At 44.0% G+C, this 72089-nt stretch overlaps 1 protein-coding gene across 1 annotated transcript; it reads left to right on the plus strand.

Annotated features, from left to right (window-relative positions):
- The first annotated feature begins 26975 nt into the window (after window positions 1–26975).
- On the plus strand, window positions 26976–50943 carry DIRAS1 (DIRAS family GTPase 1). The gene is made up of 2 exons (XM_069962466.1): window positions 26976–27617; window positions 45661–50943. Exon 2 carries the CDS (start codon window positions 45680–45682, stop codon window positions 46274–46276), a length of 597 nt encoding a protein of 198 aa, XP_069818567.1. The 5' UTR covers window positions 26976–27617; window positions 45661–45679; the 3' UTR covers window positions 46277–50943.
- The last annotated feature ends 21146 nt before the right edge of the window (window positions 50944–72089 follow it).

Here is a 72089-nt window from a genome sequence, read left to right on the forward strand (position 1 = left end):
ACGGATGCCTCCCCCAGGTTGTCTGGGAAGCTCATAAATGCTTTATCCGCGGGACGTTCATTAAACTGGCCACGCGCCTCAAAAAGGAACGGTCTGCTAAGATTCTTGCCCTGATCTCTAAAATCGCGACCTTAGACAAACAGCATAAGAGGACGCTTGCAGTAGCCACTGGGGCGGAGCTGGCAGCCCTTAGGGGTACACTGAGGGATCTTACCTTCGCAAATGCCAAAGCCGCTCTCGCTCGCTGCCGCCGTCACTATTTTGAATTCGGCAACAAGCCAGGCAAGACCTTAGCCAGGGCCTTACGGTCGCAAAGAGGCCGATCTTTTATCCCTCATGTCTCCTCCTCTTCCGGTGCTAAACTCTCCCTAACCTCTCAAATGTCTGACGCCTTTCGCTCTTATTATGTGTCTCTATATGGTCTCAACTCAGTGAGCGGCCCACCCAGTTCCGGACCCCTCCCCTCCTCTATCTCCGCAATAGACTTGCTGAAGTGGCACAGGGGCACTTTCTCCTAGTTTGGGCGCTGCTCTATCTTTAAAATGAATATCTTGCCTCGCCTCCTGTACCTCTTTCAGGCCCTCCCGGTGGCGGTGCCCTTGTCCTACTTTAGGCAACTTTCCACAATCCTTACCAGGTTCATCTGGGCTCATAAGCAACCCCGCCTAGCGAAGGCGGTCCTGTATCGCCCAAAATCGAGATGTGGTCTGGGGCTCCCCAACCTCTACCACTATTATATTGCTGCTTACCTTCCGCGAGTGGTAGATTGGCATTGACAAACCCAGACGAAACTGTGGGTAGGCCTCGAAATGGCGTTTTCCCCCCTCTCACTGCAGGCGGCCCCGTGGCTACCGGATGCCTGTCGCTGACTCGCCCACCACCGTACTATTGCTCCGACCCTGAAGATATGCCAAAAACATCTCTCTTCTGGCTTCCTAGCGCCACACCCCTCTCCTTTATTTCCAGTCTTGGGCAACCCCTCCTTTTCGCCCGGCATGGAAGATCCAGTGTTCCGCACCTGGTCCCGTGCAGGTAATTTCCGTGCAGCCTTCTTCCTTTCAGGCTCAAATTGGCTGTCTTTGTCTTCGCTTAATGACCTTGCGGACCCTTCACCTTTGGGATTCTGGCGGGCATTACAGCTACACCACTTCCTTCATTCCCTCCCCAACCCCTCCTGCTTCGCACGGTCACCTACCCAGTTTGAATCCCTTTGTCTGGGCTCTGGCCCTCTCTGCCACACTCTCTCCCTTCTATACACCATGTTGGGTTCACCTCCGGAACAGCCCCCACCACCCTTTCTCAACGCTTGGGAAGAGGATCTCAACATTAAGTTTTCTGCAGCGCAAGTGGAGCGTGTCTTCACGTGTACACACTCGACTTCCATTGCCTCTCGTCTCCAGGAGGCCGGATACAAATTACTCTCTCGTTGGTATCGAGTGCCTACCCGACTCCATTGGATCGTTCCGGAGGTCTCACCGATTTGCTGGAGGAACTGCGGTGGGGAGGGGTCTCTTCTCCACACCTTTTGGAGCTGCCCTAAGCTGGTCCCTTTTTGTAGGGAAGTATGGTGCATTTCCTCTACTTTCACTGACTATCAGCTTCCTTTCTCCCCATCACTCTTCCTCCTGCATCTGTCGGAGATCCCTCTGAAGTCTTACCGTCGCTCTGTACTCCGTCACCTGGTCAACGCCGCCCGTGCCTGTATCCCTGCTCTGTGGCGTCAACCCGATCCCCGAGTATCTCCATGTGACTCCGTAAAGTGGAGGATATCAAGCGCATGGAGGACCTCACTGCGCAACTGCATGACAGCAACTCTCGTTTTTTCCGGACGTGGTTTCACTGGGAGCAATTTACCGAATCGACCGAATTCCGGTCCCTCCTGACTCAGTGAGGAATGGTCCCCTCCACTCCCCTCTCCTCCCCATCTTCCCCTCACTTCCCTCCTGTAGCTTCTCTGTTTCCTTTTCTTTGCTCTTTTTTTCCCCCCTTTTTTCTCTTTGGTAGTTGTTTGAGCGTTAGCTCACTCCCTAGTTGGTTTGCATTATGCCTACCCACCCATCGGGAGCTGCGGATTGCCTTGGTACTTGTTACAATTTTATTTCTGATTTCTGTTGTACAATATGTCTATGCAATAAGGATATATTTGTATGTCAGTGCACTTTGTGAGTGCGGCACGTTGCTGCATGTTTTGTTCTATAAATTGAAAAAAGGAATAAAATTTAGAATTAAAAAAAAGGCCATAGCACTTGCATTTTTACACCTAGAAACCCACATGAGCCCTTATTTTTTGCGTCACTAATTGTACTTTGCAATGACAGGCTGAATTTTTTACACTGCGAAACCAGAAAAAAATTGAAATAAAAAAAACAACGCATTTCTTTTATTTGGAGGGTATTTTTTTTTATGCCGTTCGCTCTGGGGTAAAACTGACTTGTTATATATGTTCCTCAAGTCATTACAATTACAATGATATGCAACATGTATAACTTTTATATTATGAGATGGCTTGTAAAAAATTCAAACCATTGTTAACAAATATATGTTCCTTAAAGAGGATGTACCACTAGGTACATCCTCTTTAATCTGAACCGGCGGATCGAACGGCGCCGTCACAGGGAAGGGACCGCGGTCTGAAAAATGGACCACGACACCGGCTTCCCTGTTACGGCGCCGTTCGATTTGTCGGTTCAGATTAAAGAGGATGTACCTGGTGGTACATGTTCTTTAAAATCGCTCCATTCCCATGCTTATAGAGCTTTTATCCTTTGGGTTATGGGGCTGTGTGAGATGTAATTTTTTGTGCCATGATGTGTTCTTTCTATCGGTACCTTGATGGCGCATATGCGACTTTTTGATCGCTTTTTATTACAATTTTTCTAGATTTGATGCGACCAAAAATGCGCAATTTTGCACTTTGGGATTTTTTTTACACTAACGTCATTTACTGTGCGAGATCAGGAATATGATAAATTAATAGTTCGGGCGATTACGCATGCGGCGATACCAAACATGTTTATTTATTTATTATTATTTATAACATGTGAAAAGGGAGGTGACTTATTAGGGGAGGGGGCTTTTTATTAATAACAACAATTTTTGTTTTTACTTTTACACCTGGCAGGGCCGCCATCAGGAATTTTGTGGCCCCATACAGCCAAAATGTCAGCCCCCCCCCCCCCCCATTAGGAAAAGCACAAATTTGTGATGTGAACTAATGTCTCCAGAGCGGCATCCAAAAAAAGTTGCTTTGAATATGTCCCACGCCAGCTGAGCCCTATTAATTAAAATAAAAACATGATGCTTGAACTCCCAGCAGCAGCTACGTCTGCACGCCACTCTGGAGACATTAACTCTGTAGCAGGTACCCTTTAAGAATTACTGTCATTTGAATTAAACGGGTACTCCGGACAATATTCATATTTTATTGTATTGCCCCACAAAAGTTATATAACATCTAAATATACTGGGGGAGATTTATCAAACATGGTGTAAAGTGAAACTGGCTGAGTTGCCCCTAGCAACCAATCAGATTCCACCTTTCATTCCACACAGACTTATTGAAAAATGAAAGGTGGAATCTGATTGGTTGCTAGGGGCAACTGAGCCAATTTCACTTTACACCATGTTTGATAAATCTCCCCCACTGTCTCTACCGCTTCTGGCTGCATACTGCTATAATATCTACACTTACCGCAACCGTAAGTCTTGAACTAGGACACCATTTTGGGTCAGTGACATGTCTGCTTGGTGGCCCTGGGCTAGCGTTGAGGCATGTAAGAGACTAGGAGGCTGCCTATTCCCTGCCCCACTTCCCATCTCTTGCAAGGCTTGGTAACAAAGCATTTAGTGACGTCCCCTGCCTCTGTATCTGATCTTACTAAGTCTCACATGAGATGGAAAGTGGGGCAGGGAAAAGGCGGCCTCTTACATGCGCCAATGCTAGGACCAGGGCCGCCAAGCAGACACGTCACTGACCCAAGATGGTGCCCGATCCTAGCCAGCAAGACGTGAAGAAAGCATTTTTCTATACAGTTTAAGACTGCGGATAGTAAGTGCAGATAATATAGCACTATGCCACCAAAAGCAGTAGAGACAGAATATTTAGATGTTATATAACTTTTGTGGGACAATACAATAGTTAAATATCAATTATGGCAGGGGTGCCCCTTTAACATTTGACGTGTGTGCAATATGTATAAAGTTTAGACTGGTCAGGGTCTAAACCCCCTCCAATCATTGGCTATAGCCAAGTTAAGTGCACAGTAGCATGGTTCACTCCCCGACTGAGTTCACAGTAGCATGGCTCACTCCCCGGCTCAGTGCACAGTAGCATGGCTCACTCCCCGGCTCAGTGCACAGTAGCATGGCTCACTCCCCAGCTCAGTGCACAGTTGCATGGGTCACTCCCCAGCTCAGTGCACAGTAGCATGGGTCACTCCCCCGCTCAGTGTACAGTAGCATGGGTCACTCCCCCGCTCAGTACACAGCAGCATGGTACACTCCCCGACTTAGTGCACAGTAGCATGGCTCACTCCCCAGCTCAGTGCACAGTAGCATGGGTCACTCCCCGGCTCAGTGCACAGTAGCATGGCTCACTCCCCAGCTCAGGGCACAGTAGCATGGGTCACCACCCGGCTCAGTGCACAGTAGCATGGCTCACTCCACAGCTTAGTGCACAGTAGCATGGTTCACTCCCCAGCTCAGTGCACAGTAGCATGGGTCACTCCCCAGCTCAGGGCACAGTAGCATGGGTCACTCCCCCGCTCAGTACACAGCAGCATGGTACACTCCCCGACTTAGTGCACAGTATCATGGCTCACTCCCCAGCTCAGTGCACAGTAGCATGGGTCACTCCCCGGCTCAGTGCACAGTAGCATGGCTCACTCCCCAGCTCAGTGCACAGTAGCATGGGTCACTCCCCGGCTCAGTGCACAGTAGCATGGCTCAGTGCACAGTAGCATGGCTCACTCCCCAGCTCAGTGCACAGTAGCATGGCTTACTCCCTGGCTCAGTGCAAAGTAGCATGGCTCACTCCCTGGCTCAGTGTACAGTAGCATGGCTCACTCCCCGCCTCAGTGTACAGTATCCGTGCCCGATCCTAGCCAGCAAGACGTGAAGAAAGCATTTTTCTATACAGTTTAAGACTGTGGATAGTAAGTGCAGATAATATAGCACTATGCCACCAAAAGCAGTAGAGACAGAATATTTAGATGTTATATAACTTTTGTGGGACAATACAATAGTTAAATATCAATTATGGCAGGGGTGCCCCTTTAACATTTGACATGTGTGCAATATGTATAAAGTTTAGACTGGTCAGGGTCTAAACTCCCTCCAATCATTGGCTATAGCCAAGTAAAGAGCACAGTAGCATGGTTCACTCCCCGACTGAGTTCACAGTAGCATGGCTCACTCCCCGGCTCAGTGCACAGTAGCATGGCTCACCCCCCGCCTCAGTGCACAGTAGCATGGCTCACTTCCCAGCTCAGTGCACAGTAGCATGGCTCACTCCCCAGCTCAGTGCACAGTAGCATGGCTCACTCCCCGCCTCAGTGCACAGTAGCATGGCTCACTTCCCAGCTCAGTGCACAGTAGCATGGCTCACTCCCCAGCTCAGTGCACAGTAGCATGGCTCACTCCCCAGCTCAGTGCACAGTAGCATGGGTCACTCCCCGGCTCAGTGCACAGTAGCATGGGTGCACAGCTGATTTTTTTTTTTTTTGCATATTCATCAGCCAGCTTTTTTTATTCCATCCAAAAAATCATCGTCCGCAAGGCGTGCATCACTACGTGTAATAGCAATGTGCACCCGACACCCAACAATGTGCACCCGCCGATGATTTTTAAACTGGAATAAATGAAACTATCAGCCAATGATTGTTTCATCCGCTGATCATTGGTGATAATCTGCCAAATCAGCCTTTTTGCAGAAATGAATAGTACAGGCGATTTTAAGAAACTTTGTAATTAGGTTTATCATGAAAAAGCAGTTTGAAGCTCTCCCCCCTGTCTTCATTGTTTTCCTATGGAGAGAGCTAAATAAAAGGACAACAAAACAGGACAACAAAGAGTTAATCTACAAATCCATGGCCCTTTATCTCCTCTGACAGTCACCACTGACCTCTCTGAGCTCTGATTACAGCTGTCACCCAGCTCTGTGCCTGTAATCCTCTGTTATCTGCTTTCTGCTGTTGGCTAACTCCCTCCTTCCTCCTCCCCTCTCCCCTCTCCCTAGGACAGACTGGGTATGTCTGATGCAACAAGTCACAATTTCCTGATTTTTTGCCGTGAATGGAAAAGAGGAGGGAGAGGTGGGACCTGGGAAAAGGATTTTTAAAGGGGTACTCCAGCGTGGGGGCTATTTTTAGATGTGGCCGGGAATGAGGTGGCTGAGTGGCTGAGCGGACCTGAGATGTCACGTCTCGGGCCCACGTCAGACACCCAGAAGCGGCCAGGAACCAGGCACCGGAGCGCCGCAAGGCGGGACCCGCTGCTGGTTCCGGGAGGTGAGTGGACGTCTTTTTTTTCAGCCACCTCCTCCCCGGCCACATCTAAAAATAGCCCCCACGCTGGAGTACCCCTTTAAATGCAGATAATGGCATATTTGGCTAATAAACCCAACTACAAAGTTTCTTAAAATCGCCTGGACTATTGATTTCTAAAAAAAAAAAAAAAAATATATGACAGTGACCCTTTAACCCTTTAATGACATCGGGCGTACACTTACGCCCCGTTGCCTGGGCTTTAACGCAAAGATCGGGGAAGAAGACCTGCTATAAATCATAGCAGGCCATCTTAGCTTCTCGGCACGGGGGGTGGTTAACACCCCCCGTGCTGACGATCGCTGCTATTGGCTGATCAATTCAGATCAGCCAATAGCGGCGATCGGCACCTTTCCGGGTCATCGGTGACCAGAAAAAGGAAAAAAGGAAAAAATGGCGGTCGGTGCTGTCCGAGGACGGCACCGACCGCCATTACTGTAAAAAGTATCGGCCGGCCGTTAACGGCGATCAAAGTCCCCAAATGTAATAAATACATTTTAGCTGAGGGGTCCAGAGCTGAAATTCAGATACCAGTGTATATACATAACACCATAATAGTAATAAAAAACCCTCGCAAGATAAATCACAATAAAAATACAGATACAGTAGGGCTGTGCGTAACAAGATATTTATTGATGATATAGGCTACTGATAGTTTACAATCACTAACAGCAAGTAATAGGTCTACAAAGACAGTGATAATGCACATTTGTATATAGAACGAGACAATGACTGTGTCCGTGGTCATCAAACAGTCTAATCAGTGCCGTTCGTCTCATGTACATGTTAAGTATCAGTCACAATGAACTCTGTCACAGTCCGTCACAAGAGTCAGAGTGACCGTTCTAAAATCCAATAGTCGGGGTGACCTATCCGGTCCAAAATAAATAGAGCCCTATCGGTCGTTACAGCCACAATCGGCTACCAAATTGACCCTAGCTCGGTCACTACAGCCAAATCCAGCTGTTGAACATGCTTCCATACACCCGTACTCAACGCGTTTCAGTCAACCAGTGTTATTGACTTCATCAGGAGTTTGTAGGTGCTAAGTAACATATGGCATATACAGTATAGTTAGTATTACATATAATTTCCAAGATATGCAACTATGGTAAGTAATGGACACAGGTTCCAGCGGTCATACTCACTGTCCCGTGAGGTTAGGACTAGGACCAACCAGATCCAGTATAGCAGTGGCTATCACCGATCCTATGGATAATGGGATAAATGTAAGTGCATGTGTGGATATGTAACATGCAAGCTGTGCACATGCTATTTGCTGTGAGCATACTTACTGAGTCCCAATTGTCCCTTGCTTGGTGAGTATATATGCCGTGTTAATCCGGTGGTGTCCCGGTCTACAGATAAAGTGGACTAATATAAGTCTCTCTGCATAAAAGATAGTAGCAATTGCAGATAGTGCTACACTGTATAGTATAACTTACTGTGTCCAAGTGATGAGGAGGATAAAAAAGGAAAAAAGAAAAGGTATGTGCACTGACCAGCGCTGTCCCAGCAAAAATTCTCCTTTGGAAAGATTCTCCTTTCAAAGCGATGTAAGGTGAAAAAGGTTTTCCTTTATTGAAAGCACAGCGTTAACATGTTTCAGGAGTAGGTTCTTGAATTACTGGATTTTTAAAATGAAGACCCTTATACCCCAGGGGCTCAATGAATATATTGAAAATGTTCATAAATAACTAACCAAGGAGCCTTAATTTCTTGGCCCTAGCCCCTCCACACACTGATCCATGTGTGCACCTGTGTACATATCCGTGGTTTTACATGGTTTTTTACATGGTTTCATAATTAATTTATTTGTTTATACACTCACCATTATATTGTCCCCCCCCCTTAATCAGTTTTTCCCCCCTCCTCCTTTATCATTTTAAAATATATTCTATATATCAGTTTTTATGCAGTCTTTTTAGTTCTGAGTGATGCATGCAACACTATAGCAATTTTTAATAACAGTCCGTATCGGTGTTTACATAGTCATTCATTCTAGTTATTATGATGTATCCGTTCCCATTAGCAGATCGGCTTTCATTCTGACATTCTATAGTGATCGCTCAGGTCCGCCTGTAACCTATGATTGCAAGCGTCCCGGCGTCCCATGGAGCCCACCCCTTTTCAACTCTTCCACGGCTGTGTGCGCTACATCCACGGGCCGTCCGGCTGTTCAGAGGCAAGCCCGCCCCTTTTGTACTCCGTGACGGCACTATGGAGAATGCATACCTGCCGGCGGATCATACCATTATCAGCAAGGCACCCGGACCATACCATTTCTCGGGCATGTATCCGGACAATACCATTGTCTGGCGCACTATCAGCCCCTTGCAGCTTGTTCATAAGCTATTAAGATTTATCCATCAGACTGGTGTTTTGTTTCTGTACGTTCATTTTATGTCTGTATGTTCATTTTATACTTAATGAATTTTTTAACTAATGAACTTTATGCTAAATGAACTAAAATTAATTCATTTGGTTTTTTCCTTTACTCCCTGCCTTGTTCCCGCCCCTAATTGGGTGTGTCTTTGGCAGGCTTTGTATGTATTTTAAACCTGACTTGTCTAAAGCTCATTATGCACGTTTGTTCTGAGGAAGGGAGAACCTACTCCTGAAACATGTTAACGCTGTGCTTTCAATAAAGGAAAACCTTTTTCACCTTACATCGCTTTGAAAGGAGAATCTTTCCAAAGGAGAATTTTTGCTGGGACAGCGCTGGTCAGTGCACATACCTTTTCTTTTTTCCTTTTTTATCCTCCTCCATTATTTGCGGGCTACCCATTCAGGAGCATCCGCCATCAAGGTATTACCAGCTTGCAGTCCCCCTTTTTCTAGTCCCGGAGTGTGGATTATTGCACCATTGTACCCGTTTAGGGTGATATGCATCAAGCCCAAGTGGCTACAAGGTGAGCATTTACCTCGCCTTTACCTTTCTCTGTACCTTGGATAACGCACTAGGCGCCTGTGCCTTTCTTTTTGTTCTTTTTTTCATTATAGCAAGTGATGAGGAGACGTAGATACTCCAATCTTCTGCAGTGGCAGATAGAGGGGAGTCCCCGGTCTACGCGCTTAGATATATGAGAGCGCAAGCCCGGCGCGTGTGACGTCACTCGAGAATAGCGGCGGTTAAGAGCGGGGTCGCCGTGCGGCCCCCCTATGAACGCCCTTAACGATGCAAGGGCGTACATTTACGCCCTTGGTCGTTAAGGGGTTAAATTAGATTTAAAAAAGAAGTAAATTAACTTAACAGTGGAAACAGTGGAGACTAGACAGTGTAAAAATGCGCCATATTAAGGTCTCGTTCACACCAGGTTTTTACTCTTTTGGCTCCCTGACAGATACCTCCCCATAAAGTTATGATAGACACCATTTTATACCATCTGTTCTAAATAGACTCCCAAAATTAATACTGCAATACCTCCACTTCTTGCTTTTCATTCTGAATCATAATGTAATGCTTGTGATTTGTCTAGAATGTGGAATACGTTTAGATTTTCTGTTTTGCTAAAGAAATCTTATCAGCACATTTTGCACGGTTTTATTCTGTAAAAACATAAAACACTTCTACTCTAAACATAACCATAATAATATATTATTATGCTGCATACATAGAAGATCACAACCCTCCACACGACAATAATATATTATTATTATTCCCTCTGCATAGAACACCAACTCCCAACATGGCCCGACCACTGGACAAGAGCAAAATACAAGTTCTATAATACTGTATTCCCACAACACTACAACCCCCAATATGACCATAATCTATTTCTATTATACCATCTGCACCAGGCTTGGACTGGCCCACAGGGGAATGCCTCAGTGGGCCCCAGAGCAGGAGGTGGGCCTCCCTATTTTCCAGCTCCATAACGACATATAATCCCCTAGCACTGCTGCAGATGCCTGTCACCCAGTTACTCACTGCCTCTATATAGCATATAACATGGGGTTTCATCCTATTATACAGAGGCAGGGACTGACTGGGGGTGACAGGAAGCATCACATAGTGTGCAGAATCAGCACAGCCCCTGTGCCCTTGGACACTCCTCCACCTTCTCCTCTTAAACTGCCTCCATCTGCACTATGTGCGGCTGCTGGCAGTCGAGACACAGGAGGAGGGGAGGGAGAGGGGCTGCAGCCTGCACAGTGCAGCCTTTAAACAGCTCCTGGAGCTGCAGATCTGACAGCATGTGAGCTGTACCTGGTGATTTCCTGTACCGGAATTTGTGAACATGAAGTATGTATTTCAATCTGTGTGTATGGTGCATGTGTGTGTATATTATCTATGCATATATGTAATGTGCATTTGTTTAAAATTGTATATGATGTGTGCATGTATGTATTGTACGCATGTACTATACATGCATAATGTGCATGTGTGTGTACTATGTATAGGTAATGTGCATTTTTTTATATATGTGTATGATGTGTGTGTGTATTGTGCATATTTGTATATAATATATATGTACATGTTATGTGCACTCTTTAGTACCTCCCACTCCCATGCCAAAACCTGCTGGGGACTCAGCTTCCAGGTGGCAGTGAGGGAGGAGAAAGGAAACATTATTGCTTGTAGCTATTCAGGAGCTTGAAGAAGCCACTTTGACTCTTTGTACCAGAAAATAAAAGCATTTTCTATGCTATGGAAGCACAGACAAATATATTTAAATATATATCTAAGAGTGTCAGTGTCCCTTGTAAGACCCATGTGATCCAAATTAACAGAAAGCACCTCCTCTTTTTCCATTCTACCTGCTGGTGGTTTGGTGAGTAGTAACACGTTGTTCACACTTGTGTTGCTTGGCGGCCGCCTTCTCCACCCGCGGCACCTGCGGGGTTTGGTGTGGCCCTTGGTGTTTGGTCCTGTGACAGTGGGGTTGCAGGGGCATTTTGTGGCCTCCCTTCCCTGCTTGCGCTCGTCGTTTAGCATAGGGACTTATGTGTATCAGAAGACCTGCACGTGGTACATGAGGCAATATATTCCGGTTTTTAATGTAGCTGAGCAGGCTTTCGTATCAATCATGGGTTTGATGTGCAGCCATTTCTGTTCTCCAGTCGTGTGCATATCTAAAAGTGTCAGTACAGTAGTTTGGAACATGAATTACAGCTGTCAGCTTCCCTAAAGGAGAAGTCTTGTGACTTACTTACCTGTCCCTGTGCCAATGTATCACTGCTCTCAGGTCTCTCTCACAGCCGCCAGAAGTTATTTTTCGCCCGCATTCAGTGTACGTCACAGCCCTGGCTCCTCCAGCTGCAATGTTACATACTCGGCTGATGGATTGCCCACTCAGCCAGTTAGTGACTGTAGCGTGTCCCGTCCCAGTAACTCATTGGTTTAGTGGCCGATCCATCGGCCGAGTATGTGACTTTGTAGATGGAGGAGCTGCAGGAGGCCGGCGGAATTGCTATGGACAGGTAAGTATACTTTCGTTATTATGTTCTCTTGCCCCCCGCCTACGTGAGATTTGTTCATGGGACTTCTTTCAAGAAACTTAACCCCTTAACGACATTGGGCGTAAGTATACGCCCCCGCAGGGTGGGCTTTAACGCAAACGGGCGTATACTTACGCCCGATGTTTCCTCGATCGCTGTGTGTTCACACACAGCGGTCGGGGAAGATGGCCTGCTATAATGTATAGCAGGCCATCTCTGCTCGTCGGCATGGGGGGGGTGATTAACCCCACCCGTGCCAACGATCGCTGCTATATGCTGATCTATACAGATCAGCATATAGCAGCTGAAAACAGCTTTCCGGGTCATCAGTGACCCGGTGACCCGGAAAGCAAAGGCGATTGGTGCTGTCCGAGACAGCACCAATCGCCATTAGTGTCCCAACCAAAGATGGCGCCGATGCCACCCCCACGATTGCCGTGATAGGCCGGCCAGTACCGGCCGGCCCATCATGGCGATCAAACTGTATAAAAACAGTTTTGTCGCGTTCTGCACCCCTCAGCTAGGTAGCTGAGGGGTGCAGAACAGGTGTGTGTGGTGCAGGTGTACCATACTCACCTGATCTGGGCGTCCGGAGCGACGATCTGCGGTCCGCGCCGTCCTCGCGTCTTCTTCGGGTCACTTCCGGGTTCGGTCGTCCAGCGTTGGAAATCTTCTTAATCGCTCGGGTCCTCGTGTTCGGCGGGCCTCGGTAATCTCCGGCAGCATCGCTCTACCGCCCCCTAGCGGCTGATCAGTGAATATCATTCACTGATCAGTTGCTTTGGGTTAAAAAGATTTTTTTATTTTTTTTCTCAATTTTTTTTTTCTTTTTTTGCGCCCTAACGCCACTGAGTGCGCCGCTGCTGTAAGTGCGCCGCTGATCAGCAACTCCTCCTTTTTGGCGTAGGGGCGTTTTTCCCCCCTATATCCTACCGCCACTGGCTACTGATAAGTGCCGCACATAAGTGCAACATTTATCAGCAGCTCCTTTCTTGGCGAAGGGATATTTTTTCTTACTGTCAAAAAAACACGTAAAAAACACTACACTACACCACACTACATGGAATAAAGTTTTACACTACACCACTACACATTTACATACCCCATATACCAATCCCCGTATAAAGATGGCCCCCAAGGTGTTTTCGGTGTCGGACGCATACGTTATTATTGCCTCTGACACCGAAACAGCCAGTGAGGATGAATGGGGGGATCCTTCTTTCCTCCATTCATCCTCATGATCCAGTGACGTGTCTGGGGGTAGCGTAGCGTATGTTGCCCCCCAGACACGTCTTTTCCGCCAGTACCGTCCCAATAAGAGATGACGGTATGGCGTGAAATTCTACAAACTCTGTGAGAGTACCTCATGGTACACTTTGTAACGCCTGGAGTAGTGGATCCACTGGACCGTCACCAGCGATGGCACTAACCTCACCAGGGAGCGGAGTCTAAGGGGCCGCTGGTTTTCACCAGAGCCCGCCGCAAGGCGGGATGGACTTGCTGCGGCAGGCGACCCCCAGGTCGCTACCCCTGGCTTGGTTGCTGGTGACGGCAGGCGAGGCGTGGCAGGAGCAGTAGGCAGGAGATCGTACAGGCAGAGGACAGAAGGCGTGCTCGCAGGTGGCGGACAGGACTCAGGAACAATGGGAAGGCAGCGGGCAAGGATAGGGACAAGGACTAAGGACAGGAACCAGGGACAAGGACTAAGGTCAGGAACAACAGGGAGCTGGGCCAAACGCTATGGGAAGCATGTAGAGGCTCCAACACGAGGGACAGGGCATGCTGGGATTTATAGGGAGTGATTGGGTGCAACTACCAATTAGGGACGGACTGGCCCTTTAAATCTGAGACAGCCGGCGCGCGCGCGCCCTAGGAGGCGGGGACGCGCGCGCCGGCCGGCACAGACGGAGAGCGGAGCGGGACGAGGTGAGGCGCCCCCCGGGGCCGAACAGACCGCAGCGCCGGGTCCCTGCACCGGGACCCCGACAGCTGCGTCAGATAGAGGGCGGTCGCGGCGGCGGCCCGGAGCACGGGACGCTGCCGCGGCCATGACAGTACCCCCCCCCCCTTTGGCCTCCCCCTCTTTCTTGCCTGCAGGAACCCCTTGATGAGATCTTTATCCAGGATGTTAGCCTCGGGTTCCCAGGACCTCTCCTCAGGACCAAATCCTCTCCAGTCCACCAGGAAGAATCGTCTCCCTCTGACAGTTTTCATGGCCAGAATATCTTTAACAACGTAGACGTCGTCAGAGACGGCTTGTGGAACAAAGAACGGAGACTGATCGGAGAACCGGTTGAGGACCACTGGCTTCAAGAGGGAGACATGGAAGGCGTTCGGAATCCGCATAGTAGGGGGCAGGCGGAGTTTGTAGGTGACAGGGTTGATGCGTTTTAGCACCGAGAAAGGACCAAGGAATCGAGGACCCAACTTGTAGCTGGGAATCTTGAGTCGAACATATTTGGCCGAGAACCAGACTTTGTCACCTGGAAGAAAATTCGTGGCAGGTCTCCTCTTCTTATCAGCCTGGTCCTTCATGCGTTCAGAGGCTTTGAGTAAGGACTGTCGAGTTTGTTCCCAGATCGACTGCAGGTCAGATAACAACTCCTCCACGGCTGGGACCCCAGAGGATGGAGAGAGAGGCAGAGGAGGACGAGGATGATGCCCGTAGACCACATAGAAAGGAGACTTGCCTGTGGAACTCGAGTCCAGATGGTTATAGGAGAATTCCGCCCATGGAAGGAGATCGGACCAGTTGTCTTGGCGGCTGGACACAAAATGACGTAGGTAGTTACCCAGGATCTGATTGACTCTCTCCACTTGCCCGTTGGTCTGGGGATGGTAGGCCGATGAGAAGTCCAGCAGAGGGCACGCCAAAACTTAGAGACAAATTGAGAGCCTCGGTCGGACACAATGTGAAGAGGAAGTCCATGCAGGCGGAAGATGTCTCGGAAGAACAACTGAGCCAGACGAGGAGCAGAGGGTAGGCCAGGAAGAGCCACGAAGTGAGCCATTTTAGAGAAGCGGTCCGTCACCACCCAAATAACTGTATTGCCCGCGGATGGAGGTAGGTCTGTGATGAAATCCATCCCAATGTGGTGCCAGGGATGGTCCGGGACTGGCAAGGGCAAAAGTAGGCCGGCAGGTCTTTGACGGGGAGACTTATTCCTGGCACAGACTGCACAGGAGGCCACAAAATCCTTGACATCCTGGAGGAGATTGGGCCACCAGTAGTGACGGGAGATCAATTGCCCAGTCTTTTGAGCTCCTGGATGCCCGGCCACCAAAGAGGAATGCCCCCACTTCAAGATGCGTTTACGGAGTGCGGGGCGCACATAAGTCTTCCCGGGGGGCAGTCTCTGCAGAGCAGAAGTGGCAACTGGTACTAGGCGGTCGGGAGGTATTATGTGACGAGGAGATTCCTCTTGCCCCATGACATCGGATGCTCGGGATAATGCATCGGCCTTTAAATTCTTCTCGGCTGGACGGAAATGGATGGTAAAGTTGAACCGGGAGAAGAAGAGGGACCACCTGGCCTGCCGGGGATTGAGGCGTTGAGCCGATTGAAGGTAGAGGAGGTTCTTGTGGTCCGTGTAGATGTTAACGGGGTGTTTAGCCCTCTCTAGTAGATGACGCCACTCCTCCAGTGCCAACTTAATGGCCAGGAGTTCACGGTCCCCAATAGTATAGTTCCTCTCGGCAGGGGAGAAAGTCTTAGAAAAGAACCCGCAGGTTCTGGTCTTGCCAGATGTGTCCCTTTGCGAGAGAACGGCTCCTGCGCCCACAGAAGAAGCATCGACCTCGAGAGAAAACGGCCTGGAGACATCCGGGCGGACTAGAGCAGGAGCAGAGGCAAAGGCAGACTTAAGGCTATTGAAGGCTTGTTCGGCCTCTGGAGGCCAATGTCTGGGGTCCGCCCTCTTCTTAGTGAGGGCCACGATGGGTGCGACCAGGGTAGAGAAGTGAGGGATGAATTGCCGATAATAGTTGGCGAATCCAAGGAAACGTTGAATAGCTCTAAGTCCCACAGGGCGTGGCCATAGGAGGACAGCTGAGAGCTTGGCCGGATCCATTTGTAGACCCTGGTCGGAGACGATATAGCCAAGAAATGGAAGACTGCGCTGATGGAAAACGCACTTCTCAAGCTTGGCATATAGATGATTGGCCCGTAGTCTTCGTAGGACCTGACGCACTTGCGCCACATGAGTCTGCTGGTCCGGGGAGAAGACCAAAATGTCGTCCAAATAGACAATGACGCAGACATAGAGGAGGTCTCGGAAGATATCGTTCACGAATTCCTGGAAGACCGCTGGGGCATTGCATAGGCCAAATGGCATGACCAGATATTCGTAGTGCCCATCTCTGGTGTTGAAAGCGGTCTTCCATTCGTCTCCTTTACGAATACGGATCAAGTTATACGCTCCCCTGAGATCCAGCTTGGAGAAGATCCTAGCTCCACGAAGACGGTCGAATAGTTCAGGAATAAGCGGAAGAGGATAGCGGTTCTTAACAGTCACCTTATTCAAGCCCCGGTAGTCTATGCATGGGCGGAGGGAACCGTCCTTCTTCTGAACAAAGAAAAATCCAGCGCCAGCGGGAGACGTGGATTTACGGATGAAGCCCTTCTGTAAGTTCTCCCGGATGTAGGAGGACATGGCTTCAGTCTCGGGCACAGAGAGAGGATATACTCGACCACGTGGAGGGGAAGCCCCTGGAAGAAGGTCTATAGGGCAATCATAGGCCCGATGTGGTGGTAGAGAGTCCGCCTCCTTGGCCGAGAAAACATCAGCAAAGTCTTGGTAGTCCTCCGGTAGTCCGGATAGAGGCTTGACATAAGCAGGTGACCTCGTAGAGCACTTGGGTTGAAGAGATCTCAGACACAGGTTATGACAGTCCTGGCCCCAGCTGAGAACCTCCCCCGTTCTCCAGTCCAGCTTAGGGGTATGTAATTGCAGCCAAGGAAGACCCAGCAGGATGTTAGAAGAGGAATGGTGCAAGACATAGAAAGAGATCTTCTCCTGATGTAGGACGCCCACCTGGAGGACTAGGGGTGCCGTCTGGCAGTGCACAGCTTCGGTAAGAATCTCCCCCGTAACCGAAGAGATAGACCGGGGTTGGGCTAGCTGGATCACGGGTAGCCGCCATCTTTGGACCAACGAAGCAGAAATGAAACTGCCAGCAGCGCCGGAGTCGATGAGGGCAGTAGTCTGGAAAACTTGCCCTGAGGGTGTCTGGATGGAGACGGGCATAATCAACCTTGGAGAGGTGGCATTCACACCTAGGGAGGCCTCTCCCACCGGACCTAGGTGCGAGCGTTTCCCGGACGCTGAGGACGTTGGGGACATCTCTGCCGGTAGTGACCAGCGCCACCGCAATAGAGACAGAGATTTAGCTCCACGCGGCGGGCTCTCTCATCAGTCGTAAGGCGAGCTCGTTCCACCTGCATAGGGACTTCCGGAGACGACTGGGGCATAGGAGCAACGGGACTCTGGAACACCGGTGCCAAGCGAGGATGGCGACGGGGCAGGCTCAGTCGTCGTTCCTGCCGGACCTCCTCCTCTCTCTCGGAAAATCGGTTGTCGACTCTGGTAGCCAGTAGGATAAGATCGTTCAGAGATGTAGGGAGGTCGTGGGCGGAGAGCACGTCTTTCACTCGACTGGATAGGCCCTTCTTGAAGGTGGCTAATAGGGCGGCCTCGTTCCAGTCCAATTCAGCTGCCAGGGTGCGGAACTGGATGGCGTAGTCACCAACAGAGGAGCTCCCTTGAGAGATGTTGAGGAGAGCAGTCTCAGCTGAAGTAGCACGGGCAGGTTCCTCGAAGACGGCGCGAAACTCGGCCAGGAAGGCCCGGAGATTGGCAGCAACAGGATCATCACGGTCCCACAGTGGCGTGGCCCAGGCCAGAGCTCTACCCTCCAATAGGCTGATGATGAAAGCCACTTTAGAGCGCTCGGTGGGAAACTGACTACTTAGCAGTTCAATATGCATTGTGCATTGAGTCAGGAATCCCCTGCACAACTTGGGGATCGCCTCCATATTTACTCGGGAGGGCCAATCGAAGTCTCGAGGTGGCTGCAGGTGGGCGCTGGGCCGTAGTATGCTGCTGTAGGGCGGCAGTCAATTGCTGGATTTGCTGCGACTGTTGCTGGATCTGTTGAGCCTGTAGAGCGACCACTCTGGCGACGTCACGGAGATCAGGCACCTCGCCGGGATCCATGGTTGGAGCCTACTGTAACGCCTGGAGTAGTGGATCCACTGGACCGTCACCAGAGATGGCACTAACCTCACCAGGGAGCGGAGTCTAAGGGGCCGCTGGTTTTCACCAGAGCCCGCCGCAAGGCGGGATGGACTTGCTGCGGCAGGCGACCCCCAGGTCGCTACCCCTGGCTTGGTTGCTGGTGACGGCAGGCGAGGCGTGGCAGGAGCAGTAGGCAGGAGATCGTGCAGGCAGAGTACAGAAGGCGTGCTCGCAGGTGGCGGACAGGACTCAGGAACAATGGGAAGGCAGCGGGCAAGGATAGGGACAAGGACTAAGGACAGGAACCAGGGACAAGGACTAAGGTCAGGAACAACAGCAAGCTGGGCCAAACGCTATGGGAAGCATGTAGAGGCTCCAACACGAGGGTCAGGGCATGCTAGGATTTATAGGGAGTGATTGGGTGCAACTACCAATTAGGGACGGACTGGCCCTTTAAATCTGAGACAGCCGGCGCGCGCGCGCCCTAGGAGGCGGGGACGCGCGCGCCGGCCGGCACAGATGGAGAGCGGAGCGGGACGAGGTGAGGCGCCCCCCGGGGCCGAACAGACCGCAGCGCCAGGTCCCTGCACCGGGACCCCCGCAGCTGCGTCAGATAGAGGGCGGTCGCGGCGGCGGCCCGGAGCACGGGACGCCGCCGCGGCCATGACACACTTACAGATCCAGGGTACGTGCACACTGCGGAATGGCGAAGGATAACCCTTTGTGCATTCCGTAGCTGGCACCCGCCGGCGGACTGATGGAGGCGAGCGTCTCCACCCGTATCATAGACTTCATTCTATGCACGGGCGGATTCCGTCGTCCATCCAAAGAATGAACACATTGGACAGAGGGCAGAATCCGCCCGTGCATATAATGGAGTGTGACACGAGCGGAGACGCGCGCCTCCATCAGTCCGCCGGCGGGTGCCAGCTGCGGAATGCACAAAGGGTTATCCTTCGCCATTCCGCAGTGTGTACGTACCCTTAGAGTGTATGAAGGAAGGGACACCCAAATCCAGCCCCCAGATGCCACCCCCCCCCCCCATCCTCGGAGTTAGTGGGAAGATCGTTCGGGAACTGATCTTCCCACTGCTGGATAAAGGTTACCACCTGTACGGGGATAACTTTTATACCAGCACCCCCTCTTCTGGTCCCAAGCTGCCCGAGCTACTGTAGCTTGCGACACGATCCAGAAATATCAGAAGCAGTAATAAAGCCCTAATATTTAGCAGCCATGGAGTAGACCCAGCGCTTCTGGATATGAAGGACCCCATATCGCACCAGGACAACATTTTCCAGGTGACGTCCCCCACACTGGAAAACAGGAGACCCCAGAAGAAGTGCAGACTGTGGCGTAACAGGGGGATCAGGAAGGACACCATTTTCCAGTGTGACACCTGGACCACGGCGTACGTCATTGGAGATCTACATTGTCTAAATTCTGTCCCTTATTCCTATTTCAGGGGTCACGTTGATCCAGGGATTATTCTGATCGCCATTATGGAGTCGGGAAGGAATTTTTCCCCTGTGATGAGGCTACTGTCGTCTGCCTTACGAGGGTTTTTTTTTGCCTTCCTCTGGATCAACACAGGTTGAATTTGATGGACACCTGTCATTTTCAACCTTATAAACTAATAATTGGCCTAATACCCCCAAATAAATTAGAATGGTCCCTTTTTTCCCAGCTAAATAGGTATGGCCGCCATTCCCGTTAGAGGATGCCATGATGCAATTACAAAGCCTCTGTGCGGCCAGGACAGTAGAAACACCCCACAAGTGACCCCATTCTGGAAACTACACCCCATAAAGAATCTAACGAGGGGGCAGTGGGGATATGGCCCCCTGGTGACGGCCACATTTGGGCCGTGAAAATGAAAAAATTTTATTTTTTATTTTCATGGCACATGTTCCACTTATGTGCCCGTCACCAGTGGGGTCCATATGCTCACTGTACCCCTTGTTGGATTCCTTATGGAGTGTAGTTTCCAGAATGGGGTCACTTGTGGGAGTTTCTACTGTCCTGGCAGCACAGGAGCTTTGTAAACGCGACATGGCCTCCATCCTCCATTCCAGCCTCTAAATGGCGCTCTGTCCCTTTGGTGGCTTGCCCTCTGCCCATATGGCACATTATATCCACATGTGGGGTATTTTCGTACTCAGGGGAAATTACCCTACACGTTTTGTGTTCACTTTCTTTTTAAACCCCTTGTGGAAAAGGAAAAAATCAAGGCTAGACCAACATTTAGTGTAAAAAATGTTTAATTTTTACACTAAATCATTGATCTTGTCTTGATTTTTTCATTTTCACAAGGGGTTAAAAGATAAAAAAAAACACTAAATGTGTAGAGCAATTTCCCCTGAGTACGGAAATACCCGATATGTGGACATAAAGCGCCATGTGGGTGCAGGGTAAGCCTCCAAAGGGAAGGAGCGCCATTTGGCTTTTTGAGGGTGGATTTAGCTGGAATGGATTTCGAGGGGCCATGTTGCATTTAAAAGGCCCCTGTGTTCCCAAGACAGTTGAACCCCCCCACAAGTAACCCCATTATGGTAACTACACCCCTTAGGGAATGTAACAAGGGGTGTAGTGAGCATATGGACCCCACTGGTGACGGGCACAAATGTGGAACAATATGGCGTGAAAATGAAATATTACATTTTTTACACTATAATGTTGGTTTAGCCTTAAATTTTTCATTTTCACAAGGGGTTAAAAGAGAAAAAACCACACAAAATGTGTAGAGCAATTCCCCCTGAGTCCGTAAATACCCCACATGTGGACATAAAGCGCCATGTGGGCGCAGGGCAAGCCTCCGAAGGGAAGGAGCGCCATTTGGATTTTGAAGGCTGGATTTGGCCAGAATGGATGATGAACGCCATGCCACATTTACAGAGCCCTCGTGCTGCCAAAACACTGGAAACCCCCCACAAGTGACCCCATTGTGGAAACTACACCCCTCAAGGAATCTAACAAGGGGTGCAGTGAGGATATGGACCCCTTGATGACGGCCACATTTGTGCCGTGAAAATGAAAAAATGAAATTTTTCCCTTTCACGTCACATTGTTCCACATTTGTGCCCGTCACCAGTGGGGTCCATATGCTCACTGAACCCCTTGTTAGATTCCTTGAGGGGTGTAGTTTCCAGAATGGGGTCACTTGTGGGGGGTTTCCAGTGTTTTGGCAGCACGAGGGCTCTGTGAATGCGACGTGGCCCTTGAAATCCATTCCAGTAAAATCCAGCTTGCAAAGGCCAATTGGCGCTCCTTCCCTTTGGAGGCTCGTCCTGCACCCGCTTGGCACTTTATGTCCACATGTGGGGCATTTCCTTACTCGGGAGAAACTGCGCTACATGTTTGGTGTTTTTTTTTTCTTTTATCCCCTTGTAAAAATGAAAAATGAATGCTAGAACAACATTTTAGTGTAAAAAATAGAATTTTTCCTTTTTTACACCACATTGTTCTGAAAATCTGCGAAGCACCTGTGGGGTCCAAATGCTCACTGCACCCCTTGTTACATTCCTTGAGGGGTGCAGTTTTCTAAATGGTGTCCCTTTAGGGGTGTTTTTTAGGTTTTGGCACCCCAGAGCCTCTGCCAACCTGAAGTGGTACGGTCAAAAATGACCAAATATAACGGAGGTGTTGAAATTCACTAGGCGCTCCCTTATATCTGAGGCTTGTGGTTGCGTCAAATAGCGCAATAGGGCCACATATGGGGCATTTCTATAAACTGCAGAAACGGGGCAATCAATATTGGGGTGCATTTCTCTGCTAATAGGTTTATCATTATGAAAGATATTGGATTACAAATCTCTGCACAGAAAATAAAAATTTTCAAATTTCTTACACACTTCGCTTTTATTTCTGTGACTCCTCTAAAGGGTTAAAAAACTTTCTGGATGTGCTTTTGCAGAGTTTGAGGGGTGCAGTTTCTGAAATGGGGTGCTTTGTGGGGCTTTCTAACATACAGGCCCCTCAAATACACTTTGAACCTGAACAGGTCCCTAAAAAGATCTGATTTTGAAATTTTACAGAAAATTTGGAAAATTGCTGCTAATGTTTTAAGCTTCCTATTGTCTAAAAAAAATGAAATATAGTTTAATAACAGCTAGCACTCCTTTATAAGACCCACATGACCAAAATTAGCAGGATATGCCTGTGCTCACATGTCTGGACCCTATGTCTTCCCCATTCTGTGAGAGCAGCAATGGTAAGTGTAATACCATATCCATACTTGTGTCGTTTGGGGGCAGCTTTCCCCGCCGGTGGTGCTGGCTGGGTTTTGGTGGGGCTTTTTGGGTCTGGTCCTGTGACATTGGGGTTGCAGGGCCGTTCCATGGCCTCCCTTCCCTGCACGTGCACGCTTTGCGGGGTTGGCGGTCGCTGACCGACACGGTGTGGAGTTAGCGTAGGGACCCGTGTGGACCAGAGGACCTGCGCGGTGGTACACGGGGCAATATGGCTTGATCAATTCATATACAGACACTCTGGTGTTGATTTTTAATATAGGCCTAGCGGCATTAGTATCAGCCATAGATAGGATGTGCAGCGGTTCCATTCTCTCCAGTTCGTGTTTCATAGTTTAATAAATGCCGCCAACATAAAGTAGACATGTTGCTAATGCTATTTAATATATAATTTATGTGGCATAACCATTTTCTGTATAAGCAGAAAGGTTTCAAAGTTTGAAAAATGCATTTTTTCACAATTTTTTCGTTATGAGTATCGACTCCATTTTACCAGAAATGTAAAGTACAATATGTCACGAGAAAACAATCTCAGAATCAGCCGGATAGGTAAAAGCATCCCGAAGTTATTAATGAATAAAGTGACACTGGTCATATTCATAAAATTTGTCTCTGTCCTTAAGGCCATTTCAGGCTCTGTCCTTAAGGGGTTAAGTGGCAGCTGTGCTGTCTGCATGTAAGTGACTGACAAGTTACTAGAAGTCAATGAGCATCGCCGGTCACATACACAGCTCTGTGCAAAGTCGCTATAGCAATGTGAAAGGTTTGGCGCTGGTTATATCTGGTGTATGTAGGGTGGGCTCCAAGAATCAAATTCCCAGGTGGGCCCAAGGTACTCCAGTCCAACACTGGTACTAAGTATTGCACAGTTCTATTAAATTGTACCCAAAACTGTCTGTTTGGAACCGAACTTTCTTGGTTTTCATGTCTAAGTTCACCATGTGTGTATACTTAGTAGCCTAAAGTTGGGTTCATACTGCGTTTTTGTTTCCATATACATTTTTTATTAACTTACACAAAAGTGTGTTTAACTTCATTTTTCTGTACATCAAAATGAAGCATACTGTAATTTTAACAGTGAAATGCAGATAAATGCAGCTAGATGCGCACACAGCCCAAATTACTCGCGCACACAGCTACCAAAAAATCTGCTTGCTTTTTCTAGCCTTTTACCTACCATGTTTCTGTTCCACCCAGAGATTAGTTAATGGATTGCACTTGCTCTGTGGCCAATTGCAGTAAGTGCTGTCCTATATTATGCTTCAGCCTTGTAGATGCCTGATTATGCTCCGTTATCCAGTTTTACTGAGTTTAACCACTTAATGACCGCTGATATGACTTTTATGACGGCTATTAAAGGGGTGTTCTCATCACATAAACTTTTGTTAGATAATAAAGAATGCAAAAGAAAGCAATTTTGAGATTACTTTACATTATCAAAATTGCTTTATTTTGAAGTTTGGCCTCTTTCTCTCCCTGTACTTTGCCTAAGCTCCCAACCACTGCTCTCAGCTCTGAGAGTGTTAGCGTGGCTGTGATACACTCTGGTGGTCAGGAGCTGGTAAGTATATTATTACTTTTTCTGTGTCTCTGACATTCCAGATATCCCCAGGGTTTGGATTGTTCCTGTGCAATGGCCCTGAGCTGAGAAGAGGAACAAGTTTAGATCTTTCTTAGACCTTTCTCTGTCTTTTTATGGTGGGGCTAGGATAAGTGGGCATGCCACATACCACAGGAGCTCAGCTATCGCTATGACATTTTTTCTGTAAAAAAAACTAGGCCCCGCACAGCTGCATTAAGAGAAAGATAAATAAGTTATGGTCTTGGAATATGGCAACTGATTCCTAAAACAAGGCAACGCGAAGGTTGTAAAGTGTAAAGTGGCAACGCGAAGGTTGTAGGTACTAAAGTTGCAAAAGCATAGATCTCTATGTAAAATCGGCCCAGTACTACTTTGGAGGTTTGCTTGATTTGAAAGAGTGTATAGTTGTAACGGTGCCCCTAATGGTCAATGGTTCAGCTCTCTCCTTAGGGTGCATGGGCTCCTTCATACTTAAAGGGGAACTCTGGATAAGAAAAACTTGTTTTCTATTAAAAGTCCATTAAAAGTTTTATAGATGTGTCTATACAATGTCTTACCGTATCTGTGCGGTTCTGCCACACTTGGTAGCTGATAGAAGTATAAAAAAAAAATGGCTTCCATGCCAATTCACATTGCCTCCTGCTCCTTCTGCTCTCCCACCTTAGGAGACAAATCTTCCATGCCTCTGTCTCACATTGTGTGTGTTTGCTGAGGACAGGCTGATGATGCAGACAGGGGGCAGGGCGTTATTTCACACAAGGCTTGGCTGGATCCCCCAATCCCCTGATTGATCCACCATCTCTGAATGGCCAGAAGCAGGTACAGCACTAATTTTACTCATTTGTGATGGGTGGAGGACTGTGATGATCAGCTAAGGGAAAGCATTGCATTCTGGGAACTGCTCAACCAGGAAGGACAGAAACACAATACAGAACAACCTGGAGTTCCCCTTTAAGGACACATCTAAATGCTTTCCCAGCCAATGAGTAACACTGAACTGGTATAATAATCAGCTTCACTAACCAGTGGTTCCTAGTTTGCTGCTGATCTGTTGCTGTGTTTGACCCTTTCTTGTTATCTGACTTTGCCCCTGTCAGCTGTAGTGTACTCTTCTGAATACCCATGACTGATATTAGCCTGTCCCTGTGTACTGAACCTGTGCTACCTACACTGGTCTATTGCTTACCCTCTCATAAACTCTGCCAGTCCTTAATGCAACCCATACCAAGACTCCCCTCTTGCCTGATCCCTTGGTGTTTTGAACTAGTATCTCTAGACCCACAGGGCCAGCTATCGCCTACACCAGGACTGCCCCTAAAGATAGCAACCTGGCAGTCTCCTGCAATTCAGTCCATATCCCTATATGGAGATTAAAGGAGAAGTCCGTCGAAAAATTTTATTAAAGTATTGTATTGCCCCCAAAAAGTTATACACATCACCAATATACACCAATATAGGGGTATTGTGGTGTATAAAAATTATTTTCTTTTACATTTCTTTCATAAAGTTATAACTTTGTAATATACCTATGTAACTTTTTTGTTTACACATTGAGCGGCAGTGGCAATGGGCGACATGACTCCTTTGCTACCACCAATGCCTGTGTCTGAAACTGCAGGGCTGCACAAGCCCTGGTCCCTGCACAGTTAGTTTTCACTGGTACTGCTGTATGCAGCGTTTGCGATACTAAGCCTCCCCTAATGTCTATTCTAATGCGTATCAGCATTAGACTAGATATTAGTCAGATGGGTTCAAATCACATACATTGAATGTTAACTTTAATTGTTATGCCCCTCTGCAGGATAACATTAATTTTCATTCAAAGAAGCTCCAAAGGATGGTTGCTTCTAAAAAAAATAAAAATAAAAAAAATGATATAGTTGATATACAGTACAATTCCAAAGCATCTTCTGTGTTTGGTCCGGAATTTTGGGATCAGATAATTTGTGACAAGAAGCCATTGAAATGTTTCCTATTGTTTGTAGTTCTTCTGCCTTAACCGAGAGATGTCTGTTCCCCCTGTGTGTGACAACCCTCTCCACTGGCCAAAAAATGGGCCCAAAGCAGCTCTTTGCATAGGCTACTAAACGCCTCTCCAAGGGAGGAAGGCTGGCACCACAGGTTACTTTAATAATAAAAATAATCATTACTGTATTTATATATCGCCAACTGATTCCGCAGCACCTTTTCATAGCTTTTCATTGTTCTCATTGGTCCCTGCTCCCACCAAGGCCCACAATCCAAATTCTAGGTTCACCCATCTCTATGTTATGGAGTGTTGGAGGAAACCAGAGTACCCCGAGGAAACCCACGGAATGTCTGCTTTATATCTATTTGACTATGGCTAGAATTGCTATTTCAGCTGATTTGGGGAAACCCAAGCATCTATTTCAGCGCATAAATAAACAGGACAGGCCTAATTCCTTTGTGTGCAGGATCTGGCAAGAGCAGCTGGGTAATTGCATCTCTGAAAGGAATGCTGGCCATCTGGGAATAGAGGAATCATCAGACAGCTTTGGTGCGTTCAATACGTGCTAATGAAGAAGCGGGAAGGCCTGCAAGCTCTCAGCCATCCATGCACGTCAGCTCTGGTAAACGTCAAGAACGCAACAAGCCCAGATTGGTGCCAACCTCTAGTGAGTGACCATTGCGTCAAAGACAAGAAACCGCTCTCCACAGCTACAACCTCATAGCTACACATGGGAGCCACTTCCCCAGCAGACCCAGTACTGACTGTAATAATAAATGAGAAGCCATTGGGCCCCATTCCAAGCTATCCTCTCCCTGATGCTCCAATGCTGTGGTGTTGCCCTTGTTCTGATATGTATGTCCTTACAGAGTGTGGAGTATGGGACATGTGAGCAGTCATCATCAGCACACACGACACATCAGCACACCCTCACACACAACACACCCTCACACACAACACACCCTCACACATCAGCACACCCTCACACATCAGCACACCCTCACACACAGCCCTCCCCTGCTACCTCCATGCAGCCCACGGGTTCCTGCAGCATCCTGAGGAGTCACCGGGAGTGCTGCTCATCACTGAGAAATGACACCGTGTCCCTGAATGATTAATCACAGGCTGAGAAATGAGGGAGAGCTGAGGAGAGGGAGAGCTGGCTGCATGCGGAGGAGCGCCACAAAGCACAAGCCCATAGACTACAGCATCCTGATGTACGTGCAGGAGCTATGCGCATCCTGAGGGAAAGCACAAAGCACACGCACAGCCGCATGTACTGAACGACGACCAGGAGAGGAGCAAGCTGGGAGGAGAGGAACGAGCTGGGAGAAGAGGAACAAGCTGGGAGGAGAGGAACGAGCTGGGAGAAGAGGAGCGAGCTGGGAGAAGAGGAGCAAGCTGGGAGAAGAGGAGCGAGCTGGGAGGAGAGGAGCGAGCTGGGAGGAGAGGAACGAGCTGGGAGAAGAGGAACAAGCTGGGAGAAGAGGAATAAGCTGGGACTCACATCCCGAGCACAGAGCGGCAGCGGCTCCCACACTGCACAGGTCCCGCGGCTGCGGCAATGCTGTGAGGAGGCAGCGAGTGGGCACTACTGACCAGGTGAGAAGCTGCACCACTCATCACCATTATAGCATGGCAAAGTGATGGCATCTCAGGAAAAACCCTGCAGCAAAGGAGTCAGCATTTTAATGAGGAAAGCGGAGGGAGGGTGGGAGCTGTAAGTAGCAGCAGCGGTGCTGGGGATGGAGCCCCTGCCTCATGCTTTGTATCCCTGCCCTTATACTGCTGGCCCAGAGAGAAGAATAGACTGTCTCTATCTATTCTACCTATATCTAGCCTCAATATATTATCTCTCCAGGTGATAGCTACCTATTAATTTCATCTCTATCTCATTTACCCATCCATCCATCTATCCCTGCCTATATTTCATATCTATGTATCTGTCTTCTATCTATGGTTCTCTCTCTTTCTCTCTATATATCCATCCATCTAAACCTACTCTATCTATCTATCTATCTATCTATCTATCTATCTATCTATCTATCCCTATATGTATCTCTGCACTTACCTACTCATACATAATCTACCCATCCACTGATCCAACCATCCATTTAATATCCATCTATGCACCTATCTATGTAGTATCTATCATGTCTGTATGTCTGTCATACCCTCCTATCTATCTCTCCACACACACACACTGCCTGGGTATTTGCACACACATAAGGGCGCAAAGACAGACTGACACATATGTATTTGCATCTTACACTAATATTGGGGTGTCTTGTATCTTCATGTAGACACATAAAAGTGAGATGTGTATGGGCATTTGTGACCTATAGCTTGCCACAGGGAATGATCACAGCAATGCTAACCTTGAACTAGCAGAAGTTCAGGGCACTGACCATGTGCAGCAGACCTTCAGAAGAAGGGCACTCCACTCACACTGTGGCTGGATGACATTGTACTAAGACAAGCTCATGCCGCCTGCAATGCAACGTGAGAACAGGAGCAGATGAAGTGTTCCCCACATAAGGCTATGCTTGGTGTGTATAGAGTAGGTCAGCAATATGGTGCAGGTTCTCTGATTCAGCATATCACACTGCCATCACTACTAACATAAACTGCTGTCTCTGCTTTTTTTAACAATAAAATATTGCAGAGAAAGCTACTGCAATCCAAGCCCACATAATGCATCTATTGGATGGGATGTCTTTGGCAGCAGATTGTTATTTCTAGAGTCCTTTGCAGTTCTTTCCTTTGCTGGTTATTATGTGGGAAGGCACTGAGCTTTTCCTCATCTGGCTATAGCTTGCTGGATCAGTCGTGACGTTCTACTCCTACAGGTCAGGCAGATCTGGCTTGTGCTGCAATGCATGTCCCATTATTGAGGTATCCCCCCACACAACCAAAATGCGTCACATAGGAAGACCTGGCTGACTCACATGATGAAACACAAATGTAACACCATTAGGGCTCTGCTGCTTCTACTGGCTCATTCAGTCACATCAATCCATGCCCTGTTATAGATGAAAAAAGATACTGTGTCCTAAACCTTTACTGCATACAGTGGAAGTCCTGCACATTGACCCTTGATGACCCTAAATGCTGGTAGACACCATGCTCTATTACATTGCTTTTATATTTGTTTTTTTTTAAGATTACTGAAACAGATGAAAAAGCACTTTTCAGTTAGTTGGTTATTCTTCAATATATCTAGCTTCAATATATATTGTGCAGTATCATTATATGAGAGAACTATTATTAATGATATGTAAAAGACCATTTTAAAAACAATAATAAACATTTTTAGTTTTCTGTTTCATTGCTGACTTATAAGGGCTTAAAGTTACAGACCCATTGCTTGCTGCATCACTGTTTCTATGTCCTCATGATAACACTTCCTGCCTGTGCATCAATGTTCACATTCTACCCTACTGTACATGACCCAGAAGAGCTGTGGCTGCAGATTCTGGGCCTTAAAGTGTACCTGTCGCTATAACTTTCAAAATCTAAATTAACAGTAGATATAAAGCAAGTTTGCAATATACAGTTGTTTTTTTGTTATCTAGTTGTTATCATGCTGTAAAACCAAGGCTGAACTTACCAGAAATCCAGGTCCAGTCTCCTGAAGGCAGTCACGGCTCAATATATCTGTCAATCACATGATTGGTTCTTTCTGTGAGCGCTCCGATGGCCTGGGATACACAGGACTTCCTGTTTTCTGACAGTTTTCTGTTTTTTTGAGAGAAAAAAAGTCAGAAAACAGGAAGTACCGTTTTCTCCATGATAACTAAAAAAAACAAACAATGAATGTAAAGTGATAACTTGCTTTTTATTACATCTACTGTTGATTTAGATTTTGAAAGTTATAATGACAGTGTACTGTTTTCCTTCACTGTAAATCTCACATTTAAGAAGGGCTCACAAGTTCTCAATAGGGTTTAGGTCAGGTGAAGATAGGGCCGTGTCATCATTCTTTCATCTTTAGGCTATGTTCAAACAACTTAAGTGTCATATTACTCACATCAGCAACAACAGCCGTGATTAATATGACACGTATTTTGTGCTGCCCTCTTAGAAATCCCATCTGGAGTGTATACACATAGTATACACTCCAGCCAGGATCGCTAGCGGGCGCAAAAAAAATGCAAAAAAACTGACATGTCAGCTTTCTGCGACCGATATTCTACGGCCGGGTCAAGGAAGGGTCGGTTGTCTTACGCCATGTGGACATGGCCCTAGAGTGTACCTCTCATAAGAAAAAGCTTTTGACATGTAACAAGTCACTTTCATACCATCCGTCCATAAAACAAGTCTATAGGAGGTTCTTGCGTTGCTTTTTCCACGGCATGGGATACATATAGAGCGGCTGTGGTTTATGCACATTGTTAGCCTGACGCTACGCAATGTTAAGTGTTGTGCCTCTAAGTTTGCACAGCTATCAAGGTGAGAGTCTGGTACATATTGGTTGTTCTGTTCACTGTTTATCTATTTTTTAAGTGATCTGCACTATAGAGCCCTGTCTTTTATGTGTAGTCAGTTTTTTCATTGACATACACAAAAAAACAGATGTTGCAAATCACAGCTGAAGCTTAATGTGAAAACGAGCTGCAAGTTGTATGATGTCAAACATTTTTAATTAGGTTACAAACCCACTTGGCGGGTCTGCAGCGAGTCTCCATGCTGCGTTTTTGCAGCGAGACTCGCTGCAGATCCCGGCCCTATGCTTTTAATGGCAGACAAACACGCAGCAGGGATGTACATCCCTGCTGCGAGTTTGTCTGCAGCCCGCCCCATAAACCCCCCGGCCGCCGGAGCTGATACTTCACCTGATCCCGGCTCCGGCGGTTCCCGATGTCTTCAGCAAGCCGGAGCAGGGACCAGGTGAAGTATATGCTCCAGCCGCCCGCAGCCCCGGCCGCCCGATCGCCCCCCCGCAGCACCGATCGCTTACACGCCCCCCTGCGGGGGGGCGGCCGGGGCTGCGGGGGGGGGGGGGGGCGATCGGGGCTGCGGGGGGGGGGGCGATCAGGCGGCCGGGGCTGTGGGGGGGTGATCGGGGCTGCGGGCGGCTGGCTGGAGCATATACTTCACCTGGTCCCCGCTCCGGCTTGCTGAAGACATCGGGAACCGCCGGAGCCGGGATCAGGTAAAGTATCAGCTCCGGCGGCCGGGGGGTTAATGGGGTGGGCTGCAGACAAACTCGCAGCAGGGATGTACATCCCTGCTGCGTGTTTGTCTGCCATTAAAAGCATAGGGCCGGGATCTGCAGCGAGTCTCGCTGCAAAAACGCAGCATGGAGACTCGCTGCAGACCCGCCAAGTGGGTTTGTAACCTTAAAGTATATTTAAAGGTAAAGATAAATATAAGGTAAAAGAGAGGGAGAAGAAAAGTGCATGATAAACCTTGTGGAGGGGATGGAGAAGCAGACATCTCAGCATAGTGATGATAAAAACCTAAAAACTCCCAACTGTATCCTAGAACTAACGGGTTAGAGAAAGGAATTCCTCTGAATCCATGAACGAATGCCAAGGGAACCATATTTTATTAAACATATCAGATCGATCCTGTGTCTCTGCAAAAGTTTCCTCCATTCTGCCAAGTGAAGCGCTGTCGTTTAATACTTTTATAATCAAATATTTCTTGGCCCAGTCTTGACATTTCAACTTATGTGTCTTGTTCAGTGTAATATTTGTTGCTACATTTATATAGCACCTTAAGGCTATGTTCACACACAGTATTTTTGCTCAGTTTTATGGTCAGTATTCTTCAACCAAAACCAAGAGTGGATTGAAAACACAAAAAGACAATGTTCATACACTGTTAAAATAGAGTGGATGGCCGTCATTTAATGACAAATAATTACTCTTATTTTAAAACAACGGCCGTTATTTGCCATTAAATGACAGCAATCCACTCAATTTCAACAATGTGTGAACATAGCCTTTCTGTGTTTTTAATCCACTTCCCATTTTTGGTTGAAAAATACTGAACAAAAATCACTGTGAACATAGCCTATATCTTATGCATTTCATTATATTACCTGTACGGTCTATTTATTGTGGCTGTTATATATCGGTTTGTCAGGTCTCACTGGGCCAAATCATGGCCATTGAAGTGTTGTATATGTTTTTGAAGGATGGTTCTTATTTATTTATTTGCTTTTATTTGTATAGCGCCAACTGATTCCGCAGCACTTTATATAGTTTGCCAGTTTTTGTCCCTGTCCCCATTAGGGCTCACTATCTGAATTCACCTATCTGCATGTTTTGGGAGGAAACTGGAGTACATAGTTCTGTGATCACTCCCCATTAGCTTAGCAATTTCAAGAGTGATTCATCTCCCTGAAAGACTTTTCACAGTTTTTACACATCACCTGATATGCTTCAGTCCAATATGTATTCATGTTTGGAGTTAGAAAATATGCATAAAAATGATGATATGGTCAAAATGGTCACTTGCCTAATAATTGTGCACACAGAGTATATATTATCTTCTTTTATGGTGCGTTTACACAGGCAGATTTATCTGACAGATCTTGGAAGACAAAACCAGGAACAGACTTCTCCGCTAGGTTTTTATAAAAAGGCTCCATCCCTCTTGCCCCCTTTACTGACAGGACAGCTCTTCTGTCAATAAAATGGTTTCCGATAGACATGCACGCCATTCTGCCCCCTCTATCACAGTACACTGTGTCTAGGAAACTAGTGCAGGTGTACATTCAGACTGACATTTGTACTGCTCACATGCTCCTCCTTCGGAAGCCATGTTGTAAATGGTCGATTCATCCATTTGGCAAGTAAAAGCACTGTATGAATAAGTGACATGTTTTCAGAGTTATTATGTTTATTAACCCTCTAAGGACCCATGACGTACCTCATATGTCATTTTGTCCCTAAGGTGGTACAAACAGAGCTTAAAACCTGAGCCCTGTCTGTACAGTTCTGCTCCTGGCCGCTATGAGCAGATGGGGGGACGGTGCTAATATCCGTCACAGAGCGATGCTCTGTGCTGGACATTTAATAATTTAAATGCCACTGTCAAAACTGACAGCAGCAGTTAAAGCGACTGTGTACCCACAATCTAACGCCCCCCAAACTACTTGTACCTTCTGATAGCTGCTTTTAATCCAAGTTCTGTCCTGAAGTCCATTCGGCAGGTGATGCAGTTATTGTCCTAAAAAAACTAATTTTAAACTTGCAGCCATGTGTCAAACTGCCGTGGCCTAGAGTATCTGTGCCCTAACCTTGCATCTCCCCTCTGTCCCTCCTCCCCACCCTCTTCATCATTAGGAATGCCACTGGCAGGATTTCTCCTATTCCTCTGCAGTGAACACTGCACAGGTGCCTTAACGATCCAGCCCATGTGCAGTATTCACACAGCTGATGAATAAGAGAATTCCTGCCTGGGGCATTCCTAATGATGAAGAGGGTGGGGAGGAGGGACAGAGAGGTTGTGCCAGCCTAATGCACAGACACTCTAGGCCAGTTTGATACAGGGCTGCAAGTTTAAAAGTTGTTTTTTAGGACAATAACTGCATCACCTGCCGAACGGACCCCAGGATAGATCTTGGATTAAAAGCAGCTATCTAAAGGTACATGCGGTTTGGGGTGGGCGGATTGTGGGTACAGAGTCACTTTAAATGGCACTGGCATACCTTAATTGGCAGTCTAGTGGCCAGATCGGCTTCCACTGCAGGAAGCTTATCTGTTCTTCAGGCAGCCTGGGGCCTCTGTGATGTGTGCCAGACTCTAGGACTCTTTCAGCCTGTCTGCAGCAGGCTGAAGCAGTTGAGTGCTGATTTCATGGATCAACACAAATTAGTGTTAAAAAAATTATATATAAAAAACCAAAATAAAATTTTAACCCCTTCATGCTTCAGCTAGTGACCTGACTTGCAACATTGCAAGATCCATAGCGTTCCTATCTTTCGTGTGATGCAGCCGGTTTGGGACAAATTTTTTGTTGGAAGTTTTTATTGATACCAAGATTTACATATAAATGACTTTTTGTTGTATTTTATAATGTTTTTTTTCTGAGACGGATTGACAAAATACAGCAATTCAGGAGCATTTTTTGTTGTAATTTTTTACAGTATAGTTTTATAGCTTGGGTCATTATGGATGTGACCAAATGTATAGTTTTTTGTGTTTTTTATCAATTTATTTTGTAGAGGGAATACAATGCAATTTTTTTTTACTTTTATACCACTGTACATGAGGGTACACTAGTGTGAATAAATTTTTTGCTCCAAGTTAAAAAAATTTAAAATGGCACAGCCAACATAAGCTGCTCAAAAATAGCACAAATGGCCTGATAAATGCTTTTTCCCCAAAATAATGACGCAAAGTTAATGATACATATGTCTTTGCTGTAGACATCTACTTCCTAATGATTGGCTGAAATGTTGCTGCTGTATCCAACTGCATCAGCAACATTTTATTTCCCAACCATCCATGAAACTAGCTTGCACGTGTGGCAGTTCAATCAGCATAAGGCTGTCGTGTGCATTCAGTGATCTATTATATTTTGCAATGCAATACAGTCTGTATGTGATATAAGGAGAATTACAATTAACCTCTTAATGACTGCTAACATGCCTTTTTACAGTGGCCTTGTAGTCATTGCATATAGCACAGGCTCAGAAGTTGAACCCATGCTATATGCATTGAGTAATATACAGCTGACACGTGTCTGCAGTTACCAGGAGCGAACTTCAGTCTGGGAATTTAACCCTGTGCATTCCACAAATAAAACTGATCACAGCATACACAGAGAACCCTCACTGGTACTGGACTTTGAGCAAAGAACAAGGGGGGCTGATCAGTTGCTGTGGCTGCTGGAGGGTTATACTTACATTCTGTTGCAGCCTCAGCCTCTCTTCTGATTGAGTCTGCTTTATTCAGACTGAAAGTGATTGTACCATCAGGTACATCGTTTTGGATATTATACCTTAATAGCTTGTCGCCAGCACGGGGATGCTGGTGGCGTAGTCCTTATTTTGAACCGCCACCCATTTCCTGGGGGCAAGCCCGCCGGCCCCTGGTGTGACGAAACCCCCTCCACGCGGCTCCATTGATTCCCCTGTACAAGATTGGTACAAGGTCTCCTTAGATATTGAGATATGACTTATAAGATGTTTCTATCCATTAAAGGAGTATTTATTTATGAACGAGGGCTCAACGACCCCCTCTGACCTGTAAAATCTATGTAATAAGAACTGGAGCCTATACAAATCCCCAATATAGGGTATATAAAAGTAGATTACATCACATGACATAACACACCCATAAATAAATAGATAGGTAACCTAAATACACATATACTGGCCACTGGGCATGTCACAGACAGACATATAACTCACAGTGGATAGTCAAGCAGTAAATACCATTAGAGATTATTGCACATAACCCATACAGCGTGTGCCTAGTATATTTGTCCACCACACCACTTACCCAACGCGTGTTTCATTCTCGATAAAGCAACACGCCAAACGCGCGTCGGGTGAGTGGTGAGGTGGACAAATGTACTAAGGACACGCTGTATGGGTAATGTGCAATAACCTCTGATGGTATTTACTGCTTGACTATCCACTGTGAGTTATGTTTCTGTCTGTGACATGCCCAGTGCCCAGTATATGTGTATGTAGGTTACCTATCTATTTAATTATTTATGGGTCTGTTATGTCATGTGATGTAATCTACTTTTATCCACCCTATGTTGGGGATTTGTATAGGCTCCAGTTCTTATTACATACATTTTAGTAAAGTTTGTTTTTTGGAATACATTCAATAAAAGATATAATTTTCTCATATTCTGGTCTTGCATTTGTTTTGATCGGGGGGTTCCCTTGGTTTGGTTTCCCCTCAGGCCCATTTTTCTTTTTTGGTTATGTTGCTCTGACATGTAAAAAGTTAAAGGGGTATTCCAGATAATAAAAACATATATTTTCTTATATTTTTTTTACTTTTTTATTTACATTTCTTTAAAAAAGTTAGATGGCCTTGCAATATAACTTTATATGAGAACATTTAATATATTTTGATTTTTACATTTTTCCTCAGCAGTAAGGAGTGACACGGCACTAGTGCTGTAGGCGTGGCACACTGTAGCAGAGAGAGTGGGGATAACTGTCAATCTCCACTTGCTGTGCTCCAGGCTGTCATGGCTGCAGCGCTAGTGACACAGGCTGCTTCCTCAAGTGTAATGGCTATTTTAATGCTAACATGTATTACAATAGACATGTGAAATTTGTATTCAATATTTTCTGTGCAAGCAGCTGTGCACATTTATTGTTTAATAATGGAATAATATATGCTGTATACTACTACAGCAGAGCCTCAGTTGCGAGTCACAAAACACGAGACTGGCCAGATATCCCTCCATGGAAGGACCTAGCAAAGGGATGGTTCCTGTACTGAGACCACCAAAACCACCGTATTAAATGGCTCTTTAAAGGGGTTGTCCAGCGAAAAACATTTTCTTTCAAATCAATTGATATGAGAAAGTTATATAGATTTGTAATTTACTTCTATTACAAAATCTAAAGTCTTCCCATACTTATTAGCTGCTGTGTGTCATGTGGAAATGTTGTTTTATTGTCAGTTAGACACAGTGCTCTCTGCTGACATCTCTGGCCAAGACAGGAACTCTGTCTCAGTTTTCTATGAATCTCCATAGAAAACCTCTCCTGCTCTGGACAGTTGCTGTCTCGGACAGAGATGTCAGCAGAGAGCACTGTGTCAGACTAAAAATAAAATAATATTTCCACATGACACACAGCAGCTAATAAGTATGGGAAGACTTGAGATTTTTTAATAGAAGCAAATTACAAATCTATATAACTTTCTGATATCAGTTGATTTAAAAGAAAAAAAGTTTCGCTGTATAACCCATTTAAGGATAGCTTCACACGTACAGGATCCGCAGCAGATTTGATGGTGCAGATCCGCAGCAGATCTGCAGCAGATTTGACTAAATAACTGAAGACAGCATCAAATCTGCACCATCAAATCTGCTGGGGATCCTGTACATGTGAAGGCACCCTAAGTCAATGTTTAAATCAGTTATGAGCATGATGACATAACAAGGGAAATACCAAAGCCAAATATCCATCCATAGACAGCTGTTTCAGGGTGTTGCCCCTCATCAGTGTGAAGTAGGATTCTGGCTAGACGGGAGCAATGCCTAGCAGATCAATATGGTAAACAGATCACTGGGAGACCAGCTAAAGAAGACACATAATACAGTGAAATGTCCACAAAGTTTATTTTCTTTAAAACCCCTTAAAACCCCAGAACGTAGCTGTACATCCTGGGTCTGGCTCTGAACCACTGTGATCCTGGCTGCTCTCTCTGCGGTGCGGTCCGATCCTGCTAAACAGCTATTTAGATTTAGCTGTCAAAGCTGACAGCTGCATTTAGATAGCTATTGTTTCCCTTCCGTGGTGGTCTAGTGGGCGGATCGCCCTCCACCCTCCACACCAAGCTATTACGGAGGGACGATCTATTCAACTTACCCCGCTGGGTCTCAGCGCTGGAATGACGCTGATCCCGGATTGGTAATCGACAGATCTGTCCTGCAGCAGACTAGAGTAATACAGCACTATTCTAATGGGAGTCAATGAGAGATCAGTGCTGTGTATATAGGGGCTTTGTTCCGTAGGGGCCTTCTAATTACTGTGTAAAGAAAAATAATAACTTTTTTTTATTAATAAAAAATCACATCCCTTAATTAAAATTTATATAACCCCCCTTTTCCCATTTTGTAAATAAAAATAAATAAATAAACATGTTTGGTATCACCGCATGCGTAATCACCCGAACTATTGAATGATCACATTCCTGATCTCGCACAGTAAAAAGCACAAGCACAAAACCCCGCCAAAGTGCAAAATTGCTGATTTTTTGTCACATCAAATCAAGAAAAATTGTAATAAAAAGTGATAAAAAAGTTGCATATATGAAAGTAAGACACCGATAAAAAGAACAGATCGTGGCGCAAAAAAAATTACACCATACACAGCCCCATACACCAAAGGATAAAAGTGTTTTAAGAATGGAAATAGAGCAATTTGAAGGAGCATTTTATTTTCAATTTCACCGCACAAATCATTTTTTTCCGGTTTCGCAGCATATTTTATGGAAAAATTAAGTCTGCCATTGCAAAGTAAAATTAGTAAAGCAAAAAGTAAGGGCTCATGTGGGTCTGTAGATTAAAAAAAACAAAGTGCCATGGCCTTTTAAACAGGAGGAGGAAAAAAACGCAAAAACTAAAATTTGCCCAGCCCTGAAAGGGTTAAAGCATGTTTTAGCATTTTCTAATAAGCAAAACAACACAAAATTGTGGAATACAGGCAAGCATATAAACACGAAGACATGCATTAGGTTCAAGAAGCACATTTAGTCAGTAACACCTTGGGGGACATTCATGAAGTAAATTGGGGGGCATTTATGAAGTAAATTAGGCCCTGGCCCCAATTACCCCACCAGATTCACTAAGAGGTGTACACCTCTTAGTAAAACCAGTCTGGCGGCAACCGTTAGGCAGGTGCCATCCACCCATTAGGACAAGCAGGGGATATGGAGGGCATACACAACAGAGAAGGTAGGTATCTGCACCTTTTCTGTGGCGTATGCCGCAAGCAGAGGTTTCATAAATCTTCCCCCTTGTCCTTTAAATATGTACATGTTATATTAAATAACATCATGATATGATATGCTATGAAATGTTTTCCTCATGGCTGCACACTGTTCTTGCTATTTAGTAAACAATGTTATAGAACAACTCTTTGGAACAACAGTAAAAATCAAGATAGAGCCAATGTAAGGGTAGGTACTTCTAGGTAGCATTTGGCCTTACAAGACAACTCCATTAGGTGGAAAGGATGCACTATGTTTGCTATGTCTTGTATTTTCGGAAGAACTTTTTGGTGCTTTTGTTTTTATGACGTTTAGGATCTATGCAGTCCACCGCCCCCCAAAAAACCTTTTAGTTGTGCCCCTACCATTGGTATATGAGTAGGTGAAGAGGATAACCAATTGTGGAATAAAGACCTAAGTGCTACTTACAATACCTCACGTTTCAATAACATGCTTTGTAAGGTCGTAGCTAATTTGACTATCCAATAATTATGAATATAAGTTACAACATCCTGCCAGAACTAGGTGGTAAAGCGACAATCCCACAACAATGTGACAATCCCATTACATTTTAGCAGGATATGATATGTTCAGATTACCTACAGATCCACTATGCACAATCAAATGCCACAGAACACATATACAGAACCAGTGGTCAACTCTCTCATACAATGAACCTACAAAGACTGCATGTAAAGCATGAACATTTATTTAGCATATCAGAAAGACAAGAATCCCCATACTTCCCACCCCCCATATAAAAAACATATACCCCTGAGGAAGAAAAACAGATGAAGATCAGGTCTATATAACATATAATAGCACTGTTCAATGTATGCATACGCCAAGTATTGCATGTAGGGGCAATAATGTCCCTAGTAACAAAGTGACATATGCTTTAGCAGCAAAACTGTACAAGCCCATAACTACCTGGTACAGACTTGATTAGATCACAGCTCTCCACGCACCCTGATGTGTGCTTCAATACCTGTCTTCGTCAGGAGGTGAGGAATAATGCTTCCGGACGTCCTTTATACTGGTTGTCAGCGGCACATGACCAGAAGTCCCAGCAGTTGTCAGTTGTCCACTCCTACATGCTGCTGTTCAATGATTCCTGCCAGAAGTATTCCAAGCATGCGCTCCTGAACAGCACAAAGATTACACAATTAACCTCTTATGTACTCAAGTGAACGGGAAACACAGGAACGGGAGACATAACTTATCCTCAATCCTCTGTACTGCTCCACTATCTGAGTATATACCTTCATACTCTTATAAAGTGTCTGTGCTCAATTGTAAGTAGAATAACAACATAATCTCACCTGCCCTCAAAAGGTGCAAATTGTGCATAAAAATGCAAGTGCTAATCTCTGTCCACAATTACTCTCAAATGTATATGTATATCATATAATAAGTGTATTAGGCATAATGCAATTGCATTATGTATAACTCAATGTGACACTATTATATAATACACTATGTGTCGGTGAGAGGGGTTTGACATTTAGAGCAGGAGGTAATTCTATCTGGGAAGGAAGGGGATGGAACAGTATTGAAGCTGAAAAGGGCTTCATGGGCCCTTTTAAAATATTCATTTATTACACACCTTTTGACCCTGTCCCTCCCTGACAAAATGTTATCTGCTAACTCTTGGTCCTGAGTCCAGCACAACCATGTCTTGAAAATCACCATTTTGTTTAATTTTAGAATATTGTTGTGGAGAAATTTAATGGAAGACTTGCTCAGAACCCATTAGCTCATCAAAAGCATCTGTGGAAGACTCTTTATAAGTCTACTAGAGGTACAGAAAGCATGTAATTCATACAGATTCAAGAGAGGAAAAGAGGGTAAATGAAATTTAGATATGAGCTCCGATGCGGTGAGCCACTTATGTTTTTTCTTATCCATCAGGTCCCCTAACTTCCTATGTCCAGAAAGAGTTCTGAGTGTCTGGATAGGTACGTGTTTATATAACAAGAACGGCAGTCCATAAGCCTTACAGCCCTCTTTTCAAGTTATTATGGTGTCTCATTGCAAGGTTGAACATTTGTTCTCCTTGGGGAGTTTAACAAAGGTTGTATGTGATATTGTATTGTGAAATTTATTGCTGGTACATCAGTCAAGCGGGTAGCAAAGTCAATTTCCATTTGGAGTTCATATTCAAAACAATTAAATCCATGGCATATTTCTTACATATATTCACAAATCTTTGGCAAAATCAGGATTATTTGGAATTAGATTGGGTGTAAGAGGGTGTGACCGCATCCCTCTAGGAATTCTATTGTACCTAAAATATTCATTCAAAGTCAACAGACTTAAATGCATATTTAATATCTTCTTAGACTCAGCCTCCCATTTCCTTTTAATATTATCAACCACAAGTTTATTAATAAAGGGAACATCCTAGCGGAAATTCTTCCTGCTGAGTAGGAACATAACTCTGGTCTGTGCTAGCTTGCAGGTCCAACAAAGTTTACAAACAATACAGATCCTAACAGCACCAAAGACAATGGTAGATGGGTGGACATGGATATAGTCATTAGCTGTATCCATGTTTTCCAAACAACCTTAGAGCTTTATCCAAGTTCAGCAGCCCCAGCTAATCAAATGCCGAACGTTCGGGTTCGGATGGACTCGGTTCGCTCATCTCTACCAGGTACATATAACAATCCAAAGAAGCAGTATGGAGACAGCACTTCCAAAGTAAGGTCTCACTCACACGTTCAGTGATTTTTCTGGGCCCCAAAACCTCCCGTTATTTTCTCAGTGATCCATGGAAAATCATACGTATTTGCATCCGTAATTACATCCGTTTCCTTATCCATTTCCGTAAATTGTGACTAGTACTCGTTTGCATAAATTTGACCCATGTTTTTTAGAGACGTCATAGATGTGACGTACATGACGTTCGTAAAAACGGATCCCATAGACTACTATTGGTAATCCATACCGCAATCACAATCCGCACATGACATGTCCCTTATTTTTATGGAACGGATTACGGATCAAAATTAACACGGACTGTGTGACTAGCCCAATATAAATCAATGTGCTCAAACAATCAAAGTTGAACCGTGATTACGGACCCACAGTTAGGGACAACTTTACAGGACATGTGAATAAGGCCTAACTAAGGCTGTAAGTATAGCCTTTCTCAAGCAGTGATACAATACACTTCAAAATCTCGGTACATATGTGTGTGAGTCCATAAACGTGCCAAAAATTGCTCTATTCTGATGCTTATAATGTTCTTATTTTTTAGTCTATGTGGCTGTGCGAGGCATTGTTTTTGTGCAATAATCTAGTTTTTATCAATACCTCACTTGCAAAAATGCGACTTTCTGATCAGTTTTTATTAAAATTTTGTGGATGTCATATAACTAAAATCTGCAGTTTTTCGTTGTTTACCATGGCAGATAAGAAATTTATTTTATTTATTTATTTATATATATTTTTTTATTTTTAGTCCCCCTAGAGGGCTCCTATAAGTGATACCATGATTGCTCATACGGATCAATGCAGTACGTATGTACTGCATTCATCCATCATATCAGTGCTCAATTGCTTCATGTCCCAGAGGCCCTGGACTGCCTGAAGAACAGATAGTGTCTGTGCCACTAAACCACCAATGAGGTATGCCAGTGCCACAGCTGATAGCAACTGGGAGCTGCATGGTACGGGGAGGGCTCACTTGATCCGTTGTTAAGAGGTTAAAGGGGTTAATTTTAGGCCTATTAGTGAAAATTAATAATGTCCAACATTTAAGGAATCTTTTATAATATGCCTAGTAAAATGGGGAAAAAATCCTTTAAAAAAAATCATGTTAAACACAAGATGTTAATATGCTTTATTGTGTTTCAGAGGTTAAGGAAAACATCCCAAACCATTATTCATCAGCCAGAACTGTTGACACAACGAAGGATGTGGTGGCTGCTAAATTATACTTATATGATACAGTATAGCAGAATTTGCTGCTGCTGTAGCAAATCCTCTTCAAGGTGTGACGTGCTGTGCATTCAGAGATTCCCTTCTGTGTGCTGCTGTTGTAACACTTGCTTATTTGATTCCTAACAGCATGAACCAGCCTATCTGTCTATTCTGTGCTATGCTATTGATTGAATTTTTATATATAGGCTACAGTATGTTCACACACTTGCTTCCCAAAGTATTCCATAAATGTATTCATGAAGTCACAAAAGTACAGTACATAACATTGCATTCACATACACTGTAATTCTTAAGGAGTGTCCAGCAGGGGCGCACTATATATAGAAGTCAATGGTACTCATTGACTTCTATATAGAGAGCGCCCCCTGCTGGACACTCCATAGGAATTACACCATTCGTCGTGACGTCACTGGATCTGAGAGAATTATAACACTTCCTGATACACTAAATTAAGGGAAATAGCAGTATATGAGCATTTCCCATAATTAAAGCACATTAGAAAATTGTATAACTTTCCATAAGTAATAACATATAAAAAAATAATTTTGGCCGGACTTCTCCTTTAACGCCTAAAGACGCCACTGATCCGACCTTACAGTTAGCCTCAAATTTCCCCATGATTTTTAAACGGTAAATTCTAATAACCAATTTTAAGAAAAAAAGGCCAAAAGGTTTATGCTCCTCATAGGCTGTTTTAGCACTTTAGGGTTATCTTTTAGATGCTTTTATTAAAATGGCACCTTCTCATTGTGGCTTTAAAAGTATAGTTTGCTTTAAAAGTATGTGAATGTTTAATAATTTATATAACCACTGAATTTTCATGACCATGACATATTTCCAACAGAATTTTTTTTAGGCCTGCCATTGCTCACAAAGTAATGACACATTATTATTACTATTATAAGCATTCTAACAAATATTCATGATGTTAAAAGTCAGGTATTTCTTTTTATTTTAACAATCTAATTCAGAGAAAAATAAGCAATCAAGATTGTATTTTTTATCATTTAACTTCTCATTTCTCCATGGTAAAGTCAGCCTAAAATATTTACCCCAAAACTTGGCTACGATTCCCAGAAATTTCAGATATATACAATTAATGTGTGGGATTTCAAGGTAGCCAAAAATGAGCCGGCTGTCATCCTCTGAGTAGAGATGATCGAACAGCACAAAAGTTCAGGTTCGTACGAACCATTGGCATTTGACTCCCACTGCCTTCCTGTTCCATGGGGAAGGTGGAGACAGCCCGAGTACCGCCTGGAAACCAGGAATACAGCCTATAGGCTGATGGTTTGGGTTCGTATGAACCTGAACTACGGCGCTGTTCGATAATCTCTACCTTTGAGGAGGCAGGAGCGACAAAATGATGGAGCTGTGGCCCGAGAATGGGCCAGGCGTAAACAGGGTAACAGACCCACCTCTGTGTCACTGTCATCAGGAAATAAAAATCTTTTTATTTTTAGAGACATGCCGGATGAGACAATCAAGATAAAGGCACCTATGTAATGCTTGTTTGATAGGTAACTGAAAATTGGCAGCACTGATATATGCATATCTGTGCTCTGGTAAACATGCTGTTAGGCTGGGACTCAGAAACACAGGACAAGTGATGCCCTGTCGCTGGCACCCTCCCGGCTGTGCCTACCTACTTACCACAGACAGGTCGATAACAAGTCGGTAAACAGTCTTTGCGGTACAAAATCAGAAGTCAGGGAGAATAGTCAAAGAGTCAAGCCAGAACCAGGAAATACAAAATCAGGATACAACACTAGTGTAGTCACACTCAATGAAGATGATGAGGGGAGTAGCTTTATGGAGGCTGGATTCCCAGCCCCAGGCATGCTGCGCGCAATCACCAAGCCATGTAATAGGCTCTATAAGCAATTGCCAATCTATCCGATCAATCAACCATATCTAAACAGTAGGGGCCCACCCTTCAGGACCACATACTGGAGTGATCCTCCTGATTGTGTCATTTAGTATAGTTGTTCCTATCATAAAATATTTAAAGCATCTCTGTACCCACAATCCATTTGGCAGGTGATGCAGTTATTGTCCTAAAAAAAAACCTTCAAACTTGCAGCCCCGTGCCGAACGGGCGTGGCCTAGATTGTGTATGCATTAGGCTGGCACAACCTCTCTGTCCCTCCTCCCCGCCCTCCTCATCATTAGGAATGCCCCAGGCATATTGTCAGCACGGCACATGGGCTGGATCGTTAAGGCCCCTGTGCAATGTTCAGACAGGAGAAAATGTTTCAGTGGCATTCCTATTGATGAAGAGGGTGGGGAGGAGGGACGGAGGGGTGGTGCAAAGTTAGGGCATGCATGTTGGGCATGGGGCTGCAAGTTTAAAAGTTGTTTTTTAGGACAATAACTGCATCACCTGCCAAACAGTCCTCAGGACAGATCTTGGATTAAAAGCAGCTATCCGAAGGTACAAGCAGTTGGGGGGGTACAGAGTCGCTTTAAAGGTTGTGGGTACAGAGTCGCTTTAAAGGGGTTATCCAGCGAAAATCTTTTTCTTTCAAATAAACTGGTTTCAGAAAGTTCAGAATAAAGATTTGTAATTTTATTTTAATTTAATTTAAAAATATCAAGTCTTTTCATACTTATCAACTGCTGTATGTCCTGCCAGAAATGTTGTTGTTTTTTTTTAGTCTGACAGTGTTCTCTGCTGCCACCGCTGTCCGAGACTGGAACTGTCCAGAGCAGTAGCAAATTCCCATAGAAAACCTTTCCTGCTCTTCAGACAGAGGTGGTAGCAGAGAGCACTGTGTCAACATTTCCTGCAGGACATACAGCAGCTGGTAAATATGAGACGACTTGAAATCTTTAAATAGAATTAAATTACAAATCTATATAACTTTCTGAAACCCGTTGATTTGAAAGAAAAAGATTTTCGCTGGGTAACCCCCTGAAAATGTCACCTGTTGCAGCTAAAGAGACTCATATGGTACTCATTATGTCATTGTGACTGTATATTATTCTAGCCTATAACACATTTTACTTTTGCAATAAATATGATTGTGTATTCTTGTCTTCTATTGTAGGAATCAACAAGCCGTTAAAATGCCAGAACAAAGTAATGATTATCGAGTAGTTGTGTTTGGGGCAGGAGGTGTGGGGAAGAGCTCTTTGGTTCTACGTTTTGTAAAAGGAACATTTCGAGATACGTATATTCCCACCATAGAGGACACATATCGACAAGTCATCAGCTGTGACAAAAGTGTTTGTACCCTTCAAATTACAGATACAACTGGAAGTCACCAGTTCCCAGCCATGCAGCGACTCTCCATTTCCAAGGGTCATGCCTTTATTCTGGTCTTCTCAGTCACCAGCAAACAGTCTATTGAGGAGCTTAAGCCTATCTATCAACAGATCCTGCAGATTAAAGGAAGTATAGAGAGTATTCCCGTAATGCTTGTGGGAAACAAGTGTGATGAGACGCAACGTGAAGTGGATACAAAGGAAGTGGAGGCATTGGCCAAAGAGTGGAAATGTGCCTTCATGGAGACCTCAGCCAAAATGAATTATAATGTCAAGGAACTTTTCCAGGAGCTTCTAAACTTGGAAAAAAGAAGAAACATGAGTCTAAATATTGATGGCAAAAGGTCCAGCAAGCAGAAAAGGGCAGAAAAAATTAAGGGGAAATGCAGTCTTATGTAAGCAATGCAAATGCTGGTGCATCCATTTTATTCATGTATATGCAGTCATACCAGTTTTCTCTTTTGTTGTTGCTTTGAAGAGAAGAATTCACGTCCCTTGCTGCATTTTAACACTGTGACTTCCCATGCATACAGAAACTGCCTTGCACATTAATTGTGCAGCAACTACAGGTTTTGCTTTACATCCAAATGTCATTATTTTATTTTTGGAGAATGCAAAATCTGACAGAACAATACCCCTTTCTCCCTTTTCTATTTTATTTTATTTTTTTAACAAAGAACACTGGAACTTTGACATGTCTGTTCTGCTTCATCATGCATATATAACACAGTGGTATACAAGTTTGTGGCTTTTAGCCTTATAGCATATACAGATGTATGATTCACTCAATTCTAAAAGGGTGGTGCTTAAATAAAGTATCAGGAATGTGTCCTGATCCAAAAGAACATTAGAAAGTGATGTTTTGAGGAGCACAAACAGGGACATCATACAGAGTCACCTTTGACCTTATTCATGTAGTACTGTCATGACAGAAAAGGCCTGAAGCAAGAATAATGCAACTTCAGAGACGTGATATAGAAAAACAATGTCCAGGCTTCTATCGATTGCTCATCTCTCAGATTATACTGTTGATGTGAATTTAAAGAAGAGGAAACCTTGGCTCTATATCTTGGTTACGTTACTTAATAGTATATGAGAGTTTTAAGTCAACACTATACACACATATATTGTCAACTACTTAACTAGAAAAAAGAGAAGACACTTTTTCTATTTATTATTTTATCTTATAAGGGTTTTCAGTTAGAGATTAGAGAACCTGCTGAAAGTCCTGTTTGTATGAACATGAATGATCAGCATTTGAATCCCACTGCCTGGAGAAGGTGAGTGTAACCAAGAACTGCCTGGAAAACATGCATACAGCCAGGGGCAGATTAACTGTACCATAGGCCCTGGGCTGTTCACCAAGACTAGGCCCCCCCAACCCACTGTAACTATGGCAGCAATAGTGTAGTGTTCATAGTACAGGATAGATAATGTCATAATGCCCTGAATTTTGCAAAATTGCTGTAAAAAAGCTGCGATTGTTTTGCAAATCATGGCAGAACTGTATCCAGGAGACATTACACCTTTAAAAGTATAAGTCTTTTTGAGTGGCCATGGGCCCCCCAGGAGCTCAGGGCCCAGGCTACCGCCCGAAACTGACCTATTATAATCCGTTACTGCATACAGCCTATGGTCTGTTGTTGTATCCATGTTTTCCAGGCAGTCCTCGAGCTGCATTCACCTTCTACTGGCAGCAGGATTTAAATGCTGGGTTCAGGCAAACAGAACTTTCAGTAGCTTTGCTCATCTCTAATTTTAATATAACATCCCAAAGGAACAATAACATGTAGAAGTTTGGCTTTCTGCTCTGTGTAAGAAAGGAAAATGCCACTGAGACGCTACTCTAATGTACTTTGCATGGTAATTAATTGAAAAGTATTTTAATACATGCAATTCAGCATCTTGTGGACTATATGTATTGTAAGAGGAAAAGCAATTAACAGTCCACCAGCCTATTACAACACCTTGTGCGGCATTGGTTTCCAATATGCGACAACTACAACATAAAAGATACTATAGAGGTATAAAAGTATACATATTTGTAGTGCAGTACATCATAAATATTTCATAAAAACAAGCAGACGTACATGGTCTGTGTTATATAAAAATATCCAAATATTTAAAAAATTAACATGACATTTATTGATAAAGATATTATTCTCATAGAATGTATACTGTGGAAAGGGGTTGTCAAGTACCATGTTATCAGTCATCATTATTATATATATATATATATATATAACACATATCTTGTAACCTTTACACTTCCTTGATGTAGAAGTCTAGCAACGTATGCATAATGTTCATCATCTATGTGTAATATTAACCGTATACAAAACAAAGTGTTAAAGGCGCAAGAGGTAGGTAAATCATGTTTTATTTGCTCAAAAATATATATCTTAGGCCCATGTAGATGTATTCTCAAGCACAATGTAGTCATTTCCAAATAAACTGAATAGCACAGACCCTGGAATTCTACTAAGAGTGAGCTTTGGTTGCTAATTTTACATGGTTAATAAGTAGCCAACTGATGCTCCATATAACACACTCAAGCACTTTGGAAGACAATGTTTGCCTATGATTTTAATGAAAGTATTCAAATTGGTTAGGGGTAACACAGTGTAATAACCAGTAGTAAAATCAATTGTTCTGATCTTTTGCCAGTATTAGAAGCTAAGTTGAGTATCCAATAATTAAAGAGCACAAAACTTAATTATATAAGCACAAGAAATTACTACATATGAAGTAGAATAAGTTTGTTTTTTCAAATCTGTTGGGTTTTTTTTGGTTCACATGTAAAGACCATTACAAATGGGTTTAAGTGAAATGAACATGTCTGTTCTTGAACATTGACCTACATTTCAATAAAACTAACAATTAAAGAGGTTTTTCACTAAAATCCAATACCTAGCCCTATGCCTCTATGTGCATTAAAATAACAAATTCCTGCACCCTCCATTGCTTTAGCTGTCATATGTTTTGGTTACGGCTTCTGTGTTATTCTTTCTTCTGGCGACATCCCACTCTCCTGCTTTCCTTTTTGATCGTGGAGCAGGAATCACTAGAAGTACAACACAGAAGCAGTGACCAGAAGATATGACAGCCGCAGGGTCATTACATGTGTGTTAAGTATGTGGTCTTAATGCAAGTGGAGGTATAGGGGTCTGTATTGGGGTTTCCTAGAAAACCCAATAGTCAATATACATACACACTTGCACATATACAAACATATACGGCCCTACACAAATAGTTATTGCATACAACAATGAGAACAAGGTAGAGACAGCAATGAAGCATATGTGTCCAAGGGCTAGGGCTAGTGATACATGTATGAAGAACCTTGATGTGAATCAGCAAGGTCTATAGAGACTGGAAACAGAGACTTCTACAGAGATATTTACCAGGGCTAAGTTCCTGTAGAGACAGGAAACACTTGATCATACAAATGGAAACTAAGGATACATGTGTACATAAATAAGAAAACCAATAGCCTTTGTCCTTAGGGGAAACCTCTTGAATAAGAAAGAAACCAGATATTATTACATATAGGAATTACCTATCTCTGCCAGTAGACTAGAGAACCAGGGATAGGAGATGGGGAATGAGCACTTCATTCTTCAGACAAAGGACACCAAACTGCATGTTCTTTAAAATAAAGTGCCAATATTTATAGGCACAGGGACAAATGTCCATAGAGAGAGGAACCAGTTACATGTGGACACATTGGGCCTCATTTACTAACAATGCGTCAATTTTAAGCCGTTATGCTGTCAGTTGTGTCTTTTTTTTTTTTTCTTGTCAAATTCATTACGTGGCAGACACCTTTAGTAAATCTGGACAAAACTTAAACCTGAACATCCCTCCACTCTAGAAGTGGCAGGTTTTTTTAGAATAGCAAACCTGTAAAAAAATGTCGGGTTGCTTAAAAAATCTGTTGATTGTGGCTGGTTTTAAAGGACATGCCCATAACACACAGGGGACATGCCGACTTGGTGTGTTTTTGTACAATAATTACGGGTTCATTGATTTTTAGGAAAAATTGTGTCGCACACCTTTAGGAAATATGTACAAAAACCCGACAATTTGCCGCTGGGAACATGCTAATAATTCAGCCCTATTGACTGAAACAACTAATGGTTCTTTACATGGAGCTTGTATGAGATTATGATTTACTCAATTGACTTTGTATGGAATATAAATCCTGAACAGTGCATGATCTTAGATCAGGGGTTTCTAACTTGTGGTAGTTGCAAATTTCCATCATGCTCAGGCAGCCAAAGATTTAGCTGTCCAGGCATGATGGGAATTGACACAGTTTGACAATTCTGTCTTAGATGGAGAAAACCAGTGAGACAGTAAAGAACAATAATTGTATATTTGTATATAACAAATGTAAATAAATATATGCAGTATCTTTATTTAAATGTATACCCAGAATACACTAAAAGGAGCATGTTAAAGGCTTATCTACTTTTAGATAACCCCCTTTTCAAGTGCTGTTTTAGGGCATATTTAGTGAATAATGTAGCACCTTCCAGAGCTGGTCTAGGCAGTGGACAACTTTAAGGGTCCTATTAGACATAGCGATTTTTTTTAACGATTAACGACTAACAATAAACAACCAGAAATGGACGATATTCACTTTGTGTAATAGAAGACAACCATCAGCCAACATGCACAATGTCGGCTGATCGTTGTCTTTCAACAGGCTGAAACACAAACAATCAGCCTAGCAACAATCTGGTGCCATCGCTGTGTGCAATAGAAGTGGCAGCAGCAGACCGCTGATATCTTCTATGGGCTCCCTGGAAGATCTAAAGGAGCGTCCGGGGAGCTCCCGGCAGCCCACCTGCACTTAAACGCTCGCTGATGGCACATGTAATAGTGCCGGCGGGGAACGAGGGCCTGACAGGTTGGGCTCACTTGCTCCTGTGAATCGGCCCATGTAATAGGGCCTTAAATCAACAATAAACGATTTTTTGATTGTTGCCTGCAATTACACAGGACTAGAGATGAACGAACCGGGTTCGGGTTCGAGTCGATCAGAACGTTCGGTATTTGATTAGCTGGGGCTGCTGAACTTGGATAAAGCTCTAAGGTTGTCTGGAAAACACGGATACAGCCAATGACTATATCCATGATTTCCACATAGCTTTAGGGCTTTATCCAAGTTTAGCAGCCACCGCTAATCAAATGCTGAAAGTTTGGGTTCAGATCGACTCGAGCATGCTCCAGGTTCGCTCATCTTTACACAGGACGTTTACATTCAAACAATATACCGATTTTCCACACGATAATCGTCCCATGTAATAGGGCCCTGAGGGAACCCATCATAAGCAAGAGATGGCATAAGCCAATGGGCTCTTGGCAATGCTTTGTTTTCCACTGTAATGGTTTTGCAGAAATCAGTCCACTGCAGCTTTCCTACAACAGCTGATGTAGGATGTGTTCCTAGTGATAAGAGCCAACCAGGCATCGTTTCTAAACAATTACGCACAGCATATATTTTAAGCAGTGAAAAAAAACAGCCAAAGATTTAAGAATGAAAAAAGAAGTAAAATATTAGATACAATTTATACCCTGTTTTAGTTCCGTTCTGTTTTACTTTGTGCCAAGTTGTTATTTTAACTAAATAATTGCCATTAATTATATTTTCTATGAACCTGTTAGATATGTTGTTAAATTTACATTATTTTTAGTTAATTAATAAGTTATTTGATTATGCAATTATTTTATATGATCAGTAAAGCATTTACATTTATATAGATGTTCAATACTTCTCAGGTAAAATACATGCTGAATCATCCTCCCCTCCTGGAGACTAAGAATTTGTTCAATACTTGTTATTACCTTTTTACAGTCTCCTTCCACCAGTACTGAGCCTGCTTTTTTCTACTGAAAACACAGAAAACTGTGTGTGAGCTTCACTCTCAGTCTTCCCCTCCTTCCACCTTCCTTCTGAGACGGCTCATGAAAACAGTGTCCCAAGCCAGCTGTTTTTGCACACTGTAGTGCAGGGAGGACTAATTACAGTGAGGTCATCAGCAACTTGATCTCAGATTAACCCTCCCAGCATCACAGAGTGCAGCAACAGCCAGCCTGGTTTTCGTCTCAGAAGAGGGGTGAGGAGGCGGAGATGGAGAGAGCAACTAACACAGCTAACACATTTAGCATGTATTTTACCCTAGGGGAATACCCCTTTAACTACAGACCATTCTATCAATAAAATTACAGTGTTTTTTTTTTATAAATTACAATTTATTTAATGTAACTTATTAAAAACAAAATACATATGCTTTTAAGGAAACACTATATGACTTATTTTTGTCTGGGGAACAGAATGCAGCTGATGCCTTCTGCTCCCCAGCACTCACTTCCAGAGATTCCATGTCTCTGAAGTAAGCCTTCCAAGATGTGAAGGGAGAGGCTAAGTTGCAATCATTGCGTCTGGGCAGGGCTTAGTTGACAATTTCTGATCTTGAAGCTACTTTGTTCTAAGGTAACACTAAGGCCTACAGTGTGGAGAATGGAAAATATACACTGGTATAAACTACCCACAGCAACCAATCACAGCTCAGCTTTCATTTTACCAGAGCTGTGATTGGTTGATATGGCCTGTTTACACCAGTGTATATTTTACATCACTGGTTTATATCCACAAGTGACAGAAGTAAAAACATGTGCCCTGTATTAAATAGCACAGGTGCGCAATATGATATGCACAAGACTGTTCGAGTTTAATATATCATTTCTAGCTTCATTGCCCATGTTCAATGTACCTCAAGGTAAGAACCCTAGTCAGAGCTGATCATTGAAGCTTAGTGACAGTTCTTATCTACATATCGTACACATAAATAACATGAATACATGAGAAAGGGAAAACGGCACAAGTTGTTCCAAATTAATTAAAATGGCACATGAGGCATAAATCTGGTTCAGCTCACTAGACATGTTAGACACTTCTTTTCTTTGAACCACCTCATAGCTGCTGTGCATGTGCACCAGTATTTTATGCCAACAAATAAAGCACAATTTAATACATTCCCATATAGGTTAAAGCAATATTACCTGTATGTATATCAATTGGTTATCAGTTTATAAAACATAACATACTGCATGGAATATGACAAGATGTCAGTCATTGTACCCACTTCTATTAGCATAAATGTGTGAAAGCAGCTAGTTATACTTAACACTCAGTTCCCTTGAGGGCATGTTCACACACGTTGCAGTTTCATTGCGTAAACGCAATGGAGGACTACTGGATGGCAGTTAAATGATAATTACTGCAATAAAATGATTACTACAATTGACATTGAATTCACATTGCATTTTTACTGCCTTTTTGCATGTGTGAATACAGCCTAAAGGGGTGGGACACTATATATCAAAATTTTAAAAATGTGTGGGGCAATTAACTAAAAGTTACTAGTTTTCTGCCATTTTCTTGTAGAGTCACGCTCCCTTGCTGAGCAGACAGGGATAATAAGCATTCATTGTTTAACAAGCCTTCACTTTGCCCGACCAGTTGCAGGCCAGACCAAATAAACAGTTGCCAGCCCTTAAATTTCAAATTGTTGTTCACACATCTCTTGTTTACTTGGGTGATTTGCATGGCGCTTGCAATGATTTTAATGGCTGCACAAAAGATCTATTGAGCCAACAAATTTGTTGGCTGATGTTTGGTCCCTTTACATAGGCCAGATATCGGTAAAGAGTGTCCCTATGAAGACTCTTTGGGCATTCATCATCCTGTGTAAAAGAGTTCAACATGTTTACATAGTGTGAACCTGCAATTACAGGCAGTGCTTTATGCATTGGCCAGCACTTGTGGTTTACCCAAACTAGGGGACTGCACCTGGTTTTACTGCTGCTTCAAGCACCAAGTCTACATGCTGCCTGGCAATTATCGGCATCAGAAGTGCTAACCGTGGCTGCTATCATTGTGTGTAAGAATCCACTTAGGTTAGGAACTCATGTTGCAGAAAATGAGCCAAAGACAGAGGTGGATCTGCCTATAAGAACTATAAGGGAAGGTGTTGTACTTCTCCTTCCAGATGGATAAACTTCTGCCTCTGAAACATTTTCTACAGTTGAAAATTTGTACAGTATCTGCCAGTGTCGGACTGGGGTATCTGGGGCCCACCAGAGGAAATGATCTTGGGGGCCCACCAATGAAGAATATGTGAGAAACAACATGACAGTCAGTGTTAGTGCAGGTTCTAAAGCTGGGGGCCCACCGGAGGATCCTCTGGTACTCTGGTGGGCCATTCCGACACTGGTATCTGCAATGTGTGTTCTTACCCTAAGCTTTGACATTTCTGCCTGTTTGGTTATGATTCTTATACCTTATATGCTTATCTGTTAAGAACCATGGCTATACCACCAGCAAAAATAAATTGTAAATGCAAAGATCAGCTAATGTTTTGCATTTAATTTCCACGCTGGAAATTTGCCACATGTAATCTGAAATGGAAAGTACTTGGAAATGCAATCCTAAATTATGCACAGTTGTGTAAAAGGAAAGGTGAGAAGTCAGTCACAAATGGTTCTTTTTGTATAGCTAAGTTTATGTATGACTAGCTTGCTCAGCTGTTTCCATACCTCCTGTAGACTTAGGGTAGCTTCACACGTACCGGCTCTGCAGCGGATTTCACGTTGCGAGTTTGCAGCGAAACCCGCTGCGGATCCTGGTAGTGTGAAGGTCTATGGGGTTACATATCCGCAGCAGAATTTTCATTCCTCTGCCAGTATGTGACCCGGCGCCTTTAACCGCCCGCAGCGTTTAAGGGGCAGGGTTACATATCCACTGCAGATATGTAACCCCATAGACATTCACTCACCAGGATCCGCAGCGGATTTAAGTGTGATCCTACCCTTAAAGTGTCACTGTCGTTAAAATTTTTTTGCACAAATCAATAGTACAGACGATTTTAAGAAACGTTGTAACTGACTTTATTAGCCGAAAAATGCATTTTTATCATGAAAAAGCAGTTTGAAACTCTCCCCCCGTCTTCATTGTTCTCTATGAAGAGGGGAGGGGTGGAGGGAGATGAGGCACCAAAACAGGACAACAAAGAGTAAATTTACAGCTACATCACCAGGCTCTTTCCTGTGTCGTCAGCACTGACCTCTCTGACATCTGAATAGGGGCATTCAGCGGCTTCCTTCTGTGTAATCCTTTGTACTCTGCTCTATGCTGGCGACTAATCTCCCTCCTCCCCTCATAGCACAGACAGGATCCGACTGATGTAAAACAGTTGAGATTTCCTGATAATGAGCAGTGGATGACAGAAAGAAGAGGAGGGGGGCCTGGGAAAAGTCTTTTTAAATGCAGATAATGGCATAGTTTCCTAATAAACCCAAATACAAAGTTTCTTAAAATCGCCTGGACTATTGATTTCTGCAAACAAAATTTTTTTTTCACGACAGTGACACTTTTAGGTTCTTTTACACAGACCCATTATCGGCAAGGAGTGTTGCAAGAAATGCTCCTGGGGCTGATAAGCAGCTTATTTAAAAGTGACAGCAAACAGCTGAGGACAAGGAAAATGCCCAATCCTCAGCCGATCGTGAGGATAGGCTTCAAAATGTAGCATTATCAGCTGCACATTGCCCTGTGTAAACAGGGGATATGAGTCTGATAACAATAAAGGCAAACTGACAGCATGGATATGTATATATGCTGCTGTGATCCAGAATCCCGCTCTCCCATGCAGCCGCTGTATTTTTAGACTGCCGCCTCCTCCTCCAAAATGATTGACAGCCAGAGGAGGTGAGGCTTGAAGACACAGCAGCTGGACAGGAGAGGCGGAGAACAGGATGCCGGATTATAGCAGCAATGCACTAGGTAAGTATGAACTGCTTTCTGATCTGGAAACTGACAGCCCAAATATATGTATATACATGCTGTCAGTTTCCATGGCTGCACAAACTTTATAAGGATTGTTCATGCAGTCCAGCTGCTCGATTTGTCATGCTGTGTAAAGGCACCACAAACAAGCACCGATCTTGCTTACTGTAAAAGGACCTTTTAAATTGAGAGATCCACAGCCATTCCTCTATGAGGACCCCTATCTTGTCTCTTTGTTAAATCTAGTATGACTTAAAGGGGTTATCCAGCGCTACAAAAACATGGCCACTTTCAGAGACAGCCCCGCTCTTTTCTCCAGTTTGGGTGTGGGTTTTGCTGCTTAATTCTATTGAAGTGAATGGAGCTTAATTGCAAACCACACCTGAACTGGAGACAAGAGTCTTGTTGTCTCTGAAAGAAAGTGGCCATGTTTTTGGAGCACTGGATAACCCCTTTAAAGTGTACCTGTAAACTTGGAATCCCACCCAAACCGCAGATCTATACTTTTCTGCCACTGATCAACAAAACCAGCCACATGGAAGGACACAAATTTCCCATACTGAAATATATTGTCTGTGTCATTTTCCTGGATGTTCAGACCTGCATAAGCACAGAGGAAAAAATTACACAATGCTTTCATCTGCACTTGTTTGGGTACTGAATGTCCAAAAAACTAGCACAGGTGTAGTATGTTTCGTTAGAGGAAGCTAACGGATGTCGTGAGTTCCGTGCATGATGGTGCGTTTACACAGAGAGATTTATCTGACAGATTTTTGAAGCCAAAGCCAGGAACAGACTATAAACAGGGTGCAGGTCATAAAGGAAAGACTGAGATTCCCTGTCTTTTCAAGTCCATTCCTGACTTTGGCTTCCAAAATTGGTCAGATAAATCTGCCTGTGTAAACGCATCATTAGTCCTGTTAATTAGAATGGGTTTCTGCACACACCTAGCTGGGAATTGTAACTTTACTGCCCAATGTAGATTGCATCACTCTGATCTAATGGTCCTTTTACACGGGACGATTGATCGTTCGTTTTTGCACGATAACGGTCGGATTCAAACGATAATCGTACGTGTAAACGCAGCGAATGATCAAACGACCAGCAAACAATCGTTTATTTTGATCTTTCAACATGTTCTCAAATCATCGTTGATCATTTGCAAAAAATTCACAGATCGTTCCGTGTAAACATTCTTTCAGCGATTTCACCTATGTGTGAGATAGGCTTATACTATCGCAAAACGATCGCATAGCGAATTTTCCATACGATGTATCGTTCCGTCTAAACGCTGATCGTTATAAAAAAATCGTTCATTCAAAATCGTTAATCGTGCGATCGGGCGAATTATCGCTCCGTGTAAAAGTACCATAAGGAACGAGGGGGAGTTCAAGTTTGTTGGCATCCTTTATTAATACTACATTCATTCGATTATGTTTTAGTCTTACCAATAGTTGCTTAACATAAACACGCTTTAAACAAGCACATTTTACAACTAACTCTTTGTATTGATCATGTATATTACTAAATGCCAGGTTGTAGGTAGCCAGAACAGACGATCAAAAGAGGTTGCATGGAACCTTAGTTATACGGCTTGTTACCCCATCCTTAGACTCTATTCATGCTGTCAAAGGTACTAAATTTCCAACTGAATGCTTTGACATATGAAGTGGTATATATTCAGTATACATTAAGTTGGTGAGCCTCTGTATAGGAAGCAAAGTATACTAGACTTTTTTTATACAGTTAAAAAAAAGGTATACCAACAAAAAATGGTCATGTGTGTAAAATATTGGTAGCGTGAAGCTTCTCCAAAAGCTTTGGCTATGAAGACGTGAGCATAAATCTTTTGGTAACTGTACGTGGCCTTTCAATTGCTGCTAACTTGGCTGTGATTATGCCCTTCTTATCAATGGGAGGCTGCCCATAATTGCTTGCTACACTAAAGCATTAATGTACAAACATTGGAACTGCTGATTTTCTTCTATTCACTTTTTAGTGGTTTATATTTTACCATAAGGCAAATGCATAGTTCTATCAAAGAAATTAGGATGTTTGAGTTAAAGCAGAAGCAAGCAAACGATCAAATGAAAATATTTTTCTATTGCCTTTCTACTTGGTAAAGAATACAAGGTTCAAAGTTATGCTTTACATTGCTAGGGCATGAGGCTTTGAAAGCTGGCACACAATTCTGCAATGCACTGTTTGGTTCCATATTGCCTGTACTAATGATAATTCACTTGTAAATGTATTAACCTGTCAAAATGCTAAAATGTGTGGTGGATTAAAAAATAAAGATCCCATGGTAGCCATTTTATAATGTTATCTTATGCCAACCAAATCAATGACATGAATATATTCTTCTGTTTGTGGTCACTTTTCTAATTCAAACCAGAATACATACATATCTAATTCCTACTGTGGAAGGATATGAAGAGTAAAATGCTCTAAGGTTACATGTTACCAGAGTACATTTATGAAAATCCTAATAAAACATTTTTATTTCTAATATTATATGTGATATCAGTTGTCATTGTATTAGGCATTATACACTCTTTTCAGCTGTACGTTTGTAAACTGTGTATACTAAAACCAGCATGCTCACAGCGCCAGGAGTGTTATATTAAACACTTTTATAAAGAGCAATGCAAAGCAAGTTCTAGACCTAGTCTTCCTCAATTGACCTATTCCTGCATCCCAAAAGGACTGCGTGTAATCAATCTTGTAATTAAATAAACCTAATGAGAAAAACACATGCTTAGCACAATTGTTTTATTGCTTCCATTTCACATATGCCAACTACCACTACTGCTTGAGGAAGTCCACCTTGATATAAGCCACCAAGAAGTACAAAAATAAGGTAAAGTGAAGAGTGCGGCAACACACAGGCTTTCTGTAGTGCAGTACATTCAAAAACAACTGTCATGCAAGCAATGGGGCTACAAGTGTCCACACCATTTTTTAGAATGCACTGCAGAATGCATGGTGTACAAAAGGGGATCTGTCTACACCCCTCATCTGTCTAGTTTAGAATATATTTGAATATTCCATGAAATGACAATTCTTTTCTTAGCAGACGGTATTGTGCAATTCCTGACATTTCTCCTTGAAATTTGCTAAGGGGTAATGTTGTTAAAGTGTCCGGGTTCTAATGTCACGGAACCTAAACAGTTTGACAGGTGTTGATATGCACGAATCGAGACTCCCTAGGGCTGCATCCAACTTCGTCAGCCACTTGTCAGGACGGGGCTGGTCGGGGCAAGACACAACAGTGAGCCCTGACGCTGAACCCACCAACTGTCCCTACCTACTTGCCTAATCCGGCTCTAGGCAGTCGTGGACAACCACAATGGCGTTTCCTGTCCGGAATATGTGCACACAGAACAAGACAAACAAACACAAAATGGAATAGTCAAACAGGCAGGGTCAAAACCAAACGGGCAGCACAGTACAAAACAAGTAATAATCGGATAGTCAAAAGTCAAAGCCAGAGGTCAGGTAACACAGTCGAGCAAACAGAGGGAGTTAGGATGGGGATCGCAGGAATAGACAAGGGGAAGCTGGGACCAGGGTATTAACCTAATAGCCAGCGCTGAGACACTGCCTCAGCTTTCTTTTATGCTGACCAAGAGCCCGGACCAGATCCTCATTGGATATCCTAAGCTCCAGACAGGCAGAGGAATCTGTCAGTTAAAGAACACTGCTCAGCTGCAACAATCAAGGCCAGTAGTGAGCAGTGTAACTCTTGCACTGCCAGAAGGCTGAAAGGAAAGCGGGTGTGTCAAACAAAAGGCAAAACAGGCCCCGTTCACACTAGGCTTCAGTGCACATTGCTAACAGTACCCCCCCCCCCCCCTCTCTTATGAGGAGCCTCAGGACCCTTTTTCAACAGACCCGGCCTTGAAGGATTTCGTACATGGTATTGACGAATAAGACGTGGAGCATGCATCTCCCTACTCGCCACCCACTTACGTTCCTCCGGGCCAAAGCCCTTCCGATGTACAAGGTACTGTAAGGTGCCCTGCACCAAGTGGGAATCAAAAATCTTCTCAACCTCATACTCCAGCTCCCCTTGGACAACCAAAGGAGCAGGGAGAACCGATGGCAACATTGGAGTAATATGCTTTTTGAATAGAGCTTTGTGAAAAACGTTGTGGATCCTCATGGATGCAGGCAATTTTTTTCTGAAGGCAACAGGATTGATTATTTCAATAATGGTTTATGGACCAATATACTTAGGTGCGAGTTTGCCAGAGTTTGCCTTAATCTCAAGTTTTTAGTTGAGAGCCAGACTTTTTCTCCTACTTCATACTGAGGGCCAGATATTTTTTAGATGACTTTTGAGCTTTAACCAAGTTTTGATGAGCTTGGGCCCAAACTGTGCACAGTTTTGAAAAGATGGCTTCGGCTGAAGGATTTACGGACTCTGCAGCATGGATTGACCAATATTTAGGGTTAAAACCATAGTTACAGAAAAACGGCGACATCTTAAGTGATCGATTTTCATGATTGTTCAAAGCAAACTCTGCTAGTGATATAAATTCTCTCCATTTTCCTCCATGTCCCTGCAATGAAACATCTCAAGAATTGTACAAGGGATTGATTCACCCTTTCCGCCTGCCCATTAGTTTGCGGGTGAATGGCAGACAAGAAAGATAAGGAGATGCCCAACTTGCCACAGAATTCCCTCTAAAAACTAGCAACAAACTGTACACCTCGATCAGACACAATATTTTCCGGAATACCATGCAATCTTAAGATGTTGTTTATGAACAGTGTAGCTAGGGTACGAGCATTGGAGAGTTTACATAGAGGAATAAGGTGACACATTTTAGAAAATCTATCGATCACCACCCAAATGACAGTTTTCTCCTTAGAAAGTGGTAAATCTGTGACAAAATTCATTGATCTATGCGTACAAGGTCTGATAGGCACCGGAAGGGGATGGAGAAGACCTTCAGGTGGCCTATGTGGGACCTTGGACCTGGCACAGGTCTCACAGGCATCAACAAATGACTTAGCATCTCTAGCCCAAGAAGGCCACCAATAATGTTGTGAAAGCAAGTACTTAGTTCCCGCTACTCCCGGGTGGCCAGCCAATACAGACTTATGAATCTCCTCCAAAACCTTGAGGCGAAAGTTTGGAGGGACAAACAGTTTAGATGTCAGAGTATTCCGGGGTGCCAGGGACTGAGATTCAGCAATTTCAGTTACTAGGTCAGGTTGCAAAGTGGCTATGACCACCCCGGGTGCCAAAATAGTCTCTGGCTGCTCTTTAGGAACAGTCTCCATGTCAAATTCTTAGAACCAGGCAGTTAGGTGAACTCAAAGTCAAATTGTGTAAAGAACAAGGCCCATCTGGTCTGGCGTGGTGTAAGACGTTTAGCCTTATCTAAATACACAAGATTCTTGTGATCTGTTAATACCACATTCTTATGTCTTGCCCCCTCTAGGAAATGTCTCCATTTATCAGAGGCTTATTGTATGGCCAGCAATTCTCTGTTACCAATATCATAATTGCATTCTGCCTTGGAGAACTTCCTGGAGAAGTACGCTACAGGTCGGAGGTTGGTGAGGGATTCCGACCCCTGAGAGAGAACCGCTCCCACTCCAACCTCAGACACATCCACCTCTATGATGAAAGATCGCTCAAAGTCTGGTTGGGTAATCACAGGAGCCTCTGAAAAACACCGCTTAAGCTTGTTAAATGCTAGTTTTGCCTCAGGAGTCTAATTTACCAATTCTGTAGTAATTGTCGAATCCCAGGAACCTTTGCAGGGCTATAAGGTTACTGGGTCGCTCCCAATTTTCAATTGCTGTCACCTTTAGGGGATCCATGCCAAAAGAGTTAGAGGTAATCTTGTAACCCAAGAACGAGACCTCCTGTATTCCAAACTGGACCTTAGTGAGCTTAGCACAGAGGTGATTTTGTCTTAATAATTCCATAACAGTACGAACATGTCGAATGTGAGAGGACCAAGGACCAATCAGGAGAAAAAAAATCAAAATGTCGTCCAGATATACAGCCAAGAAACGACCAAGGTACTCATGGAACACATAATTTACAAAGTGTTGGAAGACTGCAGGAGTGTTGCATAACCCAAAGGGCATAACGAGATATTCAAAATGCCCTCCAGGGGTATTGAAGGCAGTCTTCCATTCGTCACCCTCCTTAATCCTTATCAAATTGTATGCTCCCTGCAAATCAATTTTGGAAAATCACTTAGCTCCCACGATTTGATTAAACAAATCAGGAATAAGGGGAAGATGATGTTGATTCTTCACTGTGATCTTATTTAATTTACTATAGTCAATGCATGGACGTAGGCCACCATCTTACCCCCAAAAAAGAATCCTGCCCCCAATGTTGAAGAAGAGGGGTGAACATGACCTTTGCACAAACTTTCTTTAATATAATCACGCATTGCCTCTCTTTCCGGCCGGACAGGTTAAATATCCTTCCATTGGGGTATTTGGAACCTGGAATTAAATCAATAGAACAATCATATGGTCAGTGGGGAAGCAATCCACTCACCGCAGTTTCATCAAATACATCAGCATAGTCACACAGGAATTCCGGAATTTCTCCCTCGCAAGGAGAACATTCAGCTAGAGACAAGGCAACACAGTGAGATGCACACTCTGGCCCCCATCGGACCAATTCCCTGCAGGACCAATCAAATATAGGATTCATGGGATTATGAAGTTCCAACCAGGGTACACCCAAAATGACTTCAGAAGACAAATTTTTCATAAGTAAGAAATCAAGTGTCTCAAAATAAACTGATCCAAGCTTTACCTCCAAGTGGTGGGTAATATACCGTACATCACCCTGACCAAAAGGTGCAGTATCTGCTCCAGTAACATTTACAGTACATTTGGTTAATAAAATTAGAAGATACCCCAGAGTCAATATGAGCATACCCAGAAATGCATTTATCACCCAAAACCAACAATATCGGTAATAATAGCTTTTTCTTTTTCTCGAAGGTTACCTGTACACCTGAGTGACCCCCTCGACAGTAACTCAGGCGTTGGAGTTTCCCAGCAACGGTCCAGGTCTGGTAGGACATTCCCGTACGCGGTGACCAGTCTTGCCACAGTAGAAACAGAGGTTGAGTTGCAGACAATGAGCCCTTCTAGCCCTGGTATCGGTGAAACCAATCTGCATCAGTTCTTCTTGTAGAAGGGAGACAGGAGAGGGACATTTAGGAGAGGGAGTCACAAAAAGCAGAGATTTAGGGATGTCAGGGGGTTCTCTCTCCTTCTGTCGGTCCCTCATGCATCTGTCTACCCAAATAGCTAAGGTCATAGTTTCCTCTAGAGTCTCGGGGTTCGGGTAGGCCACTAACAGGTCTTTGAGACAGTCACATAACCCTGCACAAAACTGAAACTTGAGGGTAGGGTCATTCCAGTCTGAAGGACCACACCACTGCCTGAACTCTGGGCAGTAGTCCTCCACGGGACACTTGCCCTGTCTCAATGATGTCAGCTGACGCTCTGTGTTGGCCGTGCTGTCAGGCCTAGCGCTGAGAAGAAACGGTCCACAGACAACAGGTCAGGGGAGTCAGAGGGTAAAGAAAATGCCCATTCTTGAGGTGGACCCTGGAGAAGGGACATTACAATGCCCACCTTCTGGGCCTCATCACCGGAGGAGCGGGGATGTAATCTAAAAAACAATCGGCAACCCTCCTGGAAGGTTCGAAAACTCCTCCTATCTCCCTTGAACTTCTCAGGAAGCTGTACTGGGGGCTCAGAAGGTACCGGAGAGGTCATGGTTATCTGTCGGGGGGTTACTTACTGTTGTTGGACCCGCTCAGCCAGTTCTTGGACCATCGGACTTCTGCATCTGCTCTACTATCGCGGTCATGTCGGCCATGTTTTTGCGGACCCCAAGGTTTGGGCTGGCTATTCTGTCAGGACGGGGCAGGTAGAGGCAAGACGCGACAGTGAGCCCTGATGCTGAACCCACCAACTGTCCCTACCTACTTGCCTCAACCAGCCCTAGGCGGCCCGTGGACAACCACGATGGTGTTCCCTGTGCTAAATATGTGCACAAAGAACAAGACAAAAAAACAGACAAAAAAACACAAAATGGGATAGTCAAACAGGCAGGCTCAAAAACAAACGGGCAGCACAGTACAAAACAAGTAACAATCGGATAGTCAAAAGTCAAAGCCAGAGGTCAGGTAACACAGCCGAGCAAGCAGAAGGAGTTAGGACGGGGATCACAGGAATACACAAGGGAAATCTGGGGCCAAGATATTAACCTAATAGTCAGCGCTGAGACACTGTCTCAGCTTTCTTTTATGCTGACCAAGTGGTCCGGATCCTCATTGGACCAGTGCTTAGAACTCCAAGCTCCAGACAGGCAGAGAAATTTGTTAGTCAAAGAACACTGCTCAGCTGCAACAATCAAGGCCAGTAGTGAGCAGTGTAACCCTTGCACTGCCAGAAGGCTGAAAGGAAAGCGGAAGTGTCAGACAAAAGGCAAAACCGGCCCAGTTCACACCAGGCTTCACAGGAGAGCAGGGGAATCTCCTCGTTGGCCCTAGTCCTTGGTAGGCCCCTGAGCAGGAGGTGGGCCTGCCTGTTTAGCAGCTCCAGGACAACATATAATCACTCGCATAGGCGGATTAACTTTACCATAGGCCCCGGGCTGTTTACCAAGCCTGGGCCCCCCCCCACCCCACTGTAACTATGGCCGCACTAGCATGGTGTTTATAGTACAGGATAGATAATGTAATGATGTCCTGATTTGTGCAAAATTGCCATAAAAAAAAACAGATTTTTTGCAAATCATGGCGGAAGTATAGCCAAGAGACAGTACACCACTGATAGTATAAGTCTTTTTGGGTGGTCATGGGCCCCCCAGGAGCTCAGGGCCCCGGGCTGCCGTCCAAAACTCCCCTATTATAATCCACTACTCATCACTCAGCACTGTTGCACATGCCTGTCACCTGGTCACTCACCTCCTTTATATTATACCTCCCAACCTTTGCTGGGAGGAAAGAGGGACATTCACGGCAATGTGCCACACCCCCATAACCATGCCCCAATAGCTGCATCACCTATTACCTAAAATAATGAGGGTGTCACATGTCCCCCCCGAATATTACAGATGGAAACGTCAACTTGTCTTGGTAAAAGATTTTGGCACAGCAAGGCCTCTGTGACATGGTATGATAGCTAAAAAAAAAAAAAAATGAAATAAAAAAGGCCACAAAATTCACCAGGTCTCTGTCATGTCTGTGGCCTGTGGTTGAGTCAGGTGACGCACTGCGGCCACATATGGGGGATTTCTAGAAACATTGGAATAAGGTGAATAAATATTGAGTTCCATTTCTCAGTTAGTTTTTGCTGTGTTACAGGAAAAATAATGGATTTATAAAAAATAAAAATTTTAAATTTCTCCTCCAACTTGCTTAAATTTCTGCAAAACACCTAAAGGGTTAATAAACTTATTAAATGTTACTTTGAATACTTTGAGAGGTGCAGTTTTTACAGTGGATGGATTTATAGGGATAACAAACATACAGGCCCCACAAATCCACTTCAGTACTGAACTGGTTCCTAAAAAAATCAGAATTTGAAATTTGCCTGAAAATGTGAAAAATCGCTCCAAATTTCAAAGCCCTCTAACATCCTAAACAGTTAACCCTTTGAGGACCAGGCCCAAAATGACCCAGTGGACCGCGCAAATTTTGATCTTAGTGTTTCCGTTTTTCCCTCCTCCCCTTCTAAGAGCTCCAGCACTTTCAGTTTTTTATCTACAGGCCATGTAAGTGCTTATTTGTTACAGGAATAGTTGTACTTTGTATTGGCGTCATTTATTTTACCATAACATGTATGAGAGAATCCCAAATATATTATTTATGAAGATATAAATTGGTGAAATCGCAAAAAAGAATGCAATATGGTAACGTTTGGGGGGTTCCTGTGTCTACGTAATGCACTATATGGTAAAAGCGACATGATACCATTACTCTATAGGTCAGTCCGAACACAACCATATGCAGGTTTACGCAAATTCTCTAATGTTATATATTTTTTTTAAATGAAATCCTTTTTTTTGGCAATTAATTATAAATAAAATGGGACTATTGTGACACCTATAACGGTTTTATTTTTTCACCTACGGGGCTGTATGGGGTGTCATTTTTTCCGCCATGATCTCTAGTTTTTATTAATACCATATTTGTGAAGATCCGACGTTTTGATCACTTTTTATTAATTTTTTTATATATATAATGTAACATAAAATCGGTAATCCGCGCACTTTTTTCCCTCTTTTCGTGTACGCCGTTTACCGTTCGCAATGACGCTTGTTATATTTTAATAGATCGGACAATTACGCACGCTACGGTATATTATATGATTATCTATTTATTTATTTTTATATGTTTTATTTATATAATGGGAAAGGGGGGTGATTTCAACTTTTATTGGGGGAGCGGTTTTGGGGTAGTGTGTTAGTGTTTTTAACTTTTTTTTTTTTACACATTTGAAGTCCCTTTGGGGGACTTTTACATAGTTTAGTTTGATTTCTACACTGATGAATGCTATGCCATAGGCATAGCATTGATCAGTGTTATCGGCGATCTGCTCATTGAGCCTGCCTGTGCAGGCTCAGTGTAGCAGATCGCCGATCGGACCGCACGGAGGCAGGTGAGAGACCTCCGGCAGTCCGTTTTACCGATCGGGACCCCCGCAGTCACACTGCGGGGGTCCCGATCGGTAAGTGACAGGGGACTCCCCCTGTCACTTACACTTAAACGCCGCTTAAGGAGTTATTGACACGCGGCAGCGCGATCGCTGCAGCGTGTCATTACCGGTGAGGTCCCGGCTGCTGATTGCAGCCGGCCCCCACCTGCTATGAAGCGCGCTCCGCTCCAGAGCACGCTTCATAGCGGGAGAAACACCCAGGGCGTACAGTTACGCCCTAGGTCGTCTGGGGACAGACTTCCATGGCGTAACTATACGCCCTGGGTCATCTAGGGGTTAAAGGACATTCACCAACTGATGTAACTGTAAAGTAGACATGTTGTAGATGTTGCATTAATAATTAGTTTATGTGGCATGACAATTTTTCTCAGAAAAAGAGATTTTAAATATAAAGAGACATACATTTTTAAAATTTTTGCTAAATCTCAGAATAACCGCGATAGTTAAAATCATCGCAGAGTTATCACTACATAAAAAGAGACAGGTATTATTTGAAAAATAGGCCCTGGTCATTAAAGCCAAAACAGGATGCGGAGGCAAAGGGTTAAACCATAACAACTAAGGGTCCATTTACACAGAAAGATTATCTGACAGATTATCTGCCGAAGATTTGAAGCCAAAGCCAGGAACAGACTATAAACCAGGATCAGGTCATAAAGGAAAGCCTGAGATTTCTCCTCTTTTCAAATCCATTCCTGGCTTTGGCTTCAAATCTTTGGCAGATAATCTTTCTGTGTAAATGGACCCTAAGTCTGGAGCATTCCTTCTTAATATTGCCACAGACCCTTCCCCACTTTTCTAATGTGATCATACCCATCTCCCTGTCCCAAAGTAACCTACTCCTAGGAACCACCCATACCATTTCCAGCAGCTTCTTATAAATAACTGCTGTCTCCTTCTTTAAGATTTTCCCCTTTATTACGGATTTTAAAAACCCTGACAGATCCTCTGTATAAATTTTATGTATTTCCTGGCTCATAGCGTGCTTCAATCTAACGTAATCCCACCATGTCTTAACAGGAAGGTCAAACTGAGTTTTAACCATTGCCCAGTCTGAGTTGTCCATCACAATACAAATCTGCCACCCTGGATAAACCTGCCGATTGTAAACATGGGAAGCCACCAGCCTTCCAAACCTCTTTCAAATTTGAATTACGCCAGATAGGTGCAATACCCAGCACACCTTCCACCCCAAGTTTCACTTTAAACATAGACCACACCCTAAAAAATTAACCAGATTATTTATATCTTTCCTTCTCTAGGGCGCAGCTGCTTCTAGGAACTGAAATATATCTGAATATGCCCCTTTACCTCCATCCACTAGAAACTGAAGAAAGGAAACCTTCCTCCAGTTAACTATCAGACCAAGCTGGGGGGGCCAGGAAGTAAATTCTCACATTGGGTATACCAAAACCGCCCCTATCTGAGATAAGGTCGAGATCTTGATTCTTATCCTCTTCCGCCCCCAAACCAGAGTTAAAGATACCGATAATTTCTATAAAGTAGTTCATCTATCCACAAGGGTGATGATCCAAGTACAGTGGTACCTTGGTGTAAGAGGGTTTTGGTTTAAGAGCTCACAGTTTTTCAAAATTGTAACTTGGTTTAAGAGCATTGCTTTGGTTTAAGAGCTCCCTGTACTGGGTGGAAAGGGGAGGGGCATGGTCTGCATAGTGGGGTCTACAGCCCTGTACTCTGACCCAGGAACTCTCCCTCACCTTCCAAATCATAGCAGATCCACTTCAGGCTGGGGTTTGCATCAGGGGACAGGACTGTGGGGGTAATCTATTAATAGTTGTAACCCCTCCCTCACCGGACAGAGTGCTGCTATACTGTGCCCCTCTCTGTCCTGCTCATTCCTTCATACTCCCTGCAGTGTCTGCCAGTCCTTGTTTTTCCCATCCTCTCCATTATGGGGATCTGCAGTTCCATCCTGTATCTACAAACTGCTGATATGTTATCAGGTTTATGCAGTTACTATACATAATACTCCACACGCTGATTGATGTACTGTACAGTAACTTATGATATAACATATTCAGCTGTTTAAAAATCTTTGTTTCATTTGTTTTACATGTTATGCAGAAAAAAAATTATTATTTTTGGGGTGTGGAACCAATTGTCTGCATTCCAGTTATTTCTTATAGGAAGTTTTGCTTTGGTTTAAGAGTGGATTTGAATTACAAGAACAACCCCGGAACGAATTATGCTCGTTATTTAAGGCATCACTATATATGAAGCATCTGGGGCAGGCAAACTGTCTTAATCAAGGTCACACGGTCAGCTCTTGAGATAGGGAGCTTATTTTTATATAGGATTAATAGGAGGGAAAGTAATAGTTTCCCAATGTGCGGTCAATAGGCGAAAGATTTTATGTATATGCTCTGGGATTGTAGGGACCTGGAAGGGTACTGGAGGGATATATTTAATCGCATTTTCCTTAAGGTACAAAGTAAAATCGATCCCTCTCCTCTTATAGCCCTTCTTGGGGATACTCCAGGTAATGTTAGAAGTAAGAGATTAAAGGAAAAATCTATCCGATTATTTTTTTATGGCAGACTTTTGATAGCTAGGAGGTGGCTCGCTACTAGGGCTCCATCAATAATGGAGTGGGAGAGGGTAGTTTCTAAACATGAGAAGTTCCACGAGGATCATCCCGATGAGGGACGTTAGGCCTTAAAATCTTAAAGTTATTGAATATATATTTTTTTTCTCCCTTCATTTTTTATATTTCTAGCGTGGGGGTGGTACAGGGGGGTTGGGGGATGGGGGTGGGGGGGGTGGGATAGTTGGACTATACATGGAATAGATAGAGGAGGGAAATTTATAGCAATGAGGTTTATGAATTGTGTGTAACACTGTGTGGTGTAATATGTGCTGTTTTTGTATCCTCCTATGTATGGTATATTTTGTGTACAGTCTTTACATATATTTATAATATATATATATATATATATATATATATATATAAAAAAAATTGATAAATAAATATATAAATTAAGAAAAAAAAGTCTGAAGCAGTCTTAAAGTTAGTCTTAAAGTAGAATTCAAGCTAAAAAACTAACTAAATTCGAACTAAAAAATCATTAAGGACAGGGATTGGGGGGAAAATAAAAAAAACAACTTGTGACCTGTGGTAACCACAGGGGAGTTGGTAATGCCCTTCAGGGTTAGCTTAGCGGTGTTGTGGCTGCTAGGTGGGTGTAGAGTCACGTAATGATTTTTTAGTTCCCCGCCAGACTTTTCCTTTAATGAGGAGGTAATATACAGTACATGTCCCAGCAGTCCGTAAAATAGTCTGCTTTACGTGCAAACAAACAGGACAAGTACGGAGGGAATGACAGGAGGAGAGGGGTTGGGAGGAAGGTAACCTAGAACTCTCAATCTTTACTAACCCCTGATGCATTAGCCTCCAGTAATTGCTGATAACATGCTGCAGTGATCTTTTCTTCAACTTTGACCAAGTTCCCTGTGCCTTTGAAGCTCACAGATTGCCAAAACAACAGCGATCCACCTCCGTGCTTTACAGTAGGATTGGTGTTCCTTTTATCATAGGCCTTGTTGACACCTCTCCAAATGTAACGTTTATGGTTGTGGCCAAAAAGTTTGATTTTGGTCTCATCACTCTAAATTACCTTGTTCCAGTTTTGAGGCTTGTCTCTGTACTGTTTGGCGTATTGTAGGCAAGATACTTTGTGGCATTTACGCAGTAATGGCTTTCTTCTGGAGACACAACAATGTAGCCCATTTTTATTTAACCTCTTAAGGACGGAGCCAATTTTCGTTTTCTCCACCTTGTGTTTAAAAAGCCATAGCACTTGCATTTTTTCACCTAGAAACCCACGAGTCCTTATTTTTTGGGTCACTAATTGTACTTTGCAATGGCAGACTTATTTTTTTGCAAAAAATATGCTGCGAAACCAGAAAAAAATTATATGCGTTGTGAAATTGAAAAAAAATCTTTGGGGTTTGGGTGGTTGCCGTTTTTACGTCGTTCGTCCTATGGAAAAACTGACATGTTATATATGTTCCTCAAGTCGGTACGATTAAAACGATATGCAACTTGCATAACTTTTATATTATTTGATGGCTTTTAAAAAAATAAAACCTTCTACAGAAAAAAAAGTTCCTTAAAATTGCTCTATTACCATGCTTAGAACGCTTTTATCCTTTGGTCTATGGAGCTAATTGAGGTGTCATTTTTTTGCGCCATGATGTGTTCTTTCTATCAACACCTTGATTGCGTATATGCGACTTTTTGATCGCTTTTTTATTACAATTTTTCTGGATTTGATGCGACCAAAAATGCAATTTTTGCACTTTGATGGGTCTTTGTGCTTATGCGGTTTACCAAGTGAGATCAAGAATATGATAAATTAATAGTTCACACGAATACGCACGCGATGATACCAAACATGTTTGTTTATTTATTTATTTTTAATTATAAAATGGGAAAAAGGGGGTGATTCAGACTTTTATTAGGTGGGGGGTTTTATTAATGAAAACTCTTTTCTTTTTACACTTACACAGTAATTAGAAGTCTCATAGAGATCAGTGTACTTGTATTACACAGCACCCAGGGCCTGATTAAGGTTGGTGGAAGCCCCCCACTCTCCCCCCCCAAAAAATTAACTGTACTGAGATCTATACAGATGGCAGCTTACTATAGGCGACTTAGCACAGACCCCTCCTTGCTCCTGGCCGTGTGGCTCAGCATCCTCCTCTGTTATGCACGTCATTGTCACTAGAGGCTGCAGTCAAGAGGAAGATGCATGGCCCTAGAGACAGGAGCGGGGAGGGCTGAGTACTCACAGCCCTGTGTTCTCACGTTGTTTGTGTTAATAACGCAATGTGAGAACCCAGCACTTTCTGTGCGCCCTTACTCACTGTGTAAGGGCCTGCCTGATATCCTGGGTAAGCAGCGCCGTTCTGCTAGATTGGCCCTCGCTTACAGAGCCAATTATAAGGCTGGATTAGCCATCGGTCGCACATCACTATTAAACGTAGCGGTGCACGGCCAGTGGCCAAAGATTTTGAACATGTGGAAAGACATTGATCAGTTAATGAGGGGGATTCTGCTAGGGAGATGCAGTGTGGGCATTATGGCTTAGAACAATATGGCCTAACCTTTTTATTTATTTTTTTTTAACTCGGGGCGTCACTTTCCGTTTCCTCTCCATCCGGCCCAGGCCTCCATGATGATTTCTGGCAGCTACAATTCATCTCTTCAGAACCTGCCAGACAAACATCTTAGGCTCCGCACTTTTTCAGGAACTTCCTTCCCTTTTCCCAATCCATAGGGTCCCAAACAGTTGTTATTCCACTTTTTGGTTTGTTTTCCAGTAAAGTGAGTAGGTATGTGGGTTGCCCCCTCTGCTGTGCCCCCATATACGCATCCCGAACAATTTTCCTAGCAGTTGTGGCTGGAATTTTTGTTGGTTTACCTGACTGTGGTTTGGTTTGTACAGAGCCCCTGATTTTGCATTCGTTATTCACAGGTTGAACACGGCATTGTCAATTCCTTGGATATCTTTTTCTACCCCTTTCTTGTGCAGTTCAACTACCTTTTCCTGTAGATCTGTTGACAATTTTTTTGCTTTCCCCATGACTCACAATCTAAAAACATCAGTG

This window comes from Dendropsophus ebraccatus, chromosome 3 (assembly GCF_027789765.1).
Source record: "Dendropsophus ebraccatus isolate aDenEbr1 chromosome 3, aDenEbr1.pat, whole genome shotgun sequence".
Classification (NCBI taxonomy): Eukaryota; Metazoa; Chordata; class Amphibia; order Anura; family Hylidae; genus Dendropsophus; species Dendropsophus ebraccatus.

Excerpts from the sequence above, each read along its gene's own strand:
- DIRAS1 (XM_069962466.1), top strand. The coding sequence starts at position 45,680 with ATGCCAGAACAAAGTAATGATTATCGAGTAGTTGTGTTTGGGGCAGGA.